Here is a 58,567-nt window from a genome sequence, read left to right as displayed (position 1 = left end):
CATAAAAACCATTAAATCATTTAGAGGGTAGAATTATGAATAATAATTGGGAAAGATATATTTCCCTTATTATATATTCAACACTAGGTTTAAGATAAATCATTAACTATAAACTATAATATAATATTTCCTTGACTCCACCTTTAAGTGAAAAGAAAAGGGGAGGGGAAATTCAGAGAAGTGTGTTACCACAATTAGCTCCACCTATGATGAGGGTAGGAAAATGTGAAAAGGGGTTACAAACCCTTTCTAATGAAATACCTTTTTTTAACAAAGGGGAGGAGTAGTAAACCCCTTTGAGTATGTTACTATGTAACGATGTAACAAAATGGGCACACAGAACCAGATAGCAACATTCTTTATTCCTTTTCCTTGTTAACCTGTTATCAACAATTGAACAGGGAGGAACATACAAGAGAAGAGGTCTAAATAATTTTGAATGATAACTTCTTAGAAGTTTAGAATATTACGAGTGTAATGTTTCCTTTAATATTATCAGAATCAAAGAAAACATACAGTAATATGTGAATGTACAATTAAACAAGAATAGGTATATTAATAATAGGAATGTAGTTTTCCTTAAATATATTCTTATTTTATATTTGTACCCTAGAAAGAATTTTTATAGTGAAAAGCTTCATAAATTAGGACACAAAAGCCCTGATAAATACTCAACCATAATATACAGTGAAATCACAAATAGTCTACCTTTTGAGAAGTAAAAGGAAGAGGGTTGTATTCTACACTTTATGGGAGAGGGATTTACAAAGATGAATAGTACATATTTGAAGTGTACAAAACCTTTCAATAGATTATTCCTTTTCTATGACACAAAAAGGGGATGAAAGGGAGCAGGAATGGGTTGTAATAAAACCCCTTTCCAAAAGAACTTAACTTCCACCCTGAGAAGGAGGGGGAAGAGGAGAAATGGATTTAGACTAACCCTTTTCTTTGAATTTTAATCCCTAAGTTACTACACTATAATAACTGTAGTAGGGATTAGAGCTTTGAAAGTTTGGTGGTTTTATTAACAATGGATATATGTACTATTAACACTAACCTGATATGTTATGTAACAAGTAACATAAGAACTCGCCACTGTATAACAACACCAATTAGCAGTACATTTTAATTCACTTGTTGAAAAAATTAAGTTGAAATTAAATGCCTTGCCTTTGAAAGAAAGAATTGAATTAACGTAAAAAACACGCAAACGTTTTTTAATGAAAATCGCTAATAAAATCTTTTAGAACTGAAAAAGGATTCTTACCTTTAGAATAGAAAATAAAGAGACCACGATTTTGATTATTTAGATACGTTTTATATGTTTTAATTAGACAATAATAGAATATATAATTAAGATTGTGAACATTAACTTTAGCTAATTTGACATTAAGATTGTTCTAAAAGAATGCTTTAAGGAGTCTGAAAGTATAATAAGTCAGTAATAATTAAATATCATACAATCCTTAAAAGCACAAAGATCACAAAGTTAATTACTAATCACAATTTTTAATAGAAATATATTGCAATTTAGAGCTGGTGTGGGATTGCTGCGAAACTCATAATGTCGTCTTCTTGTGTGGAAATAATATCATAAATCATTAATTTAAACAAATATAATTTTGTTACAACTCATGTTACAATTAATCTACCTTAACTTGATAAATCTTATATAATTATTGGCTTGTAACAATTAAAACTAACAAAATTTATTGTTAATATTAGATTAACTATAAATCATTTATAAATAAAAATTTATGTAGAATATATACTTTATTTATTTCTCTCAGATAAACTTACATGATAATATAATATCAGCGAAGCGGAGCCGTTTGATTTAGGTGCGGCTCCGCGGAGCCGCCTGTAAAAATAACGGCTCAGGCTCCTGATTTGGCTCTGGCTCTGAATTAAAACCAAGAAAAACTCAACATACTTTTTTGCCAAGTCTATTTTTTACTTTTGAAGGTTTTGAAAGTTAACTTTTGATAAAAAAAATAGAATTGAAAAACTTATAAGGGGCATTTGTACACGAGACAACAGAGTTTTCAAATTATAATTAATAAAAATCTTTTTTTTGGCTAGCACTGAGCCCAAGGACGTCCAAGGGGGGGGGGGTAAAGTGGTGATTACCCCCCCCCCCCCCATCCCAACGAATTTGGGAATACCGTAGGCACACCCAAAATATTTTTCATTTAAATCCCCCCCCCCATTTCAAATTTACCCTATATAGGGGGTGCCGTAGGCACCCCCTACCATTTTGGAGGGGGTATTTAATTTACCCCCACCCCCCCAAAAAATAAAAAATCCATAACAAAAAAAATTTTGCCACACTTCGCGCGCATTTTTACTACTAAATATTTAATAGTATTTAATTATTAGGTAGGTACCTTTTTACATTATTAAATTACCCCGGGGGTAAATTTTTTTTTGGGGGGGGGGGGTTCGATATTCTTTCTTTATATATAAAATTTTAAAAAATTGGAAGATTTTCATTTAAAATTTAGAACATTTTTTTTATTGTAGATTTTTTTATATTATAATTATTTTTCGCTGTTTTGTAACATTCGTTGTATTGTAATTTCGTTGTTTTGTAACATTCGCTGTTTTGTAATTTCGCTGTTTTGTAACATTCGCTGTTTTGTTTTTCGCTGTTCTGCATCCAAAATCAGATGTTAAGGATTAAGTTAATAAAAATTTAAATAAACATACGGGCTATCTCTTAGTATTATATATACGCTTTCTAAATTAAACCTTATATCTTATTGCTACAGGAATCATCTTGGCAAGTTTGAGAAAAAAACATGACATTTATAACACTCTTAAATAATCGATCAGAGCTATCCGTCATGGATTTGCAGACAGCCCCTAATCATTTAGTAGGTTTTTCGGTGAACCGTCCATCAGTCAGTCCGTCCGTATATTGAAGGTAGACAGCTGAACTTTTTAGTGAAGATTTCTATTACATATGTGTATTATTGTCCGTCCTTAGCTCAAAAAGGGGAAATGTGTTTCTTGACTGCTATTGACAGCTGAAATTTTAAGTTATGATTCCTATTATATATGTGTATTTTGTCTGTTCGTCAGTCCGTCTGTAACTCTATAGGGGAAATGTTTTTCTTGGCTGCTATTGAAGTTAGACAGCTGAAATTTTTGGCTAATATTTCTATTATATATGTGCATCTACTCATATATTATTTTGTCCGTCTGTCTGTCTGTCATTATTAAAAAGACAAAATCTTATAATTTCAGTTCAAAAAGGCAACAGTTTAAATGAAAACTATTCTTGTTACATACAATTTTGTATGTTTGACAAAGCACAGCATTCTAACACATACTAATGAATAACATAATATTTATAACAGATTTTGATTTATTCAGTTCTAACAATAACTTATGACAATAACTATAACAACAAATTTAACAAACAAAAAACGGGAATAGTCCCTCTCGTGGCAACGCACCTTAAGGAGCGATTCGTCGTATTTTTAAAATTGCTTTTTATATATTATTTTAGGTTAGGTGATTGCCCCTTAAGGTTAGAGCTCCCCGCAAGGGCTAGCGATAGGAGAAAACCTACTGTAAAAAATACGAAGAATCGCCCCTTAAGGTGCGTTGCCACGAAAGGGACTATAAACCAAAAAACATTATATATTAAGTTTGAGCAATTTACAACAAAAAATACTTTATAAAAACTTTTTTTTGCAAAGAAGGAATTTTTTCAAATTGACTAGAGTAAACTTTGATTAAAAGTATAAATACAGAACTATTCAAAAGTAGAAATATAAAAATACAACGAAATATTATTAAAGAAGATGTATCAACTTTTTCACTTTTTATTTAAGATAGCTAGCCGGTTCTTTCTGAATTCTATGAAAAATTTTACATCTACTACTTACTAAAAGAACCGGCTAGCTATCTTAAATAAAAAGTGAAAAAGTTGATACACCTTCTTTAAAAAATATAATATTATGAACATAAATTACAACTACAAAATTCCCATTTGAGCAAAAAAACTCACTATTTATTACCCAGTTTATAACTCGTGGTCTTTGAATCACTTTGTCCTTGTTTTAGCTAAACAAATTGCGGACAAGAAAAATCAAGTCATATTAAATACAAATAAGTTGGTAATAGCTTCTTTTGTTGTCTAAATAACACTAAGTCGTCTTCCTCTACATAAATGTCGTCTCCATTGGCATAAATGTCGTCTTAGACATTTAAAGTACGACACTAACAATCCATCCAATGCCAAGTAGAGCAGTGCTGCCCACAGCTGCATCATATACAAATGTGACAGGATCAAAATCTGGCCGAATTGCATGGTCCAAATCTCCTCTGGCCAAGTGACTGAAACTCACCTGAAAGTATTTAAATGCAGGCCTTTTGATTTATACATATTATTTGAATTTGCGTCTTTCTCTAAGCAGCATGTAAGATGTTCTGTCTATATATTGTTTGATTCTTATCTAAAACCACACAAATCAACTTTCTGAATTTGCACTGTTATGTCTGTCTGTCGTTAAATATTGTTGTCGGGTCTGTCAAATTTCTCTTTATAATTGTCTTTTTATCTATCTATCTGATTTTTTACCTATATATCTGTTTAAAATGATCTATTTGTATGTGTCCATTTAGTGAATATCTATGACTATGTCTACAGACACCAAGGAATAAACAGCTACAGGTATACTTATTATATTTATACAATAATGTCTATACCTGTCCATCTAGTGAACTTCTGGTGACCAAGTACGCAGTGACTACAAGAAAAGGTACCAGGAATAAACCAGCTACAGCTATACTTACAATCTATCTATCTACAATGTGATCTATACCTGTCCATCTAGTGAACTTCTGAAGACCAGGTGTGCAGTGACTATGAGAACAGATATGAGGAATGAAACAGCTACAGATATACTTACTATCTATCTATCTACAATGTGATCTATACCTGTCCGTGTCCATCTAGTGAACTTCTGGTGACCGAGTACGCAGTGACTACAAGAAAAGGTGCCAGGAATGAAACAGCTACAGATATACTTACTATCTATCTATCTACAATGTGATCTATACCTGTCCGTGTCCATCTAGTGAACTTCTGGTGACCGAGTACGCAGTGACTACAAGAAAAGGTGCCAGGAATGAAACAGCTACAGATATACTTACTATCTATCTATCTACAATGTGATCTATACCTGTCCGTGTCCATCTAGTGAACTTCTGGTGACTGAGTACGCAGTGACTACAAGAAAAGGTGCCAGGAATAAACCAGCTACAGATATACTTACTATTTATCTATCTACTCAGTGATCTATACCTGTCCATCTAGTGAACTTCTGGTGACCAAGTACGCAGTGACTACAAGAAAAGGTGCCAGGAATAAACCAGCTACAGATATACTTACTATTTATCTATCTACACAGTGATCTATACCTGTCCATCTATTGAACTTCTGATGGCCAGATACGCAGTGACTATAAGAACAGGTACCAGGTTTATATAACAGCTACATATGTACTTACTATCTATCTATCTCACAGTAATCTATACCTGTCCATCAAGTGAACATCTGATGATCCGGTACGCAGTGACTTTAAGAACAGGTACCAGGAATGAAATAGCTACAGGTATAATAGCAACAGCGGCTCCATTGCTGCTTCCTAGTATTTAGACAAGACACATTACTATATACTTACTATTTATCTATCTACACAGTGATCTATACCTGTCCATCTATTGAACTTCTGATGGCCAGATACGCAGTGACTATAAGAACAGGTACCAGGTGTATATAACAGCTACATATATACTTACTATCTATCTATCTCACAGTAATCTATACCTGTCCATCAAGTGAACATCTGATGATCCGGTACGCAGTGACTTTAAGAACAGGTACCAGGAATGAAATAGCTACAGGTATAATGGCCATAGCGGCTCCATTACTGATTCCTGATGGGACACGTATCTACAATATGATCTATACCTGTCCATCTAGAGAACTTCTAATGACCAGGTACGCAGTGACTATAAGAAAAGGTACCAGGAATGAAAGAATATAATGGTCTTGCTATCTATCTATCTACACAGTGTTCTATACCTGTCCATCTAGTGTACTTCTGATGACCAGGTACGCAGTGACTATAAGAACAGGTACCAGGAATGAAACAGCTACAGGTATAATGGCCACAGCGGCTCCATTGCTGCTTCCTAGTATTTAGACAAGACACATTGCATTATATTTTTGGGAATGATAAACCATGTCATAATGAGATTTCTAAGTTTCTGGAATAAAAACTCTTTGGATTAGGATTGGCTGTCATTTTTTCTAAAAGTAATATAATGCCTTGTTGTGAGTTTGTCTGTACGAATGGATTTAGCTAACCACTGGACCGATATGGTTCTCCCTTATAGGTGCAGGGAATGTTTATTAATATTTTGGGGGAGGGTATATACAAACACCCTCCTTAGAGAAATACCTCTAGAAAATAATTAAATAAGATTATTCTTATTGAAACTTTTATTAAAATGGGGGAAGGCCGAAAAAGAAGAAACTACAATAATAAAATACATAAAAATCTGCTACCAATTTCTTAAAACCTATTTAATTCCAGTAATTTGTTAAAACTGTATGTTTATTAAAGTCTAATGTTAATGATGTCCTTCCTGCTGAATAAAGAGCATATTTGTAGGATAAAACTGCTATGGCACTCAAAGCGTAGAAACCACCTAAAATAGAATAGAAAACTCAAATTTAATCGTATATTAGATGCGTGGCAACTGCATGTTCATCTTTCTATCTCACAGTTCAAATAAAGGTGCTTTGACTTTTGTGTCAGAACCTAAATTGGGACATAGTGCATTTCATTACCCTAGGTTAGGTAACTTCATTTCACTTTTCAAAAAAATCTAAAATGCAGCGGTTTTTGAGAAAATTAGATTTGAAAATTTCAAGTTCAATTTTCACCCAACAGGAGTTACCGCATAATCATGACAAGAAAAGCAAAGATTATTTATTTGAAATTTTGAACAACTTTGCTTTTATAAAGTTCTTAATAAAACCACTCCTGAAGTGAGTTAATTAATGGTCATTTTTATCAGTTGCTTTGCTAAGGTCACGGAAATTCAGCCTTAAATAAATCATATATAGAGAGGTTTTATGACAGACTTTATAAAAGCAATGTTGTTCAAAATTTTAAATAAATAATCTTTGCTTTTCTTGACATGATTATGCGGTAACTCCTGGTGGGTGAAAATTGAACTTGAAATTTTCAAATTTAATTTCTCAAAAACCGCTGCATTTTAGATTTTATTGAAAAGTGAAATGAAGTTACCTAACCTAGGGTAATGAAATGCACTATGTCCCAATTTAGGTTCTGACACAAAAGTCAAAGCACCTTCTAACGCACTATGATCTGTCTGTACTCGAAACCGATTAGGTTCTCCTTTACAATGTAGCTTTTCTTAGGTCAAGGGAAGATTTATAACTATTTTAAGAGAAGGTACCACCACCCTCCAAAGAAAATTGGAAAAGAAATTAACCAACCCCCCCAAATATTTTTTCTATATAAAACTATTTTAAAAGTGAAAAAAGGACGTGATGTCGTCTTCCCACCACTCCAAAAGTGTACATAGAGGCGTATCCGCTTTAGTTTAAAATGATTGACCTAGGATAGATAAAACAGTGATGGGCATATTGAATATCATGAATGAAGGATCAGTGCTGGCCCTGGTTGTTAGTCCACTCGCGGCTGACAGAAATTTCTTGAATGTCTCAATTCTTGTCTCGTTGTCTCTAAATTGAAAATAGGTTAAATCATTATATTTTTAATATTGAGTTCAAGACTTTAAAATTAAAAATATTAGTATAGAATCTGATTATAATTTAAAGGATGGCCACAACAATAAAGGGGGAGGTAGGTTTTGCTAAAATTCCGTAAAGGTATGAGTTTTAAGGCTTAAAAACATTAGTAGAACGATAATTTTCACTAAATATTTGTATTCCTTATTAAAAAGATCTATAGACAAAAATCTTTTAAGTTAATATAAATTTTATCGTTCTATTATACTGTTTTTAAGCCTTAAAACTCTGACGTTTACGGAATTTTAGCACAACCTACCTCCCCTTTTTATGAAAAGATAAACATCTTACGCTATTTTTTTTTGTAAAAGATCCTAAATAAGTTATTATTAAAGTTTCTTGGATCAAAATTATTGTTGTCTTGTGCATAAATATTGAACTAAAATAAACGGGTATTACAAATCTGTACATTTAACCCTTTGCTGAAGATAGGGCTAAGATATTTGAATGCTACCAGAAAGTAAAGTTTTACCTGATACTGTAAAGTACATCCTTGAAGTCATACAATTTCGGCGGCTGAAAAAAAAACACACAATATTATGATAACATCTCATTTTCCCTCCAAGTGCTTAACCGAGCACAGAACCCCACATCCCGCTTATTTTGAAATAAATTGATGATAGAGGGGGGAGTTACAGGTAGTTTTACATGTGTTTGTGTTTTAATATAGGTCAGGTTAAAGGAAAAAACTATACCTTACATCAATTAGTTTGAATTTACCTCAATTTCTTGGTCTACATAATTAATGTTGAACTCATCATAATCATCGTTTGTCAAAAACGTTTCTGTTCCTGAATAAACGATAAATTACGTTATATCAAGTGAAACCAACAGAGGCTATCCGCAAAAGGAATTTCTTTTAAAATAAAGAAAAATCACGAAACCTCTTTTAATAACTAATTATAATAAATCAGATAACCTCTACAAAACCAACTACCTACCCTTTTCTCTACAGACAAACTTTTTTAATAAAAAAATGAAAGAAATAGAACAGGATACTGGTAACACTCAAAAGACAAACAGACAAAACATTCAGATTGACATTTAGCGAAGGATCTCGCTAAATGCTGAGCTGATCGGGTTCTCCTTTACAGGGTAGCTTCTTATAGGTCCCGGAAAGGTTTATAACTATTTTCTTGGGGGGTGGAAAGCCGCTAGTAATATATATAGCGGCTACGCCCCCTAGATGCCTCTAGTGGCACTTGAGGAGGGGGAGTTGAATTCGATAACCCAACTTTATAGCTTAGATTTTAAAAGAAAAAGGAAAAATAAATTTTTTATTGGAGGGACTTTTTTTTTGAGGGGGAAAGTTCCCTCCTATTTTTAATTTTAGCTAAAAAAAATTTAAACCAAAAAATTTGGGGGGAGGGTGGGATTTTTTTCTAGGAGCGATAACTCTTGGAAGGGTGGTGGTGCCCTCCCCCAAAATAGTTATAAACCTTCCCAGGACCTATTCGAAGCTACCCTGTAAAGGAGAACCTGTTCGGTTCAGTGGTTAGCGAGATCCTTAGGTACAAACATACAAACAAACAGATATCCTGTTACTTTATTGTAAGGATAAAATTTTCTTACCAATATCTTTTTCGACGACATTATAATCGTCATCGAAGGAATCATAGATAAATTCATACGATGGTTCATTCAAATTATTCACTTTCTGATTTTACAATTACGGTGTCCAGTCAATATTTATTCATAATAAAATGTGTAAATAAAATATATGTATGTATTTCATGTTATCTTAGCTATTTGTATTATATAAGATAGATAGACATAGTATAGTAATCAAATTGTTAAAAGAATCGGGTATAGCCCCTTTCGTGACAACGATAACGCCTCTTAAGAGACGTTTCGTCGTATTTTCACAGTAGCTTTTAATAGGTTATTTTGTGTAAGGTTAGGTAATTGCCCCGCAGGGTTAGGCAATTGGCCCAGCAGAGCTATAGCCTCCAGCAGGGGCTAGTAATAGGAGAAAAGCTACTGTGAAAATACGACGAAACGCCTCTTAAGAGGCGTTGTCACGAAAGGGACTATACCCAATGAATCTTTTACCCCCCCCCTCCCCCCATTATAAATCATATTATGGTGAATATTATATTTTGGACACTGCTCCTTGACTTTATTTGAAGTTTTTGTAAGTCCGGACAGGAAAAGATCCAGCAGGCCTCCAGACTTTTTAACCTTCTCTCCAGAAGCTTGACCGCCAAAGCCGCCAGCAGCTCCGACCCTCAAAGGCTGCGGACGTTCTCCGTTAAATCTGACGTAGTTCGGCGTCAGGATACTATTCAATCTTTGCCTAAAATATAAAAGTGTATTAATATAAACCTTATGATTGTCAAATTTTTACAACAAAGAAAGAGAGAATTTGATACACAAGTCTACTAATCGAGATAAATCAATTTAGGTCAAAGATACCAAACCTATTATTGATCTAATAAAGAAGGACAATCATGTTTAAAATAATCTAACAACTCTTATTTTTACAATTTTAACCAAATACCATAAGTAGAATTACACAAATGAGAATTGGATGCATGATTAAAATACCCATTCTGACCTTTCCAGCTTTCTGGATCTGGATTTAATCACAAACATGCACTGCACGGTTTCCCTCGAAGTGAGTATTCGTGCAACCCCCCCCCCCCCCTCCCGATTTTGAAATAAATTGAAAGTAACGTATGGGGGGGGGGGGGAAGGGTTGTTAGTTTATCAGATTAAGTTAAATCAATATATGATAGTTTTTAAAAATCCAACATGTCCTTGTATTAGGCAATAAAATGAATAAAATGATTTTTATAGAAACCAATAAAACCATCTTTTTTTCTTTTGATTATTTTACAATCGACCACTAAAATCCCGTTTCTCTCTCTCTCAATACATTAACCAATCATAATAAATATATATTTAACCTACTTGGAATTATTTTATGTTCAATCATTCCAACAAATTTATATAACAAAAATTTTCATTCATTTGTAATCAGGGAGGGAAGGAGACATTGGGCTGTTTATTACACTAGTAATTATTACTTATTCGTTGACCTAACAACTTCGGGTTCTTTTTGATTGGTTAATTTATTAGGTGAAACGTTTCAATCACTGATTTTGTGTATCATTATTGGAGATGTCCATCAGTTGATCGGCCATTGTCTTTTCCCTTTAAATCCCTGATTTATAATGATAAATTATTTTAATAGGGAAAGTCCATAAACAAAGCTTTTATTGTGATTCCTTATCAGATAAGGTATACTTTGTGTATTACATAGCATCAACAGACTTTTTAAAATAAGAAAAACTAGGTTCATTATAAACTTGCATTCTAAAATTAGCTTGATTATAGTTTGTGTTTTATTAGCCAAGATTTAATTAATGCTGATATATTTTTTTTTTTTTTTTTAACTTTGAATTAGCTACTTCACTACGATTATACAATTATAACATTGTATTTTAATGTAAATATATATTTACTTTTGGACATAATATAGTTTATTAACGGTTTTATATGAATCTCCAAAATCTACACACAGTTTAAATTATTACATATATTACGTAATTTAATATCATTTTACCAAGAACCCTGTTTTAGACTGTTGGACGGTGTTCACACAGAGTCATCATTTTGTCAATTGTAATTTAGTGAAATATTTTGAAAGAGCATTTAATCATTTGCCAATAGTCAGCTTTGTAAGCCGTTTGTTCAGCTGCCGTAATTTTTGCGATCAACCAGTTGCCTTGAAGCCGCAGCTTTTTGAATTATCAGCCAGTCGCCTGTTTAAAACTCTTAAAATCAAATTTCTTTAATTTAGACACTTTGCCTGAAAATAAGACATTCAGTCAGCCGTTTTTATAAGCTTTCATTTTTTGTTCTATTACCTATAAATTAAACAATTCTCAGCTTAATTGTATAAATACTCTTTAAAGTTATGTATTCTTTGAAAAAATAGCCTAACATCATACATGAGTAATTTTTGCTATGCAATTCTTTTTGCAAAGTATTACAATTATTTTTTATCATATCATCTATAAAAATCCGCTTCCTTTTGTTTAAAAATTCATAAATATGTACTTTCAGTTATTATTAACCTAAGGTTACCTTCAAAAGAAAAAGTTGGTTCAATAGAAAATTTACAAAGTTAAACATAGTCCGTTAATTATTTTGATTTAATTTAAGTACTTCAGGTATTTTTGTAGAAGCCTACATTTTAAACTATATGTAAAATCTATGCATGCCATAGGGAACCTGGACCAAATTTTGTTAAATTATGTGCATAGTTATTGGACTTATCCTTTGTTTATTTTTATTGTTTAAATAAATTAAAAATCAGAGGGAGGGGGAAGGGTCCCCTGTGCTTAGCTCCTGTATTGAGCCCTAACACCGTGGGGCCTCTACCTGCGATGCCCTAATTTTTAGAGTAAAGTATCATTAAAATTACTTTTATATTATGTAAGATTTAAATATTCCATTATTTCCCAAAAAATATTATATAAAAAATGTGTAATTGTTCATTTAGAACAATTAAAAAGCAATTAAGAATTATGTAATTAACCATGCACGTCAGTTAGAACCGTATTAATATCTCAAGTTTAAGGAAATATAATTGCTTGCAAACAATTGTTCAAGAATGCATGAATTTTTATAGTAAATTCAAGATGGTCACACATTTATTTTAATCATATGTACAAAATTTTATTTACATAAGTATCTGGATTGTATTGTCATGTGTATAACCAGTTAGATCTCACCTACAGCTATACAGATATATTCTGCATTAAATTAAAGGCCTTCCCCTTGCGGGGAGATGTGTCATCTTTAAAACTGTTCAAACCCCAAAAATTTCATCTTGATATTATTCAGTAACATAAAATTTGTGCAAAAATATGTTTTGAAAAAAATGCACTAAATTTATGAAAATTGCGCGAATTATTTTGAATTATTTTTTCTTCTAATCTTAAAAATGCATGCCATGAGGATAGTGAAAAAAGTTCTCTTGAACAAATAAGTAAGTAAATTTTGTATGTTACCACTGAATGTTATAATAAATTAGATGGTAAGAAAAAAGTAAGGTTTACGGTATCTCGGCCACATATTAGTCATTGTATGCGGGGTAGGCAAACATAAAACCATATTAAAGGCGTATTTATTGTTTTTTAAAACAAGGAAGAAAATAAAAATAAATTGTAAAGCGCAATAACATTTGATATAGAAAGGTAAATATAGAATAGAAAATGTGATGCCTAAAAACTTTAATATCAATAGTCAGTTTATTATGACGAAACGTATTGTTCTTCTGCATAAAATTGATAAGACATGAATTTCAAAAATAAATGTCTTTTTATTGCTCGAATTTAAAATGAAAATCATTCAAAAGTATTTTTTATTCAATTTTATTTTCACTTTTAAAAATAACTGTATCATTTTTATTACTTTTTTTGATATTTCCTGTTTACGATGCAGTGAAACAAGAATACTATTATTGAAAGGCATTAAAATTAAGAACCAAAGAAAAAAAGCCTGTAAATGGTCATGCAGGAAAAGTTAATTTAGTTTGTATGCCTTATATGACAGGGAAGGTTAATATTGGTAATGAGCCAGTCTTGAAATCTTTTTTGGGAAGGGTAGGGTATATCAACGAAGTAAAAAAAATGAAGGTACTAAGGTTTAACCAAACCCTTCATTACAAAGCTTCAAATCTAAAACCTTATAAGGCTTAAAAACAGCTTTACGCATATTAAATTTTTGTTGCAATTAAAAAAAGTTTGCGTAAATATGAACTATTGCGTAACATATGGCACTTAACTCAATGGATAAAAAGTCACCTAATTCATAATTTGAAAACTTTTGGTTATTACATTGTTTACTACTTTCAGTTAAAAAAATTTTTTTTGAGAGGTCAGATTAGTTTTACGATTGATCTGGGCTAACATGTACCTGTGTTTGATTTTAGGGGGAGGCCTATTTATTTCCAGTATACTGATGTAGTTTTGATATTTCTGTAGCCTATTCTCATCCTGGCGAGCTAATCCAGTTCTATACCTATACATACAGATATAAAGTTATTAATTTACTCTTAGTATTACGCCATTCCGACTGTCTGTCAGTATTTCTATACTTTATGACTTGCTAACAATTTACTAATGGTAATTTAAACATATAGGTCTTTTTCGGCTTGTTGTTATGGACAAATTATTCTTGTTGGTAAATTAGGAAGTATTTTATTTTCCTTACCTATTCCTAACCCCATTAGGACCACTGTACTGCCTGCGACGTCCTCTAAACGGCTTCAGGTAGCTGGCCCGTCTGAATGTATACTCGGCTGTGTCAGGCTCCTGGTTGACCGCTGGTTGTTGGAGGTCATAGCTGTCTACTGACGATGGCTGCTGGAGTTCATGACTGGAAGGCTCCAACAGGTTTTCTGTGCCTGCTGAGGCTACACTTTGTATACTCTTCTGGACACTAAAATAATAAATTATAAATGAATCTTAAAAACAAGAGTAGCCTGATATATGCGTGAAAAATAAGATCTCTGAAACTACATGACCGATTAGTTTAAAATTTTAAGAAAAGCTTATTGTTGTGACAGAAGAGGTTTTATGCTATTTGGCAGTCGTGTGACTTTCAACGTTCTAAGAGACATAATGTCCGTAAAAAATGATCCCACTCCCAAAAAAAGATATTGTTGATATTTTACTTATTTTAAAAGAGAGGCTGGGGACCAAAAAACTAGTAAAGCTAACAAGAAAAACACGGTTCAACCACCACTAAAATAGCAACTTGTGTAAATGATCATAACTAAAAAAAGTAGAAACAAAATAAAGAAACAATACAAAATAAAATACATTTGTAAATAACTGTTCATGAGAAAAGACAAAAGTATTGTGACACAAAAATTAATAAAAAATGGACCATATTTGCATGTTATAAAATATTGTAGTGTTATTTAAATAAGAAATGACATATAAATAAATAAATATATTAATGAATAATTCAAAATTTATGTAATAAAAATAAAATAAAAATCTCTTCCCCCCGAATTTTTTTTTTTCCTTTTCTTTTAAAACTAAAACAGAGTCTCCCCCCCCCCCCCCTCTCCCGAAGTGCCCGTAGAGGCTATTAGGGGAGTAATCATCAAGTGAACATATATAGTATGAATAGATAAAACACTTACTCTATTCTCTGTCCAAATTGTTGATCAAATTGTAAGCTCGGTGAGAAATCATCTAACTGTCTGGACTCTCGAGACTAAAATAAGAATAAAGTTTGAACATAAAATTACATATTTTCAGATTTCAAAGCTTTTCTTTAGGACAAACGGCGTCTGGCGTTTGTATCTAAAAATGTCAATGTTTTGGCCAGTTACGGTTATTGATTGTTCAAATTTAAGACAGCTGACTTAACTGTAAATATAAATAATGTTCCTTTAAATTTTAAAATATTAAAATTAAACACAATCAAAATTATCATTACTTAGATATTATTTAGTTTAGGCTTACAATCAAAATATAAGTAAAATTGACTTAAATATAATACTATCCTCATATAAAAGTAGCAGGATGTTTGTTTATATGTCTGTGTGTTTGTGTACATATAAGTCAAGGAAAGTTTATAAGTATTTTGGGGGAATGTACCTTTACCCTCTCAAGAGAGTTAAATTGCTCTGAAAAAAAACCTGCAATAATTCTATATTACTTTTTTTTAAACTAAAATTTAAAGTTGAGGGTCGACTCCCTCCCTCCTTCTATAAAGTTCTACTAGAGGCCACTAGGGGCATATCTTTTATTGTTTTCAAAAGTATATACACTTTTAAAATAAAATTACCTGTGATTTACTGGATGTATGATTTTGTTTCTGACTGTCAGAACTTTCTTCTCCCACAGACCCAGCTACTGTTGGCCGGTCAGCTGTTACAATCTAGATACATATATTGATTCATTCCTGGATATATATTAGAATATAAAGATAAATTTAGATAATTTGATAGATAAAATATAGATTTCATGAATGGTTGTTTTAGAAATTGATAGATAGATAGTACCATATTTGTTGTTTGTTTTATAAAAGCAGCATAAAAACAGCTTGTATGCTTTAGATCTTCTTTTCTGGTGAGCATCTTTTATTCATTGGCACGTTTTAAAAATATTTCACATAAGGCTAATTTTACCCCATCAAAAAAATTTCTTTCAATCTGAAGAATAAATTTGAATTTTTAAAAAAAATGACTTAACAGCCATACTGAAAATCATGTATAGCATTGTATTACAAACAATTTTCTACAGGTAATAAAATAAACGCATAACAATAATACCAGCTTTGTTAGACCAGGACTTCGACCCCTCGGGGCTAACAAAACTGGTTTTAATGTTATGATTTTTCATCTTAATGCCAGCGGAAAGCTGTCTATAATACCATGCAATAATAGTTATTTCTCGCATCGTATTATAAACAGCTTTCCGCTGATATAGAAAGTACAATTATAAGATTAAAACCAGTTTTTTCTTATGATTGTACATTTTTATATTCGTAGAAAGCTAGATATAATACGATGCTAGACATAGTTTTTTTCGTATGGATGAGAACTGGTTCCTATCCACCGGATTGGAATGAATACGAGAAACAACTATACCTGTATAATATTAGAACTAAATATGAGGTAAAGATGAAAGACTGCCAGACCTATTCGATTCAACTCCCGCATCTTCTGAAATAAAAAATAAGAGTTTTAGATAATAATGAATAATAAAAGTACAGGATATACAACTTTTTATATTACAATTGCAAAAAAAGTTATATATTTGGAGGGAGGAAAATTGGACTGTGAACTTTACTGGTACTCAAGTGGCTAAAAACTTTGAGCAATTAATTTGATTGGTTGGTTTCATTCTAGTCGTGTCTAAACTTACTTACAAACAAGTTCAATCTATAAAAGTGTTAATTATGTTTATCAACTTCGGGATGTATTTTAATTTATCGTTCATTGTCCTATCCCTTGTCTGAATGTTGTCAGCCTGGCATTGTTATGCTATTTATGGGCAAATTTATGCTTGTATTTGTATTCTTTAAGAAATAGTATACTATAAATATTTTGTTAAAAACTTTTAAAAAGTTAAAACTTATTGTAATAAATACCATTTTTCTTTTGTAAAGTTTTGGTAGTTTGCAATATAAATCTTTGTTCTTACATTTAACTTGCTACATACTGGATGTAGAATATACGTGGATATTATAAAAAAGGAAAAAATTGTTGTCAATTTTGCTTGCTAACATGGAACTCATTTATTGGCCAATTCGTTCATCCAGTATTCAATTAGGAGAGGTGATTGGGCAAAGTGGGTGGAAGGGGGAAATCGTTATTTTAGCCCGCTGCGTGTTTCAATTTTCAGAGAACAGGAGAATCTGGTATATTATCCAAGTAATGACATATCCATACAGTAGATTGATAATACAATAATCTTCCCCAAACTCTTATTTGTTATTCTGCCTTGTATATATTTTTAAGATAGAAAATGATTAATCTGAGCCTCATTGTCCTATCCCTCCATGACATGTATCAAATATTCTCAAATTTTTTATCTTAAAAAAGGTTTATAAAAATTTAAATTTAAGAGAGCTATCCTAAACAGGGAGGAAGGAGACATTGGGCCGTTTATTACACTAGTCCCCAAAGTCTTTTAATACCGTTTTCTTATTCGTTAGCTGAACAACCTTTTAATGAATTTTTAAACGTTTCAACTACTAATTGTAATCTACGGAAGGATTATTTTTGTGGTTTATCATTGGGGATGTGCATCAATTTATCGGCCATTATCTTATCCCTTTAGATCCCTGTATCCTAAAAAAAAGCATGACGTCTATCCTTAAAGAACTATAATTTTCAAGATTGATATTGGATCTATGCATGTATTTAGCGAAAAATTACACTCCTCTCTTTTTCTTTATTAAATGATTTATTAAATTATAATCAATTCTTTAATTCAGGCAACTGATTTAATTCCTAGAGGCAACTCACCTAAGTAAGTTTCATAAAAAATAGCTTAAACCCAACTTCCGAGATTCAGAGAAAAGTACAACTTAATCAAAGTAGCCATTTCCGAGATATTTAACCTTACTAGTTTATATTATAAGATTATAAAATCTATTTTCACTAACAAAGTATGAATAAAATCAATATAAATTTAATACAGTGTCAAATAGAGAATAAGAAAGTAAATATATTTTTCTCGCCCTGTTGTTTTATTATTTTTAAATTCCACTCTTTCTAATGATTTCACATTTTGCTTTTCAAGATTTTGCCTTTTTGTGATATCAAAAAAATTACATAAATATATCGCACAAAAGAATAGAATTGATAATTTTTGTCTCAAATGATTTCTTTCATTTTTTTTGTATTTTTTTTAACAATGGTTTGCAAGGAATTTAACCAAACTGAGGATTATCGATTAAAAAAAAAATTATGTATTACGATGGTTTATGACTATTTTATAGATCTTTTTTTATATTAAAAATTGGCTTGTAATTACAAAGGTTCCATAGATATTGATCTGATAGCATATTTTGTATTTAATAGCAAGACATTTTAATTATATATATTATATATAAGTTGGAAAGAATTTTAATGTATATAATTGATTTGAAATCTGCATAAAATGTTATGGATTTTTTTTTTATAAAATTCGTTTTTTATTATTCTTTATTTAAAAGCGCAAATACAATTTAAGTTAATTAATTTTGACCAATAGGATAGGTGGATTGGAAACTACCTGAGCTCTAATTGGTTGAATGATGTACGAAACTTAAGCTTCTCCAATCAGAGCGCAGATTGTTTTCAACCCACCAATCACAGATGTCAAAATTAATCAACTTAAATTGTATTTGCGCTTTTAGATAATGAATTATACAAAAAAAACGAATTTTATAAAAAATCCTCAAAATTTTATGCAGATTTCAAATCTATTATATACATTAAAATTCTTTCCAACTTATATAGCTTATTATATATTCGTATATAAAAGTAACATGATGTCTATTTGCCGGTGCTTGTTCGAGGGATCTAAATCCTCCCTTAAATAAAATTAAGTATATGTAAGTATAGAGAAGGTAAAACTGAGTTCAAATATAAGTTTTTATAAAAAAAAGTTTTATGTAGTCTGAATAAGTGAAATGGTGTGTAAGTAAGAACAGATATAGGGATGTGCTGAAAATGGATTGCCTATTTCATCCCTAATTTCCAAAGTTGTACAGCAGATAATCCAATTATTGCAAACGCTATTTTCAGCTACTCCGGTCAAAGGGAAAAGCGATATCTATAATACAAAGTAGAACGATGTCTGTCTGTCCGTCTGTCCGTCTGTCTGTCCGTCTGAAGCTTAAGATCTCGGTAACCACTGAACCGAATGGGCTCTACTCTTCAGGGAATATACCTACTGGTCCTGTGGTGGTTTTAAGATATTTTCTTGAGGGGTGGGACACCCCTAACCCCCCCCAAAAACAAAAAAAATCCCCCCCTTAGGGGAGACTTCAACGTCAAATAAGGTGGTATCGTACATAAAAAATTAAATTTAACAAACAAAAACATTTAAAGTGCCACTAGAGGCCTCTAGGGGCGTAGCCGCTAGTAATGTATAAACGATTTATACATTATACATTCAAAATTTTAATTTTTCCAATTTTGATTTTTTTTTTAAGTTTGAAGCTTTTTTAGCTAGTAGTAAATATTGAGATAGGACGCGGAAGCTAGGTACACTTTCGGAAACTAAATTTCAGTACATCGATATAGGGAATGAAAAGGATATGGCATGTACAGACAATTATTTTTGCTTAATTTGAATTTACTTGTTGTTATATGGATGATGTGCTACAAGGATAAGTTTGACACAGAGGCGTGCAGAAGGAGGGTGTATCCTATCTATTCACCCCTCTACACCCTTCATGACAAGAGTCGACTTCCCCTTCGATTTTGGGTTAAAGGGGGTGTCAAAAACTTCGGATGCGCTTCGCGCAAACCTTCTTGCAAAACTCTGTGCACGCCACTGGTTTGACATCCTGTTGTCTGAAAGAACAGTTTTATCATAATCTACCAGAATTGCATTTTAAATGTAAGTTTTCTTATTATTACCTAACTGTGATGATGGTAGAAAAAATCGAGAATAGTTATGTATCGCATCGTATTATAGATTGCTTTCTGTGGGTATAAAACAGAAAAAAATATAAGATAAAACCAGTTTTGTTAGCCCCGAGTGCCTGGGGTAACAAAACTGGTATTAATTTTATGAATTTACTTTCAAATTTGTGGAAAATTGTCTGTAATAATGTGCTATACATGATTGTTCAATATGGCTGAGAACCAGTTCTAAACTGCGGATATGATATTAATCGGTTGTGAAGCCATACTGAAAAAAATATTATATTATTGTTTGATACTTAATATCCCTGAGAAAATATGTGCTAATATTTCCTACCTATAAAAGAATAACCCTCATTCAAACATGACATAGTTGTGTAACTTTTAGAATATTTAAAAAACATACACTTTTTCTTATATCTATAATACAAAGTTAAATGATGTCTCTCAGTTCGTCCCTTAAGATCTCGGTAACCACTGAACCGATCGGATTCTACTCTTCAGGGAATATACTTACTGGTCCTGTGGTGGTTTTAGGCTTTTTTCTTGGGGCGTGGGACACCCCTAACCCCCCCAAAACAAAAAACTCCCCATTTTTAAAATGAATTTTTAAGAATTTTGCGAATTCGCGATTTATTTGCGAAAATTTGCGATCCATTCGCATTTTTTCGGCTGGGTAGGTAATAGAAGATGTAATTATACCTCATAGGGCAAAGCCCCTAGAGGCTAGGGGCAAAGCCGCTAGTATTAAAGAAAGAAGGAATTGGTTGGAAATAATTATAATCCTAGATCTGTCTTTAGTATTATGTATTATAAAAACACTTCTAATAGAATCTTTAATAGTTATTTCTTGCATCGTATTATAAACGGCTTTCCGCGGATATAGCCCCGAGGTGCCGAAGGCACGAGCTAAAAAAACTGGTTTTAATCTTATGATTGTACATTTTTATATTCGTAGAAAGCTGGATATAATTCGATGCTAGACATAGTTTTTTCGTATGGATGAGAACTGGTTCCTATCCACCAGATTCGAATGAATACGAGAAAAAGTTTTAAAATTAAAATATTTATTTATAATTTCAAATAATTTTTCTTTTTAAAGTAAACTGTGTTACTAGTCTCCAGGGATATAAAGGGCTAAGACAATAGCCGACAATAGTGGTTGAAACGTTTAAACACTAAACTAAATGAACCAACCAATAAAAATTAATAAAAATAAAAAGTCCCAAAGTTGTTGAGCCATTGAATAAGAAATCGTTATTATAAAAACTTATGTAATGCCCTCTCCCTCCCTGCTAATCTGTCAATATCTGCTTTTTTATATCAATTATACTATATAATAATGTTTTATCCTTTATTTTTTTGCTGCACTACCAAGTAACATGTGCTTGTCCTTGTTAATTTGCCATCCCTCACATAAAAGAGACATGTGCACGTCAAATATTCTGACAAAATTTTGACCGCAGAAATTGGTAGAAATTCAATTGAAAACATTATTGTATTAGCTTAACATTTTATTATTTTTAGTAGTGAAGCTACTTTATAACTAGCAGTATTTCTTTACATGTAGGGAGGGGACATTTGGATGTTTATCACACTAGTCCCAAAAGTTTTATAATAGCGTTTTCTTATTCCTTGGCTGAAAAACTTTGGGGACTTTTATTGAATCTTGATTGATTGAGTCATAAAGTTGAATGTCCAAACGTTTTAACCATAAATTATAATCTATAGCTGGGGCAATTTTGTGTATCACAATTAGAGTTGGTTAGAATCAATTTTATACATGATTTTAGTTTTCATCCAACATTCTTTTCCGCACGCCACTGATTAAAGGCATAGCTTTTAACTGTTGATTTTTGGAAACCCTTTTTGAAAAGTAAAACATTCTTTCTTAAAGTCTTAATTTTAAAAGGGATTCTGCTCTTTAATTTACCTCCGATTTTAGTTTGTCTTTCTAGTTTAAATGTTAAAATTGTCATCCTCATTTATTTTTTCTTTATTAATTTCATTATTCTAACAATGTTTCAAGCTTATTAAAATAATTAAACATTGTAATTTTAAATTAAGGAAACATTTGTAATTAAAAAACAAATTGCAACTTGACAAAATTAATTAAAGCAAAACTTCAAGGTCTGAACTTTACAATGGTATAGTTTTTATCCAGTAGAAAAATTGGATAATTTTAATTTTTCTTGTCTATAATACAAAGTAGCTTGATGTCTGTCTGTCCATCCGTCTGTCCGTCTGTCCCTTAAGATCTCGGTAACCACTAAACCGATCGGATTGTGCTCTTCAGGGAATATACCTACTGGTCCTGTGGTGGTTTTAGGCTATTTTCTTGGGGGATGGGACACCCCCAACCCCTCAAAACAAAATTAATTTTAATTTTTTTAATTACCTCATGGGGCAAAGCCTCTAGAGATATGATATGATATGATATGATTTATTAGCAGTAAATTACAGATTAATTTTACAAATAATTAAATACATTTTAAATTACATCATTTTTATAGATATATTTATTTATATTGACATAATTAGGGTAACTGTACTACAGGGCCTTTAAAGTCAATCTTGACTGTCCTTCGGCCCATTTTTCATTTAATTTTTTAAAAATATTTACAAGTTTCACAAATAATATAAAATAATATTAGCTATTTACAGGGTATGGCATTAAAGTAGCTTACAGGTTGCGATATATAAATTATATTTATATTTTTCCACAGGGATAACACTTTCTTTCCCTGCATTGAAATGTTTTGTACTTTGATATACACTTATTTTTTACATATTTTTTAACAGCTTTGGATGAATTTAATGATCTTAGCTCACCTGCCCAACTATTCCAAATTTTCGGGATTTTTACTGAAGGAAAAGTTTCATAGATTTTATAATTTGGCTTCTCTACTCTAAGACATTTTGATCTAGTATTTTGCAATGGTGTTAGAAAATTAAGCATACATTTGGGAAGTTTGTTTTCTAGATATTTAGAGACAAATTCAACTACATTTGCATCCCTTAGGTCAAAAATGTTAAGAATATCTAGTTTTCCCATCAGGGGCTCGGCATGCACATTGTACTTAGCATTTAAAACATTTCTTACAGCTTTCTTCTGTAGGTTATGAATTTTTGTGATATGCTCATCCTTTGCCGCCCCCCAAACAATTAAGCCATACTCTATGTGGGGCTTAGCAAGGCTGTTGTAAATTGTTTTTAAAGTAGTGGTTGGAAAGAGCTTTTTTGTTTGGGATAGGGCATAGACTGAGCTTGCTATTTTATTTTCTACATAGTTTATATGTTTGTCCCACTTAAGTTCATCATCTATAAGAACACCAACAAACTTGAAAAATTTAGTAATACAATCTCTGCCAATTCTTTCAATTTTTTCCCCTCCTATTTTCAATGTGCATAACTCTGGATCAAATGGCTTTTTATGTGGGCGAAAAATCATATATTTAGTTTTTGATACATTCAAGGCTAGTTTATTTGCTCTAAACCAATTTTTTGCTTTATCAAGTTCTAAATTAGAATCTGCAATTAAGTCATTTAAGTTGTTGTTTGATTTGCTAAAAGTAGTATCATCAGCAAATAAATTTGTTAAAAAGGATGTTGCATTTGGTAAATCATTTATGTATAGAATGAATAAGAGGGGGCCTAAAATACTTCCCTGTGGAACCCCTGTTTGAATGATTTTTTTAGCTGAATTTACACCATTGATTGTAACAAACTGTTGCCGTCCTATTAAATAGTTTTCAAACCATTTCAAGGTATTTTTAAAACCGTAGTGTTCAAGTTTGTTTAAAAGAATTTTTATATTTAGGACATCAAAGGCTTTTGAAAGATCTAAGAAAATGTTTATTGTATATTCAGGGTTCTTTTTATTTAGATTTTCATAGATATGCTTAAGTAAATTTAATAAAGGCTGTGTTGTGTTATGATTAGGACGAAACCCATATTGATATTTATATAGGATATTACAATCTGATAAAAATTTGATCATTTGTAATGCAACAACTTTTTCTAAAATTTTGCTAAATGCTGAAAGAATAGAAATTGGACGATAATTAGTAAACTTATTTCTTTCTCCTGCTTTAAAAATAGGTACTACACGAGCAATTTTGTAATTTTGTGGTATGAATCCTGTTTTTAATGATAAATTAAATAGGTATACTAACGGATCAATAATTTCATTTATAACTTCTTTGATAAGAAAGATTGAGATGTTATCCTCCCCACAACTCTTTTTGCTTTTAAGTTTATTTAGAGCATACAACAAGTTCTTTTTAGTTACAATACCAAAATTGAAATTAGTATCATTTTTCTCCCCAAGAAAGCTATGAAAATTGGATTCAGAATTTGGTATATTTTCTGCAATTTTAGACCCAATACTTGAAAAAAGTCGTTGAAACCATCAGCTATTGACTTTGCCCCTGAATATGATTTTATGTCATCATAAAAGATGTTAGGTAGACTTTCCTTATGCTTTCTTCCATTTATAACTGAGTTGATAAGAGTCCAAGTTTTCTTAATATCATTTGATAATTCTAGAAATTTATTGTGATAATAATCTTTTTTTGCCTTCCTTAATTTATTTTGGTAAAGCCGATTTAAGTCCCTCCAATCGTTAAAATTAGTTTCATTAGGGCATTTTATGCGTTTTTTAAATAACTTATCTTTTTGTTTTCTGATAGAAAGTAGTTCTTGTGTCATCCATGGATTTTGGGGGTGTTTTTTTCGATTTTTTCTTCTGTTTGAGAAGGGAAAACTTTCATTAAATTCCATTTCTATTTTATTCTGGAATGACTCAAAAGCTACTTCCGGCCTAATTTCATTCATAACACTGTCCCAATTTGATTTTGCTAATTTTTCTTTAAAAATATTAATATTTTTCTTAGACATACTTCTGACTTTATCTTCACTTATACCATCCCTTTCCTCCTTCCCCTCACATGTGTGTGCTAAAAAGACAGGTAAATGGTCTGTAATATGTTCTAGTATTAACCCACTTTGAAAATTAAAATTTTGTTTGTTAGAAAATATATTGTCAATACAAGTGGCTGTGTTTTCACTTATTCTAGATGGTAAAGTTATAGTAGGCATAAAGGAATGGGTAAGCATCAATGATAAAAACCTATTTGTAGGGGCATGATTTAGATGTGATAAAACATTAATGTTGAAATCTCCAGAAATTAAAATTTCCTCTGCATTTTTAAATTCCTTACAGTCAAGCTTTTTGAGAATAAGTTCTAGAGGCTAGGGGCGAAGCCGCTAATAAAGTTATAACGGGTTATTCTTTAAATTGAAAAAATTCTATTCTACCGACATTTGACATGTTATAAAATCTTGACTAAAGAATGTTAGGCTTCCCTTATACTACAAAGTACAGTGATGTCTCTCTGAAGCTTATCGCTGAACCAATTAGGAATATGTCTATTGGTCCTGAGATGTTTTTAGACACCCCTTCCCAATGATTCCCAATTCTCTCATTTTTTTAGTAATGTTTTTTTTCTTTATCCTTGTAATAAAGTAACAGGATGTCTGTTTGTTTGTTTGTCTGTCTGTACGGAAGATCTCGCTAACCGATGAACCGGTCTGGTTCTCCTTTGCAGGGTAGCTTCTCATAGGTCCCGGGAAGGTTTATAACTCTTAAGAGAAATCACAAAAATTAAAAAATATTCTCGCGTTTGCGTAGAGACTTGAACGCAACATAGATAACTATTTTCAAATTTAATATTTGAAATAAAGAACAAATATTCAAAGTGCCACTAGAGGCCTCTAGGGGCGTAGCCGCTAGTTATAAAGAAAATACACGGGGGAATCACATATACAACATTATGATTAATTTGTTAACAGCATATGTGTAATTAAACACCCTTCTAGCAACTGTCACAAAAATGTTTTTAATTTGTCCCTGAAATCTATCAAAATCTATAATTATTTTATTATAAATTTTTAACAATAAATTAATATTTATAATTATCGTCGGTAGCAAAGCTGCTCTATTAGATTTATTAGAATTGCTAAAGATCTGTAGTAGCGGTTGCACCCCTAGCATCAGGAGGCTCTGTATACAGAGGGGTATGGGTGCATAAAACTAGCCTAAAACAATCGAAAAGGCCTGAATCTAAAATTAGATAGCATAAAACCCTAGTGTAACATATAAAACTGTCATATAAAGACGAATTAATCATTTCAGCAGATAATAAAATCTAAAGCTTCGGTTAAAAACCTTACTGCTTTATAAAAAAAAAGATAACTGTTTCTAGACAATAATCTTAGCTCTACAGTATCTACGCATCCTAAACTATCCAGTTTCTAAGCAGGCCATAAAAATATTTCAAATTGTATTACAGTATATTATTCTTTTCTTGATCTAAATTATAATAAGCTTATATTTGGGCTACTTAAGCAAATAATTTCAAATTTAACATTGAAATTATAACATTTAACTAGTATTAAAGAAATTTTAAAACCACGTTAAAGCTATTAAAAACAACAGTATGTAATTTATTGCTTAACAACGCATAATGAATTAGATTTTTTTCCATAGTCACGATTACAAACAGTGGCGTGCACTAGGTTTTGCCAGGGGGGTGTTATCCTTGAGAGAGGGTAAACATGTGGGAAAGACAGACCTCTCCTATTTCAATTTTGAGGGGGGTGTTGAAACCTCTTCCGCACGCCCATAAATTTACTTGAACGTTTCAACGACTGATCCATTTTAGGAGGGGACAACCGGCTGTTTATTACACTAGCCCCCCAAAATTATAATTATATTTTCTTGGGTTGATTTTGTTGTTGACTTAACAACTTTTGGGACTTTAGTGAATTTTGATAGGTTTATTCATTATGTTAAGAAACCACTAATTTTGATTTACAGAAAGGGCGATTTTCTGTATCCTCTTTGGGGATGTACATCAATTTATCAGCTATTGTCTCAACCCTTTCGATCCCAGAAAACAAATAGTGTTAGAGTTCTATTGATATAAAAATAGCAAAAATATTTCATTGTTCCCTTATTGATTATTTAATGATCTTTGTTGACTCTAATGTTACTAAGCTGTTTATATCTCTAATTTATCTGATATAAACGTAACACAATAAGATTGACATCAATTCCAGAATCCTGGAACTAGCATATTATATATTACCATCTTCAAAAAGAGATACAAATCTTATGTTAATACAATAACCGCACTAAGTGTTTACACAGAATTATATTTTATACCAAATATTAATTCCTTTCTTTATGAAAAGTTACTTATAAATTAGAATTAATACAGTTTCTTAAGTTAGAGAAAATTAAAATATCCTTGAACCATATAAGGAGAGTCTTTAATAAATAGAATATGGATTGATGCATCAAGGTGTGGTCACATTACAACAAATAAGGAGAGTCTTTAATAAATAGAATATGGATGGATGCATCAAGGTGTGGTCACATTACAACAAATAAGGAGAGTATCTAATAATTATAATATGGATGGATGCATCAAGGTGTGGTCACATTACAACAAATAAGGAGACTCTTTAATACATATAATATGGATGGATGCATCAAGGTGTGGTCACATTACAACAAATAAGGAGATTCTTTAATAAATATAATATTGATGGATGCATCAAGGTGTGGTCACATTACAACAAATAAGGAGAATATTTAATAAATATAATATGGATGGATGCATCAAGATGTGGTCACATTACAACAAATAAGGAGATTCTTTAATAAATATAATATGGATGGATGCATCTAGGTGTGGTCACATTACAACAAATAAGGGGATTCTTTAATAAATATGATATGGATGGATGCAAAAAGGTGTGGTCACATTACAACAAATAAGGAGACTCTTTATTAAATATAATATGGATGGATGCATTAAGGTGTGGTCACATTACAACAAATAAGGGGATTCTTTAATAAATATGATATGGATGGATGCAAAAAGGTGTGGTCACATTACAACAAATAAGGAGACTCTTTATTAAATATAATATGGATGGATGCATTAAGGTGTGGTCACATTACAACAAATAAGGAGACTCTTTAATAAATATAATAAGGTTAAAGCATCAAGGTGAAGTTACATTACAACAAATTAGAAAACTCTTTAATGAATTTATAACATGTAGGTGTAGGCAAATTAAAACAAATCAAGTTTGAATTAACAGTTGATTTCTTTATAATGCAAACAAAAAAGATACAGGAATGATTTCAGTAAAAATATATTTGTTTAGAAGCTGTTTCTATATCATAAAGTTTAGCTTGTCTGTATAAATACTCAGCAAGTATGTTGCAAGTTCAAGGCTATGCATTCATAACACATACTTCAAAACAAGGGTTTAAGAATATGGTATCTAAATTTAAAAAAATTTAAACTAAACTTTCTAGCATCTAATTGTTTAATTGCATGCACTTATTACTTCCCAATTTAGAAATATTTTTAAAAACATTATAAATACACTGTAATTATATATAAATATATAATTTATATAAGCATAATAAACGGACAGATGGACAAAATTAATCATAGTGGTAATAATATGGAAAGTCATAAGAAATTCAATAATTATGACATTACGACAGATCATGCTTATTGCTCATTCAAATTTTCGTAATAGAACCCCCGCTCTCAAAAATTATTTTAATAATTAGGTAATAGTTTTTTCGTGCATTTGTTTTTTTAGGTCATTAAACATTAGATGCTGGGTATCCCGCAAGATTAGGTCCTATCCTACCCCCCCTACCCCTCCCCCCCCCCCTCAGGGGTTATGCATAAAAAAAACAGCTACAACTCCCATTTTCCTCTATATTTAATTTTATTTTGAAAATTAGGGGGGGTTTTTGTACTCGCTAGGTACTTTGAGGGAAAGGACCAAAAAATAAGAATTCAATCTTGGACTATACAGACACAGACACACGGAAAGACAAACTAAATGGATCATAAAATAGTTTGCCAATATAAAGTTTAATTATAGAAAAAGAGATATTCAAAAATAACATTGTAAATGGCTGTACATTTTGGTAAGCTATTTGATACGTGTTTGACAGAAATTAATTCAACTATGCCAAATTAATTTTTGTTCATGTGTTGTTTATGTAGTTTTGTATAATTGTTATACTTTTAAAGTTCTAAAAATATTACAAAAATAGCAGTAAATAAAAAGTCTAATGATAAAAGATTATATTCACAAGAAAGACATCTCTAAGATTTATAAGGATTTTTTTTTATAAAGTAAGTCTTTATTTTAATTATATTTGACAAATCATGTATAGCATCGTATTATAGACAATTTTCCACGAAAAATAAAATAAATTTTGTTAATTAATGTCGAAACTTATAATTTTATTTTGATATACGCGAAAAGTTGTCTATAATAAAATGCGGTAAATAACTATTATCATCTTGAAACTCTATCCTGCATCCATAAGATGAAAAGAAAACACTTTAACAACATAATTGAGGATCGTTTCACTATTTATTTTGAGATAAATTACCCAGTGACCAACAATTGATAATAAATAAAGATATTATATTATTAATTGTGGTTGTCTATAACAACAAAATTCCAATGAAATATGATGAAAATTTAATAGAGTTAGATAATTTAAAGGCATACGTTCTAAATCAGTCAATAGGAGAACAGTAGAACTACAATTGGTTGAAATTGTGTACAGATTTTTCTATATCGTTCTTGTAATAAGCCAGCTATAAATGGCCGCATTTCTTAAAATATAGCCTTTCTTAAGTAAATTATATCGTTCAAAAAATTATTTCCTAGTATAGCATGAAGCACATGACAAAACCTATAATAAGTTAGCTTTGAAAAGTTGACTTCCTTTGGATAAAGCTAGCTTTCTAGAAATATATATACAAAAAGTTTTGTCGCTTGTATAAATTGAAAGCAATAAAATAAACAAAGGTGTTTGTCTGCTATGGAATCCATTTTTAAGTTTTTAAGAATTTTTTGGATCAGATGGGCCATCTAGATATATTATATCTATCGAAAATTGATCAAATTTAGTTTGACAGGCCAATTAGAAATAAAGTTGAATTTTAATGGAAATGAAATATTTTCCCAAGGAAGTTGTTATCAGATGATATAATACATAATTGTAGTGATTGAAGATTCACGACTTTTTAAGCATTCATCATAATTTACAAGTGTTCCTTATATAAAAGTAACAGGATCTGTGTAAAGTGTTTATCTGTGTGCTCCGAAGGATCTCTGAAACCACTGAAACGATATGGTTCTCAGTTACAGTTTCCTAAGAATGTTCATAACTTTATTTTGGGGGAGGGTACCACCAACCTCCCAAGAGAATTTGCCTTCAGAAAAACAACTTTTTCTTTTAATAACTAACATTGAATGTTCTCCCTTCCCCCATTCCCCTCATCTCAAGGGCCCCTAGAGGCCACAAGGTGCGTAGCTGCTAGTAAGATGATATAATAATTAAAGAGATTGAGGAATCACACCTTTTTAAAGCATTCTTAATAATCATCCATTGTTTTTTATCTTTAATCTATAATATAAAGTAGAACGATGTCTGTCCGTCTGTCTGTCCGTCTGAAGCTTAAGATCTCAGTAACCACTGAACCGATTGAGCTCTACTCTTCAGGGAATATACCTACTGGTCCTGTGATGGTTTTAAGCTATTTTCTTGGGGGGTGGGACACTCCCAACCCCCCCCAAAAAATGAAAAATACCCCCCCCCCCCAAAAAAAAAAGAAGATTTTTTTACTTTTTCTTTTTAAATCTAAAATACGAAAAATTAGGTTGATCAAACCTCTTGGGGCAAAACCCCCTAGAGGCTAGGGGCGAAGCCGCTAGTATTATAATAAAGTATAAGGCTCTGTGTGTGTGTCTGTGTGTACCGAAGAAGGATCGGGTATAGTCCTTTTCACGACATCCCTCCATAAGGAGCGATTATTCGTATTTTTAAAATGGCTTTTTATAGGTTATTTTAGGTTAGGTTAGGTTATATTGTGTTAGGTGATTGCCCCACAGGGTTAGGTAATTGGCCCCGCAGGGTTAGAGCCCCTCGCAGGGGCTAGAAATAGGAGAAAAGCTACTGTGAAAAATACGAAGAATCGCTCCTTATGGAGGGATGTCGTGGAAAGGACTATACCCGAAGGATCTCGCTAACCGCTGAACCGATAAAGTTCTCCTTTACAGCGTAGCTTCTCTTACAAAACTGGTATTAATTTTTATTTTAATATTCGTGGGAATTGTCTGTAATTCGATGCTATACATAGTTTTTCAGTATGGCTGAGGAGCAGTTCTAATCCAGCGGATATTAAACGTTTTCTAAGCCAGGCTGGAAAGGTGCTTAAGCGGTTAGCTTCTCTGCCCTTTAGAATATGTCTAAAGAATAATCGGTTACAAATTGAAATAATGGTTGTGAATGTAAATTTACACTTGTTTATCAGTGCACTAGTTCCTAGGAAGTCCTTATTTACGTTTTACTGTTTATTCTAGGAGATTTCATGGAGCAATGGATGTTAAAAAACGTAGATTAATTCTTTGTTTAAAAAAAATTTGCTGTGACTTTTTTTGTAAAGACGCTAATCTATACTTTGAAATGTCCGTCCTTACGTCTGTCAGTTCAACCGTCTGTGTGTAAGAGACGGTATGGGGGAAACGTGAATTACTCAGCTAATATTCAAGATAGAAGGCTACAATTTTTTCCAGTACATACAGTTAACTAAGCTTTTTAAAGCTTTTTTTGATAAAGTTATAGATTTTAAATATTTTTCAATTGTTTGAAAGAAGAAATCTTGAAAATTGCAAAGTTAGTTAATTATTTGTGCAGCACAGTTGCGAAACTTGTTTGCAAAAATACAAATACACACACACACACAGATACGCACATACACACACACAATTACGCATGAACATACGCACCGAAAAACAACCATATGTACGCTTGCAATCAGAATTCAAAAAACTCATTTGGTTCAGAAAGGAAAATTGTAGACACAATCATTTCAATTGAGACTGAAATTATCAAATCTTCTTTTCAGTTTTAAGATTTTTGTTTTAAGTTCATTAAGAAAAGTAAAGTGTTCTCAAAAAAAAAAAAAAATATATGGTTCATTTTCAGATAAAAAATGAAAGAATTTATCCTAATATTTATATCAATTTCAAGAACTTTATATTCCTGTTACAGAATTGTTTAGCTTTTGCAGAATAACCGACCAACACACCACCTTCAAAATAATTTCAATTTTACAATTCGAAATCAAAAGTGATAAAAGAAAAGAATGAAAAAAATTGCTTTTGAATATTCTTTGTCCTTTGCCCTGACAATGCTTTTAATTCTATTCATTTAAGCTAAGAGGAAAATATTTTATGTGAAGCTTGATAAGTTGATGTCTCATTTTAATTGTATGAATATTCTAAATGTTGTCATTTATCCTCGGTATTTTAACAATTCATTCCATACTAAATTAATTAATTTAAACATAATGGCGTGCACAGGAGGATTGTGGGGGGGTATATATAGTCCCCTGTTGGCAATTTTAGGAATCGTCCTATTGATTTAAATAAATCTAAAAGATTTATATAATAGCTACGTAGAATGCGTGGCAACTTCACATACTCAGAAGATCGATCTCAGAATATATTATTCCTTATTTAATTTTCAAAAATGTCTTTAAAAAAAACGAATCATTCTCTAAACGTAGCAACTCTAGGTAAGTATTCAAATTTTAATATCTCAAATATTGCAATTTTCCCAAAGATGTACTGCTTTATTATCATACTAGCGGCTACGCCCCTAGAAGCCTCTAGGGGTACTTAAGGTAGGAGGTGGAAAAGTCGACCTCATCCCATTTTAAATTTGAGTTTCAAAAGAGTAAAAAAATATTTTTTGTAAGGAGGGGGGTGAAGACACCCTCCCCAAAAATAGATTAAAACCTTTCCAGGACCTATAAGAAGCTTCACTGTAAAGGATAACAATATTGGTTCAGCGGTTAGCGAGATCCTTCGGGACAGACAAAAAACGCTTACTACTTTATATAATAGGATTATAAAAAGATGGTGTTATTGTTCGTTTGTATGTCTTCTATGATTGTTTTCATACTTACATAAGATCATATAGTTTTAAATGGTTTCAGTGCAACCCTCTAAAAAATGTCATAGTACGCCCTTGTTTTCATAAATTCTAATTTATGTATTGTCTATTATTACCAGGGATATTAAGGAATAATATGAAGTAAATTTCATTTCATTATGATAAACAAGAACACCCCTTTTGGTAGAAACATTGGTAGAAAATATGGTTGGGCCGGAAATTTTTTTAGCCGGATACCGGATATTCGGCTTATTTCTAATGCCGGATATCCTGTTCCGTCCGGATATCTGGCCAACGTTCGATATCCAGCAAATTACTGGATATCCGGCTGATTTTAACGCCGGATATCTGGTAACCGGATAGTTTTAATATCTAGTATCCGGTCGGATATTGAAAATGGCCGGATATCCGGCCCAACCCTAGTAGAAAAATTTTGCCGCTGTACAACTCATTCAAGATTTAAGCTTGGTCACCCCTATATTTTTTAAGATAACGAAATTTTAGTGCAATGTACCTTCCATCCCTGATTACTATTCATACATAACATTTAGATTGTCTGTAAAATTAATTATTTTTGGCTACAAATACAACAATCATACAATGTATATTTGTTGTTTATTGTTTTTCATAAATGTAAAATTGAACACAGTAAAAGTGTCTGACTGATTATGACGTAAAAAAAAATTAGCCAATGAGAGGCCATTTTTGACCAATTGTAAAATTTATAGTGGCCTCTCATTGGCTATTTTTTTTACGTCATAATCTGTTCGTAAAATGAACTATTTAACAGTCTTTTTGTGAAAAAAAGACGTAATTTGAATAACTACTTTCAATAATCCATGTCCATAGAAATCTTTATACATTTATGTCGGTCAAATTCTATATTTTTTTTTCTTTGGGGCATTTGTCCTAGAATCTTGGCTATGAATATGTTAGACTTTCAAATTTGAAACAATTAGAACATTGTAGAGACTTTCATTTAATTAAATAAAACATTTTAGAGATGGCTGAGATTATGAAGCAGAATATTTAAGGCGTTTGATTTAATTTTCATATCAAAATAGAATTCTATAATCCGCTAACAAATCAGGAATTTGTTGGATTTAAGTCTGGACCGACAGACAGACAAACAGTAGCTGCGCTACTAAATCATATTACGAGGGTAAAAACTAATAAAGATAAAATGAATAGTAAAAGCAGGGTTCGGAAGCCGCGCTATCAGCCGCGCGGCTGCGGCTGCGGCTGAATCCTAATTTGCGGCTGCGGCTGCGGCTGCGGCTGCTTAAAGTTATGGAAGTGGCTGAGGCTGAGAGTGGCTGAGGCTTAGTGCGGCTGAGAGTGGCTGCGGCTGAATGCGGCTGAGGCTTAATAAGAATTGGGGTGGCTGAGGCTTACAGTGGCTGAATTGGAATTTTGTGGCTGAGGCTTTGAGCGGCTGAGGCTTACAGTGGCTGAGGGTGGCTGAGGCTTACAGTGGCTGAAGGATTTGTGGCTGAGGCTGCGGCTTACTGAAAGCCGCGCGGCTCATAGCGGCTGCGGCTTACAGTGGCTGATTGGAAAATTAAGCCGCGCGGCTGAGTGAGGCTGAAGCTGAGAGTGGCTGATAACATAATTAAGCCTCGCGGCTGATTCTGAGGCTGCGGCTTACTGAAAGCCGTGCGGCTGAGGCTGTGGCTGAATTAAATTCAGCCGCGCAGCTGAATGCGGCTGCGGCTGAATACAATATTAAGCCTTGCGGCTGATCTTATGGCTGATTATAAAATAAGCTTTGCAGCTGAGGCTTCGGCTAAATTGGATTTTTCAAATGCATTCTAGGACATTTTTTGGAGAGTTGAGGGTGGTTAGGGGTTGTGAGAATAAGAGTGGAGGGAAGAGGGGGGAGGACAGCAGGATTTTTTCAAATGTTTGATTCAAAATTAGTACCCAAATTTTATACTGGTACCCAAAGTTTTATACTGGTACCCAAAGTTTATTCTGGTACCCAAAGTTTTATTCTAGTACCCAAAGTTTTATACTGGTACCCAAAATTATATACAAGTACTCAAATTTTATTCTGCTACCCAAAGTTTTATTCTAGTACCCAAAGTTTTATACTTTTACTCAATGTTTTATACTGGTACCCAAAGTTTTAGTCTGGTACCCAAAGTTTTATAATGGTACCCAAAGTTTTAGACTAGAACCCAAAGTTTTATACTGGTACCCAAATTTTACTGGTAACCAAAGTTTTATACTGGTACACAAAGTTTTATACTGGTACCCAAAGTTTTATACTGGTACCCAAAATTTTATACTGGTACCCAAAGTTTTATTCTGGTACCCAAAGTTTTATACTGGTACCCAAAGTTTTATACTGGTACCCAAAATTTTATACTGGTACCCAAAGTTTTATACTGGTACCCAAAGTTTTATAGTAGTACCCAAAATTATATACTAGTACTCAAATTTTATTCTGGTATCCAAAGTTTTATTCTAGTACCCAAAGTTTTATACTAGTACTCAAAGTTTTATACTGGTACCCAAAGTTTTTATACAGGTACCCAAAGTTTTAGACTAGTACTCAAATTTTATTCTGGTACCCAAAGTTTTATACTTGTACCAAAAGTTTTATACTAGAACCCAAAGTTTTATACTGGTACCCAAAGTTTTATACTGGTACCCAAAGTTTTAAACTGGTACCCAAAGTTTTATACTGGTACTAAAAATTTATACTGGTACCCAAAGTTTTTTACTGGTGCCCAAAGTTTTATACTAGAACCCAAAGTTTTATACTGGTACCCAAAGTTTTATACTGGTACCCAAAGTTTTAAACTGGTACCAAAAGTTTTATACTGGTACTAAAAATTTATACTGGTACCCAAAGTTTTTTACTGGTACCCAAAGTTTTATACAGGTACCCAAATTTTATACTGGTACCCAAAGTTTTATACTGGTACCCAAAGTTTTATACAGTTACCCAAATTTTATACTGGTACTCAAATTTTATACTGGTACCCAAAGTTTTATACTGGTACCCAAAGTTTTATACTGGTACCCAAAGTTTTATACTGGTACCCAAAATTTTATACTAATACCTAAAATTTTGTTTTAATATTGGTACCCAAAGTTTTATACTGGTACCTTAAGTTATATACAAGTACCCAAAGTTTTATACTGGTACCCAAATTTTATATTGGTACCCAAAGTTTTATACTGGTACCCAAAGTTTTATACTGGTACCCAAAATTTTATACTAATAGCCAAAAATTTATTCTGGTACCCAAAGTTTTATACTGGTACCCAAAGTTTTATACTAATAGACAAAAATTTATTCTGATACCCAAAGTTTTATACTGGTACCCAAAGTTTTATACAAGTTTTTTAGCAGTAGGAATTTATTTCAACATCTTTAGTTATGATGCAGTACAAAGCCTATCAACTCCCAGACGACGAGCCGATGCGCTACATGTTGAGCCACGGTCGAGGGTTTCTATGACATTAACTCAAGGTCCAACAACCCTGGATAACTAAGGGGAATTATATCTTTCCTTTGCGCCTGTTCATGTTGCACACCTAGCACCTAGGAACCATTTAATGTCTTCAGTTATAACACAGTGTCTGCGCGAGATTCGAACCTATTACATCCCTGATGACAAGCAGATGCGCTACTTGTTGAACCTTGGGGAACCAATTCTTTCCTTTTCTGTATTAGTTTAAGTGACATCTATCCAGCAACCAACTTTTTTTTATTGAACTACCTGCCTTAAAGTTTTATGGTAATGAGTTACGCCTGTTTATGAGCCAAGGAAATCCTCCTACTCCAACTTTACATGTTGCACACCTGCCATAGCAGCAGTAGGAACCATTTAATGTCTTCAGTTATAACGCAGTGTCTGGCCGAGATTCGAACCTATTACCTCCATGATGACAAGCAGATGCGCTTCTTGTTGAACCTTGGATAATTAAGGGGAACCAATTCTTTCCAATTTAAGTGACATCTATCCAGCAACCAACTACCTGCCAGAAAGTCCTATGGTAATGATTTACGCCTGTTTTGCGCTACTTGTTGAACCTTGGGGAACCAATTCTATCCTTTTCTGTATTAGTTTAAGTGACATCTATCCAGCAACCAACTTTTTTTTATTGAACTACCTGCCTGAAAGTTTTATGGTAATGAGTTATGCCTGTTTATGAGCCAAGGAAATCCTCATACTCTAACTTTACATGTTGCATACCTGGCATAGCTGCAGTAGGAACCATTTAACGTCTTCAGTTTTCACGCAGTGTCTGGCCAAGATTCGAACCTATTACCTCCATGATGACAAGCAGATGCGCTACATGTTGAGCCATGGTACGCAGGTTAAATTTGTTTTAAAAATAATCGTCTTTAAAATGCTTATCATATGTACACTTGCAATAAATGTATTTGTCATAAAAACTTACCTCTTATGAAAAATGTTTTTTTTACTAAAGTGCTTTTTATTACAATTATTCATGGGTATAATTTTTATGACTAACTTTTTATGTCACATAATCTTAATGACAATGTAATTATGAAGTTATTACAAAAAATACTAAACAATAGGTACTGGAAAAAGAAGAACTGAATTAAAATAATTTTTTGGGGGGTAGGGTGATTTTTATTGGGTGGGGAGGGCCGGGGCGAGTAAATCCCATTTTTAATTTTGGGGTGATGTTTAATTTTTTTTCTAAGGCAATTTTTTTCTGGTAATGTGATGGTACCCTCCCCCAAAATAGTTGTAAACTTTCCCAGTACCTATAAGAAACTACCCTGAATAGGAGCACCATATCGGTTTAGTAGTTAGCGAGATCCTGTAGTACAAACATATAGACAGACAAACAAACAGACATCATAATACTTAATGATCTAAAAATAAGACAAATTTTCATTTTGAAATATTGGAGCTCTGATAGCTTTTTGGTACGGTAACAGCTTTGAACCATCTATCATCCGGGTTCGAATCCCAGAAGAAAAAAAAATTTGGGGGGATGAAGGGTGACTTTTATTATTTTTTTATGGGAAAATAGGGGGGAGTTTAGTTGAGCACCCACCAGTTTTAATTTCAGTTTTTTAAAAAATTCAAAAACTTGGAAAAGGCAATTTAAAAAGTTTTCATTAGTTCAGTAGTTATCGAATTCTTAATCCACAGACAAAATAACTCTCCATACTTTATACAAGGTTTTAGAAATAATCATATGTAATTCTTGGTGGAATTGAACAGAAAACCTTTCTTACACATTATGGTGCACTAAACCTTAGAACATAGGTGTAAAGCAATTTTATATTAAAATTTAGTTAATAATATTACAAATAAAGTAAGTTTACCTAGAACAAATCTCCTCTAATCTTTTTTTACACATTATATCCACCCTCCTTTTAAAATTTTTTTTTCAACTTGAGAGGAAAATAACTAAATATAAATGAGAGGAAACAAAAATTATTGTCCATTGTCCCAATGTCCATAGCAGAATAAAAACTTTAATCACATTAAATTCTTGGTGGAATTGAACCAAGAACCTTTCCAACACACGACTGCCACACTTACCCCTAGACCAAAGGTGACAGAAATTTTGAAGAAAAATTTAGGTCTAAATATCACAATTTAATAAATTATTGGGTGCTAAATTTCATAGGTATAACTCTTATGTACATACTTTTAAAACCTGTTTTAATATGTAATGAGTTAATGGTTAAAGGATACTAGTGGCTGCGCCCCTAAAACCTCTAGGAATACTTAAGGGAAGCAAAAATAATTTATTTTGAGGGTCATCTTTTTTTGGGAGGGAAAAGATACATTTCCCCCAAAAAATTATAAACTTTCCCTGGATCAATAAGAAGCTTCACATTACCACTTTATATAATAGAATATATGTATATATTAAAAAAAAGAAAATTTGTTAATAAAATTATGGACCTCATTTATTGGCCAGTTCATTTATATATCCCATAAGAGGGGAGAGATGGATTAAAGGGGGTGTATGGGGGTTATTGTTATTTTAGCCAGCTGAGATTATTTCTTTATCAGAGTACATGAAAATATGGACAACATCAAAGTAATAATATATCGATTCATGTATTGCTTATAAATTCAGAAATTGTATAACATAATGAAGCTTAATTATATAGAACAAGTATTGCGTACCTAAACGGAAAAATAATAGAGAAGCTACTATATAACTTGAGTATCACAAAAATTGTTTGGATCCTGTGAGGTTTGAACTCACGGTCCCTAGTTTACAAGACGAGTGCTCTACCATTGAGCTAAATAGGCCACTTGTACAAGAAAAAAAATTTAAGATAATACAAATTCATAGTGAATATTAAGTAAATTCTGAAAAATTTGTATCTTTTAAAAACAATAAAATTAGGCAAACGTCAGTAGGGCAGTTACCCTATAAATAGTATTCAATAATATTCATAAGTATCAACGTTCAAAAACGTATTGCTCCTGGTGAAATTCGAACTTATAACCCCGGCATAACAGTGTAGAAGAACCGTGCGCTAACTGATTGCCCCACTGGAGCTCTTACATTACAGGTTCAAACTTTTTGTAGTTGTTCGAGATGGTAGTTTCTATGTTGTAATTTTAAAAAAAACTTAAGATAAAATTCTATAAAAGAATATAAAAAAAATTTAAAAGTATAACATTTAAAAAAAATATTTTTTGGCGATGGAAATGTCTGACCCCCACCCCAAAATTAGCTCAAAACCATCCAATGTCAATATATATATAACTAGCGGATACGCCCCTAGAGGCCTCTAGGGGGCACTTGAGGAAGAGAGAGAGTCAAATTTAATAACCCAATTTCTTATTTTAAAATTTTAAAGAAAAGTAAAAAAAAAATTTTTTTTGGGGGGGGGAATTTTTTTTTTAGGGGGGGGGGGCCTCCCCCCTCATTTTTAATTTTAGTTTAAAAAATTTAAAAAAAAATTTCTTTTTTTGAGGGGGGGGGGATTTTAAATTTTTTTGGGGGGTTGGGGGTGTCCCACCCCCAAAAAAATAGTTATAAACCTTCACAGGACCTATGAGAAGCTACCCTGTTAAGGAGAACCTGATCGGTTCAGCGGTTAGAGAGATCCTTCGGTACAGACACACAGATACACAGACACACAGACATCCTGTTACTTTAGTAAAAGGATTCCTGAGAAGGACAACATTGTTAGTTCAGTGGTTGCTGAGATCTTAAGCTTCAGACAGACAAAATTAAATGAAAATTAAGCCCCGCGGCTGAATTGACGGCTGAGGCTTGTACTAATTTAGCACCTGCGGCTGCGGCTGGGGCTTACAATATCTCAGCCGCGCGGCTGTGTCAAAGCTGCGGCTGAATTAAAAAAATTAAGCTGCGGCTGAGGCTGCGGCTTACAAATATCAAGCCGCGCGGCTGCGGCTGCGGCATAATCATAACTTTGCAGCTGCGGCTGAGGCTTTCTTGAAGCCGCGCGGCTGAGTGCGGCTGCGGCTTCAAATTATTAACAGCCGCGCGGCTGAGTGTGGCTGAGGCTTCCCCAACTATAAGCCGCGCGGCTGATTGCGGCTGAGGCTTAGAGGGGTGTTGGCTGAATGAGGCTTAGTGCGGCTGAGGCTTAATGTGGCTGAATTGGAGTTTTGTGGCTGAGGCTTACAGTGGCTGAGGCTTACAGTGGCTGAGGCTTACAGTGGCTGAATGCGGCTGAGGCTTACAGTGGCTTATGTTTTCTTTAAGCCGCGCGGCTGCGACTAAGGCTGAGGCTTATTGGGTGGCTGAGGAAGCCGCGCGGCTGATTTTGAGGCTTCTCGTAAGCCGCGCGGCTGATGGTGGCTGAGGCTGAGGCTGCGGCTGCGGCTTCCGAACCCTGAGTAAAAGTTACTTTAATTTAATGATTAAATACTTTTAACTGGCACATTAGGAGTTTCATAAAATAACCTTCAAATTTAGAAATTAATTTCATATTTTAGTAGAAGAAGTTTTATTGATTTTTATATATAATGTACATTCATGCATGTGTTAGGTATTCAGAGATAAGACAATCAAAGATGTTTTATTGACTAGAAACTAATGGATGTAAGATTAATTTCCATTGTCTTATCCTTCCATGATCTAAATATCAACTAAAAAAAGAATGGCGTTCAATTACTAAGGGATGGTGAGCAGGGGCGTCCAAGCTTTTTTTTTTTGGGGGGTGGGTAAAATTTTTTTAAGGGGGGGGTAATTCGTTTTTGGGGGGGGTAAAATGGCGCGCGAAGCGCGTCGCAAATTTCCCCCCCCCCGAAATTTTTACCCCGGGGGTAAAATTTGCTTGGGGGGGGGGGTAATTAGTAATTACCCCCCCTAAAATCTGTTGGCAGGGGTAAATTTAGTTTACCCCCCCCAAAATTCACCCCTGGGGTAAAATATTGGGGGGGGTAATTAAAATTTTTTAAATATATAGTATTAAAAATGCGCGCGAAGCACGCAAAAATTTTTTTTATTAGAGATTTTTTATTTTGGGGGGGGGTATTTACCCCCCAAAAATTGTTTGGGGGGGGTAAATACCCCCTCCTAAATGGTTGGGGGTGCCTACGGCACCCCCAGGGTAGGGGTAAATTTTAAATGGGGGGGGGGGGGGTAAAATGAAAAAAAATTTAAGAATTTAAGCCAAAGAATTACAGAACGTGTTTACTGTTTAAAAAATTTTGTTGGGACAGTATAATTTACGGTCTAATGCCCAATCCTCCCTGACTTTACAAATACAATTTTGAAGGTAAATTAATCTAACCCCTTTTAAATTAATACAAAACAGTTGATTGGTATTTATAATTTACTGCTTGGTTGATTTTAAACCATTTGTGTTCATTTTCATAAAATGAAATGAACAACAATTATAAGTTAATGTCCATTAAAACTACATATGCTATGGTATAACCAGGGAAACATACACAAATAATCAACATACTAAAGTAACAGGATGTTTGTCTGTGTGTCTGTACCAAAGGATCTCGCTAACCGCTGAACCGATCGGGTTCTCCTTAACAGGGTAGATTCTAATATGTCCCGGGAAGGTTTTTAACTATTTTTGGGGAGGGTACCACCACCCTCCCAAGAGAAATCACAAAAAATCAAATTTTTTTACGTTCTCGATTTTAGAAAGAGAGTTCAACGCAAACATAAACGTCAAACGCAATATAGACATATTTTAAATATAAAGAAAACATTTAAAGTGCCACTAGAGGCCTCTAGGGGCGTAGCCGCTAGAAAAAATTAAAGGAGAAAAGCTACTTAATAAATACAAAAGTTTTGTAATAATCTAATTTAAAAAGTAAGGACAGTGTGTGAATTTTTAAAGAAAAAAAAATCCGTCAACAAACAATAAGATAACTGTCATTGAAAATCATTGCAATTTTGTTTTTATCGAGTACTTGATAACTTTTTTGTCTGTACAATTTAATAATTTAAATTTGCTGTTCCCTTCCCTCAAATTAATCAAACAAATGTCTGTAGTTAGTTGACTTTATTTTGTTTTTCATAGAGACTAATTGAAGATATTTAGGATTGCGTGAATATTTTGTTCTAATATGACCTTTTTGCATAAGGAAAAAGGATAAGAGGATGAATACTCACCCCAATTTCATTGTAAAATATTACTTCCCCCCTACTAAAATAATTTGTCTGCTATTTATCTAAACCGTCCGCGGCTTTTTGCATCTTAATCATAACCTATTCTATATATGTAAAAAAAAATAAAAAAAATTTTATCTTATTAATTATTATTCTTTTTCTGTAATTTATTATGTTTTATAAAAAAAATTAAAGAAAATATTTAAAATACAATTTGATTTAGAATCTTAAAAAACAGCCGCGGACGGTCTTAGTGCAGCAGAAAAGTATGTTTCGCCTAGTTTAAAAATAGGAGGGTTCACCTTTTATGATCAAAAATTTATTTTTTTTCAAAATAGCCTAAATGTAATATTTAAATCTAATTAACATGATAAAACTTTTAAATGTTTACTAATAAAAAATTAATAGTTTAGCTCTCAGCCACCAGGTTCGCTAGTTGTCTACTTCAAAGACATACATTAAAACTAAGGCTAAATATTAAATAAAAAATTTCATAACTGAATAATCTAAATAAGTGAATAATCTGTAATGCTATCTATGTTCTTTCTCAGACAATACTCGTTTTTACAATATTTTTAACATTTTCAAGTGATGTTATTTACCCCTCAGGGTTTGGCCCTTTAGTGACAAAAATCCAAAACAAGAAAAATACAGGCAAAATAAAAATTGATGAACGCTTTGATATTCTAGTTCTATATCCAAAGCTAGATGGCACTGAAAAACTGATTATTATAATTTACAATCAAATGTTTATATTAAATTTGTAAAAACGTTTATTTATTAAAAAATATAAGTTAGATAGACTGCAATATAAATCTTATAAGCTGATAATGAGTGTTATGATTAAAGTCAGTAGCAAAGTCATGAAAAATTAATAATGATAATTTTATATTCTTTCATTAGGTTTTGTCAGAATGGATGATAATTCAAAATATTTCTATATCATCCCTTAAAAATTAGATTTATGCTTCAAACAGCAACTATAATTGTCTTGAAATTATATTTGATTTTAAGATATTCCCATTTTGAAAAGTGGTGGAATAACATTAAAAATTCAGCGCGGCAATTGCTCAATATAGGCCTCTAGGCCCACTGCCTATTTTAGTCCTTCAAATACCTCGATTTCTCTCTTTTATTATTTTCTCTATGCCTTTTTGAATAAACCATGCCAAATGTATTTGTTTAAAAAAAAAACAAGGATAAAAACAATCTAATAAATATAAGCCACATATAAATCACAATATACTGCAGTAGCTGGATTTGTTGTATCAGCAATATGATATGTAAAATACACTGGTGCATTAAGTTTTAAAACCACTTTATCTTATTCGTTGGCACAAAAACTTTATTTAAAATTTGATGGGTTGGTTCAAGCTATTAGTATCTAAGCTTTCTAACCAATAATTCAATCTACAGAAAGGTTAATCAACTAATTTAGAGCAGTTTAATATTGGTCCGATTGAAGTTTTAGATTATTTGACGAAATTGGTGGTTCAAGTACCAAGAAAGTATCAATTAAATAAAAATCATATAGTTCAATTATTAGTTTTTCCCTGTCTTACTGGACTGTTTACACTTCAAGTTTAGCTTAAATGAAGATAAAATCTAGAAATACATATTAGACCTTGTAGAGGAGTTTTGCACAATAAAAATTCAGTTTCTATGTGAAAATGATTTTTTCACCTTGTTGTTGGTAACCAAATAAGGATTCATATTAATATTTTGGAGATAAAAGTTACACCCAATCTTTCCAAATATTAAACAAACAAGGTCAATAATATACATATGTAAGTAGTACAGAAATAACAAACTGAAGATACTTTGATAGAGTTTATTTTGAAAGATATATCCATTAGGTTGGGTCGATTTTGAACATTTTTATCTCAGACCTTAGCGGGAACGTACACATGATTCTTATTAGTATAATACACCTCTGGATGATTTTAAATTTATCTTAAGTCTAAAAACGCTGGCGACCACACATTTAATTGTACAGCTATTCTTGAATGTGAGTTTGGATCGTTTCAAAATGTTTCCTTCCTATCCTTAGATATGACTGAAAACCTCTAAAAGTTGGCCAATTCTCAATATAACCAAAAAAATGATTAGTTTTTCAAAATAATTTCTAAGGCTAGGAACAAGATTTTTTGAAACGGACAAAAGTTCCTGATTCTACTCCTTAAGGCCGTTTCAGGGAGCACCATGAAGCCATATATCTGATTCAATATTTTTTTACTTCAATTCAAGAATAGCTATAACAATTAAATGTGTGGTCGCCAGAGGTTTATAGGCTTAGGATAAATTTAAAATCATCCAGAGGTGTATTATAATTATAGGAATCATGTGCACGTTCCCGCTATGGTCTCAGATAAAAATGTCTAAAATCGAACCACCCTAAATCCATGAATCCAGGGAAGGTGGGAATGTATGAACTATTTACTTGATATTACCAAGTAATCTTTAGAGTAGCTCTGCTACTACATAAGGATTTCAAAAATTCACATTCGTGTTAGATTAACTTCATTGAAATATGAATTAAGGTAATCAAGGCTATTTATGTTTTGCATGTTATCTTCTTGGCATACCTATACCTAACTTAACATACAGAGATGCTTAGAGTCCATTTTTACAAAAGAATCACTGAATGGTTACAGGCCATCCGACGTTAAAATTCTATTGTGATTATATGGTTGTTAGGAATGTTGGAACTGATTCTCTGGAAAATCAAGGTGTGAACTAAACATTCCTTACAAATAATAGAGTTTATTTCTAAATATTAAAAAAAGAATTCGACGGTAAGGCCAAGCAGGGCTAGGGCCTCCATAGGGGTTGGGCATAGGAAAATACTACTCCCTTTATTTTAATTTTAAAAAATAAGAGAGGGGATTTCTTGTGCTTGCCAGGCACCTTTAGGGAAATTACTGGATAACCTATTATTAGGTTACCAAAAAAAGTATTTTATAGATAAAAAGTTTTAAATGTTTGTATAAAGCTTAATAAAGTTGTTTTCTATTCTAAGCTTTGAATAGGTTTAAAGTAAGAACTTCTAGTCTATAATTCAGAATCCCAATTCATTAGAACATTTGCTACAAATTTAACTAAAATAGCATTGGTTTGATTAGTCTGTTTTAACCAGTCTAATATTTGAATGCAGGATTATTCACACGCTAAAATTGCGCAACATCACAACGTTTGAATGGTTGTGTGTGTGTGTGTGTAAATGTGTGTGTGTGTTTGTTTGTGTGTGGATGTATGAATGTTGGATTGAATGCAACAGCATTTAAAGATCGAAAGCCTTCATATAAATAAATTCTTGTAAATCAAATGCAACTATACAGGGTTGTCTTAGGGGGGGTGGAGGGTGTTTACCCTCCCCATCCAGATTTTTACACTCTCACAAAAAAATATAACAAAAATCTTAGATTTTTTATCTGTCAAACCTCAACCCTGCAGGGCCGGTACCTAATATAACCTATTCTAACGTAACAAATAACACCAGAAAAACTAACCATCCCTCCCCCTATTATTTTTTTCTAAGTGTAGCGAAGTTGACTATTCATTTTGATGAAAACCACCGGGTTTTCTTATAAAAAGCTGTAAGAGTTGTAATACATACCTAAAATTTAAAATTTTCATTGAAAATTATTTTACATCAAAATTATTAATATATTATGCGTGAAAATGTAATAAATGACCTCACAAAGATTTGTCAAACAATATTATATACAGAAAACAAGCATGACAATATCTTTAAAATTGAAGTTAATAATTTGAAACATCAACATCCACATCCCAAATCATCATAAACAACATCCTACAACTAAAACTAGTTTTTAAAATTTAAAAAAATTTTTTTAAATACATTTTTAAAGAAAAGAATGTTTCAATTCACTTTTAAAATAGTGAATTTAGAGGAAAATAATCAATATTCTAAAGTCAAGGAATTCCTCAATTATTTCCTATAAGGCAAGCATTCTGCACTTTAGGCAATTTGACAACTTATCAACAACAAAGTTTGACCTATTTATTAAGCGTTTTTTATATGAATGTAATCCTTGTCCCTAATATCTAAGGGCTTCGCAAATTGAAGGGTGGCTTTAAACCAATTTATATCATTGCCTTAACAAGCTTAGGTTGATTTTTTAAAAATCTAATACTTAAAAACTTTACAAAATATGATAAGACTAATCTTATTTGTGTTACAAAAGAACTAAAATAATATTTTATGTAATACAAAAGTCTGAGCTAATTCTCCATAGCTCCAAGAATAAATTTTCTTTATTATATTTTTGTGGAAATGTAATAAAATGACAAATGTTAGAAGTAATAATTTATAGGTTTCCCTCTCAAGAATTCTCTTTGTTAAAGTCAGACTTTCAGATTAGAACTGTTGTAAAAAAAAGCTTTACTTTACTGGAAGTACTCTTTATCTGTAAAGGAAATACAACTATATTTTTCTAAATGTGAGTCTAGACTTTTCAGGTATAAAGGCTCAGACAGTTTATTGATTATTTATGGTAAAATTTAAAATTACAATTTCAATGCATGCAAGATTGTCGTTATGTATTATGTCTTTTTTAGAGAAAGGTCTCGATAACCACCGGACGTACCAATATTATTCTTCTTTTAATGAAGCCTTTATAAGTTCCGAAAAACTAAATTTGATTAAGTGTACCTTCATACATAAGAGAAATAACACCTATAAAAATTATAGGTGCTAGAAAGGTTTAAATCTATTTTTGGAGAGTAAATCAACCCCCCTCTGAAAACAGCTATCAAAACAAACAAAAATCCACTCCCCCTATAAATTCTTTTTACCTTTTTTTGCAACAAAATTTAAGATGCTGCCCATTAACTCAATACTCCCCCCCCCCCTTCCTTTAGTCTTTATTCAGGTTATTTTTAAAAAGAAACAAAGAAAAAAATGCAGCAATATATTTACTATCACAGACGGACATTCACTAGTTATGATTGGCTGCGCAACCTAAATAACCAATCAATGGATATAGAATATACATGATATTATGACAGGGGAAAATTGTCGTCAATTTAGGTTGCTAACATGGACATCACTTATTGGTCAGTTTGTCCAATCAGTAGGAAGGAAGGGGATGTGGTAAAGGAGGTGGATGGGGGTATCGTTATAATAGTCAGCCTCAAGTTTCACTTTATGAGAGTACATGATAATCTGGTTTAAGATCCAAGTAATAATAAATCCATTAACCAATCCTTTATCCATGAAAACTTTTGTATAAAGTCAAGATAAATATCAGGGCGTAAAAAAGATTTTCAAGAATTAGGTTGAAAACCTTTTCAGTTGTTTAAGAGAAAAATAAAATAAAATACACCATCTAGGAAGCAAAATTCTTAAATCAGACGGTAGGACAAACGAACATTAACACTTGTAAAGTGTCAAAACTTAATAAGTAGAATGTTAATCTATAAGTCTAAACAAAATTGTATATAAATTTCGTAAATACGGGATATTGTTTAAGTAAATACTTTTATTTTTAGGACTTACTTAAAAAGACATTTCGCTAAAATATTGTACCTTGTTGTACTATTCATTGTTACAAAACTCTGACGAATAAGATAATTTCATAAAAAACTGATTAAAAAACATATCAACATGTTTTGAATGGACGTACTGAAACAGTTATAGATTCTCTAAGGTTTCTAGGTTGTACCTAAATGTAACAGGAATAATCGTGCAAAGTTTAAAATCGATAGGACAACAAGACTCAATTAACAACCCGTTACTAACGGATAGACGTATATACTCTAGGTATAAAAAGCTACGCTTTTAGTAATAATGATATATTTGAAAACTTTTTACATTCTTTCGGTACAGATAGACGTCCTTAGGTTTTATATTAAAAGTATATTTTCTTAGAATTCTTATTTTACGTAAATATTTGCGCGTTTAGAGATTGTATGTTTCAATTAGATTGACAGTGTTTCACGGTTCCACAGTTTTTATAATTCATCGTGATCTTCAACTTCAAACTCTTCTTATCCCAGGGATCTCGAGGGATAAGACAATGGATGATAAATCAATTTACGATTAACAAAATTATCCCTTTTGTAGATGTAAGTTATGTATTAAAAGTTTGGTGACTCATAGTTTGTAACACCCAATTAACAATTTTAATTGAGATTTAGTTAAAGTCTTCAAAGTTTTTAAGCAAACGAATGAGAGAATGAGTTTATAGACAGTGGGGACAGTAGAATGTTCCTATCCCCACTTCCTCCGTGTGATAACCTAATACACGTCGTACTAGAAACTATAGACATACCTAAAAATTAAATACATTATTAGAGTTTGTTATAATATTAAATGACTTTTAGAAGCGTAGATGCTAAATAACAAAATTATGTCAATCCGTCAGTATTTTAGTCAGGCCGTGCTTTAAACAAATTTTTTATATTTTTTCCGTTAGAAGTGTTGCGAAGAATAAATACTGCATTATCATTATTTCTAGGAAGTGAGGGGACATTGGGCTGTTATTACACTAGTCCTCAAAGTTTTATACTAACGTTTCTTAATCGTTGGTAATACAACTTCGGAGACTTTTATGGAATTTAGGTTGGTTGGTTCATTTAATTGAGTGTCCAAACGTTTTAACCACTAATTGTAATCTAAAGAAGGGGTAAATATGTGTATCATCTCTGGGGATGTACATCAATTTGTCGACCATCGTCTTATCCCTTTAGATCCTGACCTATTTCTCTATTCCCAAATACTTCTATAGTTGTTGAAACTTTAGTTGAAAGATATCTGCGCCAGGAAAAATAAAATCAACTGTAAGTACACACATTAACTAATAATAACTCTAGGGATAAAACATCTCAAATATGGAAAAGGGAAACAAAATAAATGTAAGTATTTTAATTATCCTTAATAATTCTTTCAAAAGTGGAAAGGAGAAATATAATTAACTGTAAATACTTACATTAAGATAAAAATCATAAAATTAATACAAGATTTAATAGACCGGGGATTTCAGCTCCTCGGGTCTAACAAAACTGGTTTTCATTTTTTTTTCATTTTGAAATCTGCCGAAAGCTGACTATAATATGATGCAATAAATAACTAGTAAGTTGCATTAAAGAAAGTCAAGCCTACCTATCGCATGATCAAATTAAATGAAATGTAAACCTTCAAAAGTTATAAAAAGAAAAAAGGTTTTTAATAAAGTCTGAGTAAACCTTTTACAAACAAACATGCACTCCATTTAATGTATGAATCCAGTGTACGTATTGATATTTGGAAATGTGAATGATTACTTTAGTTGTCCATGACAAGAATACATTTAGACTTTCATTCTGAAAATTCAAATTCTTCAATTTTATATTTTAGTTTTTAAATAGAAAGTTTAAGTTTGTCTGTCTATCCATTAGGGATAGCTCTTGTTGTAACAATTAAACATGGTTATATACCAAATTTTATTCATATGTCATTTTTAAAATGGTAATTCCTAGTACAATGAGGTAAAACCATTTGTGAGGTGTAAATTCTCCTATTATCCTATACTTTCCATAAATAAAAAGAGAAAAATTGAACAGTATAAAGCTTTCCCCCAAACACATCCAAGTACTTTAATATAAGAATTGTACATATGAACATGTATTAGATATGTACTATTATCATATTATGTATGTTTATACGTTGAAATGGCCTGAGGTGAAGTATTTTGCAAGTTTAATCCTGTTTTTAATTTACTTCCTAGGTCCAAGCATGGTGTGCATTTGTTTCCTCCAATTGTCTTAATTGTGAATATTTTGTATTGGCAAAAGACGAAATAGCTTAAAAGATTAATAGGATGATTAAAGAATCTTGCTAACCTCTAGACCGATATGTTTCTTCTTAAAAGTGTAGCTTTTCAGAGGCCCTGGGAAGGTTTAAAACTATTTTAGTGAGGTAACATCCCAAGAGAAATCTCTCCTAGAAAAAAGACAACCCCATTTGTTTAGTTTTTGTAGCTGCTAGTGAGATGAATAAAGCAACGAGAAAAAGCAGCTTATGCTTTAGTGATAATTTGAGGAAGTGAGGACCATATAACAGGACATTATGTGGCATTGATTGTACACCATCCACTGTTGCCATTTACTTAGAATAAAACATGTTTATTGCATCCATGTATTTGATTGATTAGATCTAGGGTATGTTGTGTGTATGTTGATAACAATAACAGCAATCAAAACATTTATTCAGAAACATATTTTCAATATTCTGGTGCATCGATACAAGGTCAGTAATAAACACCTTTTAATGACTGTTATGCCCACATAATTGGAAACAGAATTTCAAGTGATCTTAAGTGATGTAAATTACGTTTAGTAAATATGGTGGTATTAATGCAGTCTGTTCCAGAAATTAAAATTATAGGGTAGGTGTAGAATCAATTTAGATTCTACAATAATAAATTGACCTTCGATGGATATTAAGGGCAGATTTTGAGTCGCTTTGCTTTAAATTTAGGGTATACCCCCGCACTTCTCTCCTACAACGCTATGAACAAAAAGTTTTGGTTGGAAAATAAAATAAATTTTTTTTGGAGTAGGGGCATTTTGGAAATGAGTAATCATAAGCTTCATTGCAAAGAAGAAACAATTAGGTTCAGTGGCAAGATATTTTACATTTTATTGTGTGTCAATTTTATTCATTGACAAATGGCGATTTCTCTTGAGAGTGTTATAGTTCTTAACCTTTTTAGGACCTATAAGAGGCTACAAAGTAAAGAAGAACTATATTGGTTCAGTGTTTAGATCAGACAGACAGACATCATGTTACTTTTACATCATGATAATTGTTCTGCTAACTATGGACCAAACTTTATTAAATTTTAACTTAGTCTATAGACAAAAAATAAAATCCAGTTTTATCCAAATAAAAATTAATATATAAGACCATAATTAAGATAATGAATTGAGGCGCCTGCAGTTATAATAATAAATTCTACATCCTGCAATTTCTTTTATCCACATAAAGATAAAAACTTTAAAGATTCTTTATCCTGAAATGTTTCAAACAAGGTGTTTCTGCAATATGAAAAAAAGAGAAAAGTTTTGTTTGACATGATGCAGTTGATATTGGACATATAATATACGTGGATATAGTGAAAGGGCAAAAGTTGTCACATTTTAGCTTGCTAATATGGATATAAAATGGATAAAAAATCATGTATAGTATCTTATCACTGAAAATTTTCTACGAATAAAAAAATAATAAAATTATACCAGTTTTATAACTACATTTTTTTTATTTTCATATCCGCGGAATTCTGTCTAAAACGATGTGATCAATGGCGTTGCTACACAAGGTCTAATTTAAAAAAGATCTACTCCTACAAAAGATCTACTCCTACAAAAGGTCTAATCCTACAAATTTACTGTGTGAAGTAATGGTCCATTTTAATTACTTATTTTATATTTGGCGCATATGGGGGAGCACCTTTCCTTAAGATTAATTGTTTTGGTAGGTTTTTACTTTTTGTCGGTTTTGATCAACTTCTCTTCAGATAAACTTTAATATACCCACATACAGAATAGATGGGAAGAGATACTTAATGCTAGTGACCTCACCTTCCCTGTTAATCATTATCTCTGTTATTATATCAACAAAATATATTTTTGATGGTGAAGTTTAAAGCTCGACTTATCACAAATGGCGGCTATACCCCTAGGGTTTCTATAGCTTTTAATTTAAGTTTTAAAAAAAACTAGTGAAGATTTCTTTAGGTGGTTATTTCCTTAAGAGCGATTTCTCTTGGAAGTGTGATTCCTTCGCACAAAATTCCTTCCCAGGACCAATGAGATGCTGCACTGTAAAGGCCATATTGGTTCAGCGGTTAGCAAGATCCTTTAGTTCAGACACACAACTAGACAATGTGTTAATTTTCTACAAGGATAAGTCATGACAATGTCATTATCATATTTACATAGAATGTGTGTTAAAATACAATTTTCTAAAACCATACATGGTAGATATAGGTTTTTAGTAACATTAATTAAAAAATGTAATAGGCTATTATGATATCAGTGAGTTATGAACATCACCTTTTATTGTATGTTTTTTGTGTCGAAATAAACTGTTAAAACTGTTAGTCAATACAAGTCTTCTAGACCAATTTTGATATAAAACAAAGATGACAACATCCAATATTAGTGAGGCACAAAAAATCATGAAAAACGAACGGAAAAAGTGAATTTTATGGCAGATATTCAGTTGTCTGAAAAGAAAGGATATGTAAAACTCAATAAAAATCACGAAACTTTTAAAAGTAAGGTTGAATCATAACCGACAGACTAACTGTCAAAACAATGTATAGGCTAGATGCGCATATGTCATAGAAATCTTCAATCAAAATTGCGCTGTCTATCTTCAAAAGCAGCCAAGAAAATTACATTTCCCCCATAACGTTACGGACTGATGGAGTAACTGACTGACCGGTGTACTAAGAAAGTAAATTTGTATTTTATTGTAAAATATTTTTGTATGACTTTTGAATTGAAAATTAAATTATTCTAATCCTTGAAAAAATATCCTTGAAAATTTACTTGAGGAAGTTTCTTTGTGTGTGTGTATGTGTGTGTGAGAGTATGTGTGTTAGATGTGTGTGTGTGTGTGCAATATGTCACAAGTTTATGTAATACCTTAATCATTACTACAAACACTTGCTAGCACACACACACAATTATTCAATAATGATGACAATTATGTCCACAAGATGCGCTGGAATAGCAAGATACAACATCTTGAACCAAAAGAAATGTGTCATATAGGAATTTACAGAAAATTTTTGACCAAAAGTGTAAATATTTTTGATTTTGAATATCGGAAAAGCCGTTTTCAGAGAAGCTTTGTTTTAGGTTGGAAATGGAAAACTAGAAAAAGTAAACCAATTTACCCTCAAAAGAAATACTTGTAATAAAATGTAAGGGAGAACCACCTTGACTACCCCTGGTGAAAAAAATGCAAGATATTCTAAATGAAAATGTTAATAAACAGATCATTAAATAGAGTCAGAAGTTAAATATTTAAAATGAAGCATATGCCTAGGAACAATGTTAACAATTTTGTAAGAATCATATTTATGGATATACAATCAGAAAAATAATTAGGACTAACAAAACTGGTATAAATCTTTATTTTATTATTCGTGGAAAATATCTGTTATTCGATGCTATACATTATTTTCAGGTGTGGCTGAGAACCGGTTCTAATCCACCGGATATTAATCGGTTTCGAAAAAGAATCTTATAAAAATGAGCATAAAACGTATTTTTCTTCAAAAAATTATGACTATGATCTTTAATTCTCTATATATTAGTTTTATAAAATTTATAAAATATTCAGATTATTAATCCATGTCCATGTAATGATAGACAATGAGGCATTTTTATCTAGCTGACAATTTTAAGACCTTATGGTATTCATTGCTTTGTTGCATAAGGCAAGGAGGTAAATAGATCTAAGGAAGGTTTTAAGCCTTTTTTTATAAAGGGTTTGTGGGTTAATTTATTTGCTAATTTTGAAGCCTTTGAAATTAAAGGATGAAAATATGAGGGATCTAAAGGGATAAGACAATGGCTAATAAATTTATTTACACTCCAAATGATGTTTTACAAAGATTTAAATTAATAATTGAATCGTTTGGACACTTCACTTAATGAAACAAACAATCAAAATTAATCAAAAGTCCCCAAAGTTGTTAAGCCAATAAATACAAAAACCTATTATAAAACTTTTGGGACTAGAGTGAAAATCCATTATGAAAACAAATCTTATGAAATATGAAGGACAAAATTATTTGTTGAGTAAATGCTCATTTTGTAGGAGAATTTTTCTCCCTTAGAAATGTTATGTTTCGTGGCTAACCCCATAGTATCCAAGATGTTATTTATTCAAAGATTTTGAAAAATAGCCAAAAACCATCCAAAGTCTTTAATCTAAGCTTCACTAAAAGGAAAACTTACTACTTTATAGAATAGTTCGGATGTATAGATACAAAAATGCTCAATCGTCTATCTTAAAAACCAGCTAAGTGAATCACAATAAGACGGACAGACAGAAAAAGTGAATAGTATATTTTCTTTTAATACGTTTTGGTTATGGGGTTAAACTAATACTTTTCTGCAAATTAGTTTAGAACCTTCCCAGGACTAATACGAAAAATACATATGTAATAAAGTACATTAGGAAATACAACAAAATATTAATATCTTTCATAAAATAAAGGAAATTTGATAATTATGATAACTTAATTTATTATGTCTGATTATTAAACCCACTGATTATGATTTGATTATCATTCAGATTCTTCTTTAAAAGTGCAACTACTCTAAAGTAGATTAGTCCTTACGTAACTCTGTCCTAGCTTTTAGTGACTCTTTCTTAGCTCATTATTGCCAAATCAAACAAGGAAATAGTCTGTAAATAGTCAAAAACTATTAAAAATTATAACATATGAAGAAAAAACAATAAACTGTAATATAGTATTTACATATTTTTAGGGGCTAGACAACATACCCAAAAAGAAGAAAAGTCTAACCTAACTAGGACCAATACAAAACTTGCTGCACAATTAGATTAGACAATTTTTAGATATCTTAATCTAATGTGGTTTAATATTAAGGGATAAGGTAACGGACGATAAATCGATGCATATTCCAAATGATAATAAACCATATTATCCCTTTTTCGATTAAAATTATTTATTGAAAAGTTTAGTCGCTGTCAGATTAACCATCAAATACAGATATGATAAAAGAACCCAAAATGGTATCAAGCATACAAATGAGGGACCGTGTTTGTTTATTTAAACTTCCTCTCTCAAAATTCATAACATTATTATACAGCTTCTAGGATAAGTAGAGTAGCTGCTCTATAATTTAAAGTTTTAAGAAGGAGGCAACTAGTTAGTCTACTAGCTATACTAGAAAAAATCAAAATAATAAGGTAAACAAGTTTAACTTTTATTTCTAGGGGCACTTGAGGTGGGGGGAAGTCGACCAACCTCTTATCTTTTTTGTTTTAAAAATAAAAGATCTATGAAAAAAATTCTAGGAATGATCCCTCATTGGAGGCTGGTTGTAAACCCTTCCTTAAAATAGTTATAAACCTTCACTGGTCCTATGAAAAGAAAAAAATGTATCGGTTCAACGGTCGGCGGTATCCTTCCGTACAGACAGTCAAACATCCTGTTACTTTTATATAAGGATTTAGCTATCCCTTCATCCTCTATGCATCCTTTCCTCATATGATGTTTTGTTGATAATTTATTATTCTCAACAACATGTAGCTAACATATTAACAAGGTCATGCTTTTACATAGCTTACATTTCAGTTGGTTAGTTATAACCGTAGATACTGATCTAATATAATTTTTTATCTACAGAAAAAACGATTAAAAGTTACCGAACATCAAATTTAATATCCTTGTAATGTAAAAGGATGTCTGTCTGTTAATGTGTACCTCAAAATCTCAAAAACTTATGGGCCGATATAGTTCTTCTTTTTAGTGAAGCTTCTTATAGGTTAAGGGAAAGTTTATAACTGCTTTGGGGGAGAGAACATTCATCCACCCAAGAGATATATCCCCTAAAAAATGACCCCCTAATTTTTTTTTAAAAATCAAAATTCAATTAAATTCATGTGCACCTAGAGACCTCCAGGGGCGTAGCCACTAGTTTATGGATAAAAAATAATACAGCTTGCGGTCATAACACGTAAAGAATAAATGAAAACTGAAAACAATGCACAATAAATTAACAAGGATGACAACATCCATAAAAGCGAAGCTCTGAAACGATATGACAGACGAACATTAACTTTTGTTGAGTGTCAGACTTGAATAAACAAAATAAAAAAAATATAAGGTTTGACAAAATTATACGTAAATTTGTTGAAAAACTTCTTAAATACAGAATTCTGTTTACGGACATACTGACATTTTAATACTTGTTAATAGAGATGCTTCGCTTATAATATTGTACCTTATTGTAATAGGAATCAGTAATAAAAAAACAGATCAATCAGATGATTTTATCACATAAAAAATGGTTATAAAATAAGTTTAAAATGGACGTACGGACATTCTGGTAACGTTTATAGAGTTGCTACGCTTTCTAAATCGTACCTAACTACTACAGGAATCACCATGCAAAGTTTGAAATCGATTTGACAATTCTAACATGCCTAAATTAACAAATTAAAGATCTCAGACGGACGGACGGACGGACCGACCCTAATTATAGAAAAGCTTCGCTTTTAAAAATTAAAGACAACACACATACTTATAAGAAATATTATCTATAATACAAAGTAGCTTGATGTCTGTCCGTCTGTCCGTCTGTCTGTCTGAAGCTTAAGATCTCGGTAACCACTGAACCGATTGGATTCTACTCTTCAGGGTATATACCTATCGGTCCTGTGGTGGTTTTAAGCTATTTTCTTGGGGGGTGGGACACCCCCAACCCCCCCAAAAATGAAAATTTACCCCCCTCCCAAAAAAATTTCCTGGTGCTGGTGGTGCAGCTGGTGCTGGTGCAGAAAATTATTTTTTTTCTTGGGGCAAAGCCCCTAGAGGCTAGGGGCGAAGCCGCTAGTTATAAATATAGAATTAAAAACAGTCAACTGATAAAAGTAAGACTTTTTAGAACAAGCTTTGTTATATGAACGGTAAGGGGATAAAATATTTTTTTGTCTTTTTCATGAATTGAATGTCCCTTATTATATTGATTTAAAATGTTTGTCTGTCATATGTGAATCATAAAAAGTAGAAATACAAAAACTCACCTTTTTTATTTATTTTTCTTTTCAAATAATGCTTAATCTAAAGTTCACTTTTGAAATTCAAAAAAAAGTCACAAATTTTTAACTCATTTTTAGATTAAATCTTTAAATTTTAACACTTTTTTCTCTATTAATAGGTATTCAATTTAAAAATGCGTCACTGTACGCTACGCAACCACATCCTGCTTTGAATTCGTCAAATGCACTGAACTTCAACTTTGCGTATATATGCGTCAGGGTGGCCAAATGTACGCAACGCGCGTATTTCACAGCGCGCGCGAATAGAATAGTATCCTATGTATAATATTTGTTTTAAAAGTTTGAATTTAGTGTCTATAAATATTAAATAATGATTTTTGTATCAACAGTATATAAACATAGGTTGTTTGTTTATTTTTTCAGCTATACCTACCTATATTTAAAAAAAAATTGGCTTACTTATTCACCATTTTGGTTAGCTTATCCAAATTTTTTTTGTATTAATATAAACCTTATGGTTTCAAATGAAGTTATATATTGCGAAAATTATAAAAGAGAGGAATCAAGGTATTTGGAGGACTAAAATAGGCAGTGGGATGAATTTAATTATTATTCAACCACTTTGCAAAAATTGAAGTATTTTAAAAATAGATGTTATTACCAGACAAGTATACGTTTGAGGCTTACCTCTGATTTTTAAAGGATGATTTAGAACTGTTTTCAATTATCATCAATTATCAATGACTATTCCAACAATTTCATTTCTTAATTTCAAACTTAAATATCCAAAATTGAATTTGGCCACCGTTACTTTATATGGCACGGTCTGGTAACCAACCAACACTAAAAGGAGGGAACCCCCTCAACAACCGTTTACTGCACCCCTTTTATGTTACATATGTTCTTAACATGATGACGGGTAATAAAAATCTGAAAATTGAAATGACGCAAATGACGCAAATTCTGACGCAATTCTGAACGCAATTCTCACGTTTATCTAAAAATGCAACATATAATAATAGCTATTAAAACAATTTTCAAGCATAACTTTTATCTTATTAGGATAACAATTAAAAAAGAAAAATATTTTTACCATATGAAATTCGTGATCAAACACCTAATTGAAAAAAATGCAAGACATAGCTTTTATTTTAAGAA

The 58,567-nt window shown here is 31.9% G+C and overlaps 2 protein-coding genes across 2 annotated transcripts; both read right to left on the bottom strand.

The window, feature by feature from the left end:
• Window positions 1–3,944: 3,944 nt before the first annotated feature.
• Window positions 3,945–9,629, bottom strand: LOC145313895 (uncharacterized). The gene is made up of 7 exons (XM_080153551.1): window positions 9,437–9,629; window positions 8,585–8,655; window positions 8,337–8,380; window positions 7,671–7,798; window positions 6,672–6,732; window positions 6,104–6,215; window positions 3,945–4,361 (listed from the first exon to the last, which is right to left on the bottom strand). Exons 4-7 carry the CDS (start codon window positions 7,708–7,710, stop codon window positions 4,221–4,223), a joined length of 354 nt encoding a protein of 117 aa, XP_080009677.1. The 5' UTR covers window positions 7,711–7,798; window positions 8,337–8,380; window positions 8,585–8,655; window positions 9,437–9,629; the 3' UTR covers window positions 3,945–4,220.
• A 114-nt stretch (window positions 9,630–9,743) lies between these two features.
• On the bottom strand, window positions 9,744–58,214 carry LOC145313894 (uncharacterized). Its single transcript, XM_080153550.1, has 7 exons — window positions 57,434–58,214; window positions 16,485–16,559; window positions 15,680–15,772; window positions 15,030–15,103; window positions 14,090–14,317; window positions 13,793–13,897; window positions 9,744–10,160 (listed from the first exon to the last, which is right to left on the bottom strand). Exons 2-7 carry the CDS (start codon window positions 16,554–16,556, stop codon window positions 9,842–9,844), a joined length of 891 nt encoding a protein of 296 aa, XP_080009676.1. The 5' UTR covers window positions 16,557–16,559; window positions 57,434–58,214; the 3' UTR covers window positions 9,744–9,841.
• Between the last annotated feature and the right edge of the window lie 353 nt (window positions 58,215–58,567).

This window comes from Acartia tonsa, chromosome 3, assembly GCF_053477335.1.
Source record: "Acartia tonsa isolate MP-2025a chromosome 3, ASM5347733v1, whole genome shotgun sequence".
Classification (NCBI taxonomy): Eukaryota; Metazoa; Arthropoda; class Copepoda; order Calanoida; family Acartiidae; genus Acartia; species Acartia tonsa.
The sequence above is the reverse complement of the archived record's forward strand: the minus strand, read 5'-3'. Positions and strand labels throughout refer to the sequence as shown.

Excerpts from the sequence above, each read along its gene's own strand:
- LOC145313895 (XM_080153551.1), bottom strand. The coding sequence starts at position 7,710 with ATGATATTCAATATGCCCATCACTGTTTTATCTATCCTAG. Across the intron at positions 6,733-7,670 it reads CACTGTTTTATCTATCCTAG|GTGGTTTCTACGCTTTGAGT; the intron begins GTCAATCATTTT and ends ATTCTATTTTAG. Across the intron at positions 4,362-6,103 it reads GAAGTACACTAGATGGACAG|GTGAGTTTCAGTCACTTGGC; the intron begins GTATAGAACACT and ends AAATACTTTCAG.
- LOC145313894 (XM_080153550.1), bottom strand. The coding sequence starts at position 16,556 with ATGCGGGAGTTGAATCGAATAGGTCTGGCAGTCTTTCATCTTTACCTC. Across the intron at positions 13,898-14,089 it reads CCTAATGGGGTTAGGAATAG|GTATAGAACTGGATTAGCTC; the intron begins GTAAGGAAAATA and ends CTGTATGTATAG. Across the intron at positions 10,161-13,792 it reads CCCCCTAAAATCAAACACAG|GCAAAGATTGAATAGTATCC; the intron begins GTACATGTTAGC and ends TTTATATTTTAG.